The sequence below is a fragment of the Mycena indigotica genome (assembly GCF_014461135.1).
Source record: "Mycena indigotica strain 171206Taipei chromosome Unknown Mind.scaff0010, whole genome shotgun sequence".
Classification (NCBI taxonomy): Eukaryota; Fungi; Basidiomycota; class Agaricomycetes; order Agaricales; family Mycenaceae; genus Mycena; species Mycena indigotica.
In genome coordinates this window covers 368,353-421,938 of record NW_023503009.1, presented here as the reverse complement: position 1 = coordinate 421,938, position 53,586 = coordinate 368,353, and the positions used below count along the sequence as shown (strand labels likewise).

The 53,586-nt window shown below is 51.1% G+C and overlaps 4 protein-coding genes across 4 annotated transcripts; 2 read left to right on the top strand and 2 right to left on the bottom strand.

Annotated features, from left to right (window-relative positions):
• Positions 1–1,504: 1,504 nt before the first annotated feature.
• Positions 1,505–4,625, bottom strand: MIND_01116300 (uncharacterized protein; the record flags this gene model as incomplete). Its single annotated transcript, XM_037367724.1, has 12 exons — positions 1,505–1,977; positions 2,022–2,171; positions 2,212–2,260; positions 2,302–2,552; positions 2,608–2,827; positions 2,878–2,956; positions 3,006–3,274; positions 3,328–3,566; positions 3,613–3,702; positions 3,747–4,269; positions 4,323–4,505; positions 4,557–4,625. The coding sequence occupies 12 exons, from the start codon at positions 4,623–4,625 to the stop codon at positions 1,505–1,507; spliced, it is 2,595 nt and encodes an 864-aa protein (XP_037215556.1).
• Positions 4,626–5,932: 1,307 nt separating this feature from the next.
• Positions 5,933–6,667, top strand: MIND_01116200 (uncharacterized protein; the record flags this gene model as incomplete). The annotated part of the gene is made up of 2 exons (XM_037367723.1): positions 5,933–6,181; positions 6,236–6,667. The coding sequence occupies 2 exons, from the start codon at positions 5,933–5,935 to the stop codon at positions 6,665–6,667; spliced, it is 681 nt and encodes a 226-aa protein (XP_037215555.1).
• Positions 6,668–9,860: 3,193 nt separating this feature from the next.
• On the top strand, positions 9,861–10,535 carry MIND_01116100 (uncharacterized protein; the record flags this gene model as incomplete). The annotated part of the gene is made up of 1 exon (XM_037367722.1): positions 9,861–10,535. The coding sequence occupies one exon, from the start codon at positions 9,861–9,863 to the stop codon at positions 10,533–10,535; it is 675 nt and encodes a 224-aa protein (XP_037215554.1).
• An 889-nt stretch (positions 10,536–11,424) lies between these two features.
• On the bottom strand, positions 11,425–13,728 carry MIND_01116000 (ATP-dependent DNA helicase RecQ; the record flags this gene model as incomplete). The annotated part of the gene is made up of 4 exons (XM_037367721.1): positions 11,425–11,954; positions 12,007–12,535; positions 12,588–13,220; positions 13,270–13,728. 4 exons carry the CDS (start codon positions 13,726–13,728, stop codon positions 11,425–11,427), a joined length of 2,151 nt encoding a protein of 716 aa, XP_037215553.1.
• Between the last annotated feature and the right edge of the window lie 39,858 nt (positions 13,729–53,586).

Genomic DNA, 53,586 nt, shown 5'->3' with positions numbered 1-53,586 from the left:
ACGGTGGATACGCCACGAATGGAGGAACTGGTGCTGGAGGAGAGTGCTGAGCAGGATGGGGACGGCTACGAAGAGGATGGGGACTTGGGTGAGGGAGATGAAGGGGACGATGACGAGGGAGAGCTCGATACTGAACAAGACAATGCTGAAGTCCCTCAACACGAGTCTATAAATGACCAATGGCTTTCTGAAACGCTACAACGAGTGAAAGAAGAGATAGCCCGTCAGGGTCAGCCTAAGGTTTACCGCGACGGCCAGCTATGGATTTATCCCAAGGACCCAATCTTCGCGCTACGAGATGCAGCAATGTCTGCATTCTCACCCGACATTCTCTATCGGCTACCCATCTTCCTCTGGCTTCCCGATTACCTCCCAGTCCATCCAGACCACTTCTACTGTGAATGTGGTCAGCCTTTGAATCGTCATAGTGAGCATTCACACTCAAGGATTTAATTACATGCTGACTTTTTAAGGTTATAATGAACGCCCTATTGCTCGTCGTGTCTGTACAACAGCGGGATCAGACTACTTACTTCCTGTTGACTAAACGGTACTACTGCCCGAATCGTGCAACGAACTCTCGTGGATGTGGGAGGACGTTCCAGGGGACTGATCCGTGGATTCTCTCGCAGCTTCCTCAATTCATCCAGGACCGATTTCCAGGTACATATAATTTTTGATTCGTTGACACAAATTCATTGCTAACGAGCTTCTCAGTATCCATCAGCCACCGTTCAGCGCTTGATAACTCACAGGTTGATATGATGAAAACAATGTTTGCGGCAGGCTCATAAACCACCCGTCGTTGCAGAGCTACGCAAGTGGATTCCTAGTCAGAGTAGACAGTTGATCAATTGATTCCCGACATTTTCCGAAGTTACGTTAGATTATTGGGGTGGTAGCGCTCTGCAAGACGGCTGGCCCAGCTAACCCGGACCGCATCGGTCCGTCAAGTTATCCCCGGTTGGCAGTCTCTATCTGCTTTTGCCGCAAGCTCATTCGTGCCTCCCTCTCCACCTATGGCCCCTGTCACTCTTGGACAATGCATGGATGTGCTCGATGCCATTTCAACAGCTAAGACCACGCTGTCTGATGTGGTCTGCTTCCTCCTCGACAACGCTGTCACTTTTCAGCATGATGCGCGAGCTGCAGCACTCTTCCAACAACCCGAGGTCATCTTGGCCGCATTTTTGAAATCCAATAAGACGTCTATAGCCACCCTCCACTGGGTTGGGCCCACAGCCAACGCTGTCTATGCGGCTGAGCTGGAAACTCTCATCCGACAGCCCAACGCCAAATTCGAGTATATACGCGGATGGTGGGAGTGGGACTCGCGCCAGTCCCACTCTGCTGGCTGAGTGCCACCAATCAACATGTTTTAGTGGGATTCACCCAAATAAGTGGGACCAAGTTCATTTAACGTCACCCCGGCCAAGTGATCATCATCATCACTGCTTGATTAGACTTGTCAAATATGTTTTGAATCATGATATTTATGTACACATCAATCCTCTTCGTAATATGCCAACTGTTTCAATCTCCGACTGTCCTTCCGCTTTCGCTTCTGCCCTTCTGGTAGGATCTCGGACTCACTTGTTGTGGTAGCAGCACGACGACGCTTCCGAGGCTCCTCTGGAGTTGTGTCAGAGGTGGACGGGCCCGCAGGGTGAGCAGCCTCTGTCAGTGATTCTGCTTCAGTCGGTGCAGCCACGATTCTGGTGTCAAGAAGACCAACAGTGTCACCAGACACTTCGGTCCGGCCATCCGGAGACGAAAGTGATTCCAAACCGCTTGCATCCATGCGTGGTATGCCAGTGTAGCCGCCATTAGGCTCAGATGCTGCGGGCGGCATTGCTACCATGCTCGCAGGGGCGGCTAAGGTCGCCAACTCCGACGTGAGCACAGCCCCGTGTTCTCTTTCATACTCGTCCATTGCACGTGCAATCGCCGAGGCCGTTCTTGGACTCATTTGAAAGTCTGCCGAAAATCAGTTCACAGCTCTATTCTGGATTGGAACTTACCAAAATCATCGATTGCGGCCATGTCCAGTGTACCTACTTGGAGCGCCGTGCTGACCTCCAACCCCGAGCCAACCTCTAAGCCGGCGTCCAAGTCCCTTCGGGCCGGAATTCGCGCTCCTCGAAGCTCACCCTTTCGCAAAACATCAAGTGCTTCATCAATTTCTCGGACTAGCCTTCCCGAGACGTTCACCGTTGTATTCAGCAATGGTTAACGGATCTAAAACGGTCAGCGGAGAGTTCTGTGATGCGGTAAGCACAGACGATTTATCAGCCTTTGCACCGTAAGTCCTTCAACGCCAATGGCATTGATCACTGCCTCCAATCGCGCCTCCTCCTCAACACTCGGCTTACTGTGTGGATGCGCTGGGTGGTTGTGGAAATTGCGAAGGTAAACTAAACAGATATTGTCGAGCCATGCGGGTGGCGCAACTCCTTTAAATGGAGCAGGAATGAACATGATAATTTCGGCGAGACATGGCCGCGGAATAATCTTGGGGACTATCGCAAAGCCATTTACCGAGTGTCCCGCAGCTAGAGGCAGGTCATTAGCATAGGCGGAGCATGTATACAGTATGGTGAGACCTACGGCAGACAGACATGTGCACGCGCGGGTGCGCAGTGATATAGCATGTGTCTGAATCGGTGACCGAAAGCCCCGCCGGAAGTTGGCCGTTGTTATCGAACATGAATTTGAACATGGTTTCGTTGATGTTGGCGGGAATGGGAATGTATATATGCTCAAACCGCTGCGATGGATGCCATTCCGAGCAACCAATAAAGTAGATCTTGCCGAGCTGATTGGGGCCCTGTTGCAATGAGTCTTGCGGCAGCTCAAATAGCAGCATCATGCACGTACATGGGAAAGGAGAATCATGATTGCATGCCCCGGACAGTCCTTGCGCTTACACTTGGTGTTCATGACACGGGCATAGAACCTGTTTGAAACTGTCAGTTGAGAGTAAGCAGTAACGAAATCCACCATACCGCAATAATAAACTGCCATATGATGATGCTTCGCGCTCTTTCGAGTCAAGCTCATGCTGCCAGAGCTCTCGCATGGCGTTTACATCAATATCGTACCGCTCGCAATCTGCGAAAATCTCATCGGGTACGAGTTCGCATACATTAACCCCATTGCAATGGTAGCTTGATCGTCGTGCCCACACCTCGACATCCAGGTCATCGGCAAAACCTGTGACCCAGACGTCGCCATCCTTGTGCCCTGCACTACCGCCTCCCCACGAGTCTTGGTCCTGGTGGCAGATATCAGACTTTTGTCGTTCTGAGATGTAGCTTCAATCCTTACCTCGTGTTTGATATACCCATCAATAGTCCATTCCTTGGCCTTTTGGCGTTTCCGGTTTGTTCCCTGCGGCACATTTGGTGGTTCAGCGAGTTTAAGACGATAAACCGCATCGTCCCGCGGAATTGACCATGTGGGGGGTACTGAGTCGATGTCAATGACTCGCTCAACGCTGAGCTCGCGCGTCATCTGGAAGCGCTGGCCAGCGTTGGGCTGAGAAGCTTGCGTGCCCCTTCGTCGGCCTGGGAGATATCAGCCCGGAGCAGTAGAACAAACAAAAAATCTTACCTCTCCCACCTGTGGAAGGTGACTTCTTGCGCCGTACCGGAGAGTCGACCGTTTTTGGCACCTCGGGGAGAAGAACGCGAAGGGGAAAGGCTGCTCCGACATCAGAAAGCGACATCGGAAAGAACACTGCATACCTAGCTCATTTTTGCGGTCGGGTGACCCAGATCGGCTGCGCGACTGTCGCTGCTGGAAGTAACCATCAGCGGATGGTGACCGACGCATGAAGGCAGGGTCAATTGACGAAGAACGAGGAGATTTGGCGGAGTCATTGGAGAGCGATCGACGAGATGACTGGCGAGAGAAGCTGCTAATCGAGGCCGCTCGCGTTGGGGGTAAAGAGCTGCCAGTACCGACCGAAGGAGGAAACCGCGAGTGGTGGCTAGCACGGGAAATTGAGCGTGACGGAAGAGCGAATTCGGAATGACGGGAGAGCACTGAGGCGGCGCGAGACGACGCTGATGAGGTCCGCGTACGAGAGGGAGCTGGAGATGTTGCCTGGCTAGATGCATTCCGGCCGCGCTGTCGAATTAAGGCAGGCCGGCCACGCTGTCGGGAGTTTGAAAACGCGACGTATGCCGCATATGCGGTCGGGAGGACCCAGACTATCGCGTTGTCCAGCGAGAAGAACTCGTGGACTGCATATTCGGGAGGCAAAATCTGAAGACAATATCATCAAAGATTGAAAACAGCGACTCGTCGGTCAGACATACCGTGTCACGGAACGATATAAGATCATCGCCACGGATTGCTTCGGCGTCAAAAGCGGCGACGTCGACCTCGGAGTCATCCCAGAGGAGGAACAGCTCGAGTCCCCACGCTGTAATCCACAACGCGGCGTTCTCCAGCGAGAAGAATGGCTGGTGTGTTGCGTTGCTGATTTCGGGTGGAAACATCTTGTGTCTCTGTCAGTTACCGCACATGAGTGGAGGTAAATAGGGCCGTACGAATTCCCGGTACGCCCGGCGGTCTCGCATTGAAAGTTGAGCAACAGCAGCACTTGTCTGATCGGCCATCGTATTTTGGTAAGTGTGGCGAAAGGCTTGGATGGGAGTATGAGTGACTGGATGCAACGATTTACCACCCAGGTTATATACCTAGAAGACCCTACCATTAGATTAGGATCGATCCCCGTCCTTGGTGTTTTTTCGAGCGAGAACGTCCAGGAAGAAGCGGAATTGAAGAAGAATGGCGAATGGAGATACAGCATGTGTGCGTGCAGAAGTCGATGCGTTGAAGCGCGAGACGACCCTGACTGATGCGGCGTTAGTCCTTGCTTGTCAAGCTTGCTGAGCGGCCATGCACATTGCTAGCCACTGCCACGTGTACTTGCATACGTGGCATGTCGAGAGTCAAATCGAGCGTGTCGGCGAGGCTGAGACTCTAACGTTGTCGAAGAGCCATTAGGCTTGCTTGTCTGTCCGTTCGGACCGTCGCCAAGCGGTGGTGGTAGGTGCATGAGAAGATTGCCGTCGTGGCGGTGCCTGACAGCGGTGTGACAGCTCGCATCATCGCATCATAATTCCTGCCGTCGGTAAAGCATGGCCAACAATCTTCCAATCCCACAAACTTGGGCTAAGCCACACCAATCAGTCATCGGATGGGCGGGAGTGGGACTGGCACGAGTCCCACTCCCACCAAACTCGTGTACCCTCGCCAAATTCAACGCCGCTCATAGAGTTGAGTATATACGAGTTTGGTGGGAGTGGGACTCGCGCCAGTCCCACTCCCAGTGCTGTTTGACAGCGGTTAAGCCGATTTGGTGGGACTTGTCCCATCAGAGTGGGACTTGATGCACATCATCTTTCTGATGTGTCGTGCGTGGATCATTGGGTTGCGGCGCCGGCCGCGACGGCCGGGGTTTTCCACCCCGGACCCCGACCAGGGCGTTGCCCTGGACCCACCCTGCCGGGGGCATCCGCTCGCCGCAGGGCCCGCTGCGCGGAGCATCGTCCGTCTTCCCTTCAATTTTTTCCGCCTTTTTGCATGACTCACTGTCTTTTAACTCTAGGTTGCGGCGCCGGCCGCGGCGGCCGGGGTTTTCCACCCCGGACCCCGACCAGGGCTTCGCCCCGGACCCCACGCTGCCGCGGGCTGCCGCTCGCCGCGGAGGCTCGCTGCGCGACGCCGGCTAAGTCTCTCTCCTGAGCTGGCATCAGCCGGCCTTGGAGACGATCACAGCAACCAGCCATGAATCCCACTTTGATAGCTGGAGTCCCACAGATTGGAAGGGAGTGGGACTGGCACGAGTCCCACTCCCACCATTCTCGTGTACCCTCCTCATGCAAAAATCCGTCAATTGGAGGAGATCGACATTGAAAACATGGCACTGCAGATGGAGAAGCATGCCCCTACATTTTGGATGGCTCTCAGCAAGCTGTTGAGCCCATCCGATGAGCAGCTACACCTGCAGGCCCGGAAACGGACTGAATATCGGAAACGGGAGGGAAAATCAGTAGTGGATACGGCAGCAATGGAGCTTGATGGTATAGCAGAGGGTGAAGACGAAGCAACCGAGGTGGAGACGCGTGAGGATGTTCTGGAACGGCAGAGAGTAGCACGAGTACGGATGGTGCGTGCTAACCCATTCTTCATGCTCGGTGATTTCAGCTAATCCTCGCTACAGAAACAAGTCGTATGTGTGAGCATCATTATGAACAATCGAAATTTACATTGCAATACTCTCCAAACTCTTGTCGGTGTATTTCTCCATGCATGCAATGCACCGGAAAGTGTTCTAAACTTTGCATCGCACATTGGTGTATCCAACTCACCCAGCACAAATGATACCACTATCACTAGTCTCAGCGAAGACTCTACGACTGTTGTCCGTGAATCCACGACTAAGGGAGAGAGTGGATTTTCATATGACAATGTCGATATTAATTTGAAACACTCATTCTCCTCCGTCGAGCATCCAACTGTGTCACTCATCCATATGACATCGCGGATGAGCTTCCCTCTTCAACATCTCAAGCCAGGAGATCTTGACTGCGCGTCAGAACTTTGGCGGCGCTCCGATCTAAATCCTCACCGAAAGCCAGAGGACAAGTACTAGTACCCGGTGTATACGGATATGGACTTCATGCGCATTCATCCCGAAACCCTCGATCAAGACCGTATGTCGCGCCGTGACCGCTTCAATGCCTGGGTTTTTCTTCGGGACCTTATACACCATGGACCCGATTATTTTCATCAATTTGAAAGCCAACTCAAGCCGCCAGATGAGGTGGACTGGGGCCACCATAAATTGGCGATTCACCGCATCTGGCGCTTCTTTTGGCGCTGCATCACCGCATAATTCCCGCACTTGGCGCTGCATTACGGCATATTGGCGCACCCATCAGATTGATGTCAAGTACTTCTTGTTTCCACTCCACCATCACTAGCACGATCCACGCGGTTGAAAGCGAGGCGAAAGCAGGCCCCCTTGCTGTTCACACTTCCGCGCCGCCCCACTTCGCAGATAGAAGCAGTTCTGTCTCAGTTCCCGCCCAGTGCAGGGCACGCAATCGCGCCGCATTGTTTTCGACGTCACTACGCCAACTTGAACATCCAAACTTCGCTCCAACCTGCAGTGCTGTCTGGGCTCCTATCCTCAACAAGAGTCGCAACCACCACCTGATGTCGGTGGCCCGTCGCTCGACCTCGCCGCCGGCCGCCAACGCCGTCAGGAACGCCACGAAGCGACCGTAAGGAATCCGGGCGCCATGCTGGCCCTAGCGGAATCTGCTCTGCAGTTCAATCCACGGATCGCGCAAGCATCCGCTGCATCAATACCTCCACATCTAGCGGCACACAGTCGGACTCCATACCGACATCCCACCTTGTCCGAGTCGTCGTTGGCGAACTCGAAGGGCAGCGGCGTCACTCACATGCACACACCACTGGTAGAGTAACGAGGTGCGTGTGTGCTCCTTGTGGAGGCTATGTGGGCTGAAATTGTAGTGTGCCAATCGTTGCGCGCGCCATTGGTGGTCGGAGGCGGACCGCCGCGCCGCTTGCCGATTAAAATGGCGGCATGTAGTATGTGTGTGTGTTGTGGTTGCTCAGAGCTGACTTGTTAGTCTAGGTTTCCGTTGCCGCCCCAACTTGCAGGCGTATACGGGGTTTTTTTTAAAAACATCTCTTGTAATTAGAATATTAACATTTTTAAAAAACATCAGTGATTTACAAGTCTTCCCCTCATTTTAATAAAATCCACGCTGTCAAACTCTGTATCTTTCTTGGCACCTTGGCATCAACAATTTTTCTCCTCTTTTTTAGCCTTTCCCCTACTCAGTATTTTCCCCATACTTAAGGAATTTTCCACACGTCAGGTCTGGGGCCTTATAGCTACCACACTGCCCACCCTGACAAGGCTTTTCAACCTTTTAAACCTTTTTTTGATCTCTCATTTCCCTATGTAAAACCCGCCTTTTGGCAGGGGCATAAATTAGAGGCATTTTTTAAAAACATTAACACTGGTAATGAGAAGGCTTTTTTAAAAAAAACCCCGTGTACAGGTGCAACTTGAACCCCGCCCGCCATCTGCGCTGCCTTTATGTGTCGTCGAAGGCAGTCCATGCGCGTCGCAGATGATTTCCCAGGCTTTCGGCACCGTTGGACTCGACTTGAAGAGCGACAACGTACTGATGGTGCGTGGCAGTCGTCGTGTATGCTCAGTTGCTCACCGTCCGCCAGTAGGATCACAAGTGGGGGGGCCATTGCTTCGCTGTTTGTGCGATGACGCGATGACTGGCCAAGTGGTCACGGTGGGCCTTTGCCGTTACCCGTTTTTGCCGCATCCCACCCTTGTAGCTCCAGTCGCACATTGACAGTGCGTCTCGGCAATCTGGTGGGTGCGGGAGCTAGCCGGTGAGTCAGCACCTTGCCAATCGCCAACGACGTCGATGGCTGACTGGGTTCCGCAGAGGTTTCTCGAGAAGCCCCTATCGTCTTGCAAGAGGGTGGCCGTCTTATAAGACGGGCTCCAGGTTCGCCCGCCTCCAACATGTGTATGTGCTTGTTGTGGTTGCTCACAGGGGTGTCCGCTGACTCGTTTTTCTAGTCGTTCGTTGCTGTTACGTGCGTACAGTCTAGTATTCAGGTGCTACTGGCAATGGTGAGTCTCGGTTTCTGTTTGTGCTTGGTGCATTCTCACCGTTTAGCCGTATGACGCTGAAAGTGCGAGCATAGCGGCCGCTTTCAACGTCAAGCGCCAGTTACATTCTGCAACGAACTACTGGTACTGGCAGTCTGGGTGGCGCGGCACTGCTCCAGGACGCGTGGAGGTGGGATGGACATTCGGGAGTTTGCAGGGACTGGACCGGCACGCGCCGGGGCATTCCAGTACCCCAGGTCCGAGGATGTGATAGCGTGAGCTGTCGTTGGGCCGCTTTTAGACAAATGACTGTTAATGAGCATGATACTGCTCGTGGGATCTGGATCCGGGCTGCTGCCTCGAAGGCTCCTCGCATGAAGTTAGAAGTCGGGGTATCTACCAAAAAATTTCACAATAGTATCCACTGTCAGTGATCACTTGCAGTATTCACGTTCCAGTAAAGCCAAGTTAGCGCCGCGCACCGCCAGAATGTTGGCGCTGCGCCACGGAATGTTGGCGCAGCAACATTTAATACTGGCGCTGCAGCCACGTTATTTTGGCGCTGCAGTTCCGTCGCACTGGTGCTGCTGTGACGCTACATTGGCGCTGCACGTCACGCACTTGACGCTGCATGTTACACATTTGGCATTGCAGGGTGACATGTAAGTCACACTTTGGCGCTGCAGCGTGACAATGTATGAAGTCCAAAAAAATTAGGGTTGGAATAAATAAGCTCCCAAGATCCCTACTGTACCCATACATATAGCCCATTTGAATTTCCACTTAAATTTTCAGCCCTTTGCACAGAAAATAAAATCTAAGTCAACTCCAAACACCGGGTATTGACTGATTATGAGAAGATTTTCTACCAAATTCTCAATAAAACAGCTTATATCACTAGCACTCATGTATATATTCATCTCCGGCGCTTCCATAAGGCAAAATAACACCAATCTCAAGAGCTGTCCAGTAGTTTCTGTTCTATCATTTAGACTATCAATTCATATTGATGTGTGTGAACACCAATGTGTCACGACTTTGGCGCTTCAGATGTCACAGCATGGCGCTTCCAGCGTGACAAATTGGCGCTTCCAGCGGTGAAGCGCTAATTTCTGGTGGCCCGGTGGACTGCATTCCACTTCAGAAGACTGAGCTTGTTCATTTGCGAATGATGGACTCGGCATGTGCTTCAGCGCAAGAAAATGCAACAATTCTGGAGGACATGCTGGTCAAGCAAGCTGGACTTGGCGACCCTGCGCAACACCCAAACACAACTCCGCTGGGCAACCGCATAGTTCTTGTCTTTGGAGATCTTGGGGTGGGAGATCGCATTCAGAGTGCAAAGGCTTCACGCAGTGAAGAAAGCACAGCATGGCGTCGTTTGGAGAACATTGTCTATGTTATGGGTCTTTTCCATGTCAAGATGGCCTGTGCTGACGCAATTCACCGTGCATTTATTGCTGCCAAACCTGCTCGAAAAGATACCGACAAATACAGTCTCTTTCATCATGCTGAGACAATTCGGCGAAAGGAATCCAGTAAGATCCAGACAAAACCCGGCTTCCGACTGATGCACGAAATCATCCTTCACACGGGAATCGGTTGTCGACTTGATATTTGGCGCACATTTATCAAAAAGATTAATTCTCAGTGGACATCTTTGGAGAAGTACGCCGAGTCAATGCCCTTATTTGACGATATCTGTGCAGTCTCGCGTCGCATTGTGATGGAATATGTTGCCAAACGTGACATCATATCCAAGTTACGCAAAACAGTCTACTGGGGGTCGGGATATGGTTCGGGAAAATATGCTTCTCCGGCAGCAAATCTTTCTTCTATATGAGGAGATCAGCTATGGGATGAACATCGGAGACATTGGGCGTGTTGAGACGTGCTTTCTTCCCTGGTCATATATCTTTACTGCGACCAAAAAACACCGCTACACACTTTATCTCAAGGTGTATTTGCGAGATGTACTGAAACGCTATCCCGAAGGCCTACGTCAGGCAGTGCGGATGAATATTCTTATTAATCCAACTGGCCTACCTGGACGTTTTCGTGGGGTTGACTGGCAAGTTGAGCACAATAATTTGTTCTTACAGCGTATCTATGGTGGTCGCTTTTCAAACCATAACAAGCAGCATATCATCAAAGAGTCAGCACTTCTGGGGGTTTTCAAGAATGCACGTATGCAAGTCGACCGGCAGTTCCGGATATCTGGGCGTGGTACAAAGCATGCTCCTCCAAATCTCAAGACTACACTTCATGTCCTTGGTGAAGAGCGCTAGCTTCATTCCCATCGAACACATGAAACAGATATTCCACGCTACACAGATTATCAGATTGAAGATCTACTCAAGGTTGGACAGCACACGTCTTCTGTGACACAATTGCCAGCTATGCGTGGTGAAAACCGAGCTGCTGTTTTAGCTCATGATAGTGAGGATGAGAGTGGGGATGAAGATCAACAGGAGCAGCTTGGAGATCACGAAGAGGAAGTTGAGGAGGAGGAGGACTTGAATGAGGACGGATTTGAATAAATTTACATGAAAGTAGCATTATTGATAATGAGACTAATCAAGGGGCTTCTACCTATAGCAGGTGAAGCAATAGTAGTATTTGCAGTAATTGGCCCGGGTGTAGCTGGAGGAATATTTTCCTTATTACTTGGAGCCTTGCAGGTAGCACCTAAGTCATTATCATGTCAGCCAAGGTTTAAGAAATCATGTAAATCACATACGGTTATGGCCTGGTTGTCGGCAGTTACCACAGAGTCGGACAGCTTTTGGAGTTGAAATCGTGGACATACGTTCTGGGATGGGCTGTACACTATGAACAATGCTTAGTATGTCATTACCATATTCTTCTACCAGCTGGCTCTGCCATGAGGTCTCGCGTTGAATGGCTGCAGCATCCGGAAGCTTCTTGAGATCTGCGCATATTGCCAGACGCAGCAGGATATTGTCTGACATGAGCGCAGAAACACCATACATATCCAGAACACAGCTGTCGAGAGTGCGTTCAGCTGTACTTTCACGCCAAACCTCCAGGCAACCGAGAATATGTTTACCAGTCGCCGAGAGCTCATATGCCTTTTTTACACTTGTCTTTGCTGGTTTTACAAGACGTGGGAGTGTTATTGGGGCGATATGGTCAAATGCGGTGGGATGGCAAAGAGCGCAACAAATTCTTGGGATAGTCGGCTTACAGCGCTGACAACCGCCAATTATTGTTTCGTCACACTTGATATGTGAAGGTGGTTCTGATATATTTCAGCAAATCGAGACACAGAAAGTTATATATAAGCAACTTACGCATCTGCTTATAAGAGAAGTACAAGTAAAATGGTTCTCGATGACAGAGCAATCCACGCTCTGCAGCATTGACCATGTCATCAAGAGCTGATCCAAGTTGGAGAGTGGACTTGTCGTTCTTCTTTTGAGGATTTGAACTTGTTTCCAAATCTGGCGGTAGCAAGTAGCGTGCCTTACGGGCAGAAGGTGATGGGTCTATACCAAGAAAGGCACCGGACCATGGTACGGTCGACTCGCCACCTGCATATACTAATGCCAGGGGCACAACAGGCAAACCATCAGCGCGTTTGCGGCGTTTGGCTCCAACCACAGCAGAAGGTGTATCGGGGGTCTTACGCTTCTTTTGCGAACGTGCGACAGTTGCAATACGATGATGGTCGTAGGTACTCTCATCAACAAGCACTACAGCAGTACCCTCAATGGCAGGATCACGAGCAGCACGACCAATTCGTTGCCAAAGCGTGCACGCATCTCCACCACGGGTCAAGCGATATTGTACGACAATCTCAACGTCAGGAAGGTCCAATCCCTGTCACAATTCAGTTCATGTAGTTGGTGCGTCAAAGAAAGGAAGAATATACCATTCCAAATGCGTCAGTAACAGCCAAACCCCAAATCTGGCCCGATTTAAAAGCTTCAAAGGTGTCGGCACGGTACTCTGATGTCATCGTGGCATGAAAGTATCGCAGCTTTGCACGTAGTGTTGATGGCAACCGAGAACGCAAGTACTCAATCGCGTCCTCGCATGCGGGAATACTGTCGAAGAAAACAAGAAATTTTGGCGGAGGAGAATCAAGAGACTTGAAGCCAGGTGGGATCAGAAACGCGAGATCCTTGTAGCTTGCGACAGCATATTGCATTGGCCGTACAAGAAGTCGAATGTTGGGACAGTCATTTGAATGAATAAAATATGCGCTGCCATCACCAGAGCGCAAGCGTAATATGCTCTTGATTTCGTGCAGCATCCATTCTGGAATCGTTGCAGAAGTGACGAAGAAGAGAACATGGGGTGGGAGGAGATGACGCAGATTGCCAACGCGAAGATAGTGGGGGCGGAAAGTCTTGCCCCAGGTTGTAATACAGTGTGCCTCGTCGAATACTATATAGAGGAGTCGGTCCTTGACCTTCTGCTGCTTCCACAGGTTGTGAAAGCGATCGCCATCCAGAATTTCCGGACTAGCTGTAACGACTTGGTATTCACCTCGTATGATGGCCTAACACAGTGTTAACACAGAAACTCGAAGAAAGAGTGGGGTAACACACCTGGTATATCTCTGGCTTATTGTTCTCCGCAGTGAGATTCACTGATTTTATCCCCACCTTTGCCAGCTGCACTTCCATTTGCTTCCCAATCATCACCAACGGCGTTATCCCGAAGACCATCTTGTCCTCACCATCTCTGCAAGCCATGAGAAGCCGAAGGAGAAAGGTCATCGTCTTTCCAGATGCTGTGGCGGATAGATGAACGACATCCTTCCCACTCTGCAGCGCCAAAGCTGGCTGCATTTGACGCAAACATAGTCTCTTGCCGAAGACCTCTTGCCCAAGGTCACGAAGTCTCGCAAAAGTCCAGACACGCTGTGGGGCTGGTGGTATGCCGGAAGGTGCAGTGGCAGGCTGGGGTGCAATTGAAAGTGTGTCGTTGGGATGTCGAAAGACTGAGGTCGTGGGGAGAGAAGCCTGTTGAGGGCTGATAGATGTCGCGTCAACAGTGGATGCCATCTCGGAACGGTGAATTGGTGGATTAAAAGATGATATAATAAGAGTGGAAGGAGTGTAGGCGGCTCAAATGAGTGGACGCGGCCAGTCAACGCTGGTGACAAGAGTAACCGGGGATAATTGCCCCGGTCCGATTCGGCGCGGGTCAATTGGTCCAGCCCTCTTGCAGAGCGCACCACCTCCAAAAACCTCACGTAACATCGACATGATCGGAAATCAAAAAAAATTATCGGATTTGGGATCTGAATACACGATTCGTATCTAGCTTGAATAGCTCTGCAACGAGGGTTGGTTCATGAGCCTGCGTTTGCGGGACGATTCGGCGCCGAGCCTTTCTCTAAGATGGTCCACGAGCTCAAGCACCTTCATCACAGTCGACTCGAGGCAATGTATCTACATGCTGCTCTTCACTTTGGCTTCCGTGGCCCTTGCCAAATTCCCGTGTTCTCTAAATTCAACGACAGGACAAAGTTTGCAGGCTATGCACCATCGCGAAAGTATCTTAAGAGCATCTTCATCTCGTGGTTCACTGCCAATCGTTTGTTTATCGACCGCATCATGTCGTCCCTGTCTGGTTCTGTCCTCAAAGCTGACCATACATTCAAAGTACGTTTTCTTACTGTAAAAATGGTCATAGTCTCAAGTATCTTCTAGACCGTAGACCATCAAGGTCGACTTCCTGGTGGCGAGCCCATACATGAGGCACTTTATGAGGCAGTGAATGAGATGGAGGAGGTCCGCTTCTATGGTCTTGCTCTAACGCAGGGGTTTGCACCGCTTACTGGGCTATATCAACAGCTACAAGTAGGACTTGAACGCCATGGGCACCCTCCAACAGAACTCTTGTATACAGATAACCCACGGAGTACGTCTGAGCTTTTGATTCAATACTAGTAATGGCTACTTACAGCTCGCATAGAGGAGCGTAACTGGCATGAAACAAATACCCCATCGCTTGCAAGGAATGTCAAACATACTGTTCTCGACCCCTTCCGTGACCTTCCCGAGTTCAAGCTTACACAACAGCCTTTGTTCGCAAGCTCTGCGGAACGCATAGATACACTTTGTGACGAAATTCTTCAGTCCCTCCCAGCCGACGACTCTATATTTATAGCGTTGATGGTACATTCTCAGCAGGATAATATCAACATTATCCAGATGCGAACAAAGGATAAGATTTTAGTTTTTCATGTTTGTGTCTTCATGCTTATTTGAGAATCTGTTCTGATTGTCTTTAGACCCAAAGCCTAATGCCAGGGCATATTCCGTTCTGCTTGAGATCTGTTCTTACCCATCCACACATTATTAAATTTGGTCACGACATTCACGTCTCAGCAAAACGACTAGAGTCACTCTGGCATTTTTCAGGGCCATCACCCAGTCTCATCCACCTAGGCAAGCTTGCAAAACTGAAAGGTGCTGCTGCCACTCCTAATTGCACATTACCAACACTGGTCGGTGTGATTTTGAAGCACCAGTTACTGCTGCCCGACTTGACGACCAGAGAAATTCCGATCGCTAATCAGGTCGAACACTTTGCTCGTGAAATCGACAGTATCTGGTCCATTCAGCTTGCCTTTATGATGGCCGGCTCTGTTGGTCTCCCACTCCAACCTAATCAAATGTGTCCAGGCGAGCCTGTTGCGTTTGTGATCGGACAGAAAACTCAGGCGTGGGGAGAGCTGGTTTCGCACAATGGATCGATCACCAATTCTGAAGGTGGTACTGTCCAAGTCATACCTGTTACTAAAGCTTATTCGGCCATCAAACTCACAAAACTCTTTATTCCTGGATTCATTGTTGCCAAAAATGGACATACACTTGAATGGCTGTTTGATCATGGCGATCATGCTGTAGTCCAGACACGTACACTGCGCTCTCGTGCTCCCGATCCACCTCATCCGGCCACTGAGTTGACTGACGACACCTCTTTGGGTATACCAGCTACGGTACATATTCCCTCAGTGATGGAGCAACTCGCTCAGGCAACTCCTTCATTCCCAACGTCATTTTCTACCCCAGATGGCCCTACGACTATTGTATCTGAGGATGATAGTGACAGCACAGAGCTAGTGGTCAGTCCTCAATTTCTCTCTCTTGATTTCGAGAGGTGAAGTCTGACCTGTCACAGTCAGATGCACCCGAACCCTCTGCAGATGATCTAGCGGATATTCTTGTTGAATCAATCCAGCATGCCCGGAGTGTTCTTCAACAATCACACACAGCTGATACACTGGCCAGTCGAGTTCTTGACGACGCATATCACTTCATGGACCGACTACTCCGTCTACTTTCCAAAAAACATCCTGCGTTCAGAGAATTTGCCCATCTCTTTAGTGAGATTATTTTCATTCGGGAAGGAGAGGATGAAGCCAAGGTTCGTGAGATTTTGCGGAAAAAGGGCATCAATTGGGACTATGCAATTCGAGCAAAGAAGCGTTCACTCCATCGACGCATCCGGCGCTATATTCCCTGTGCAGAGAAGCTGGTAGCTGACTTACTTGCACTCTTCCGTGCATTCGAAGATCTCCTCGATGCTAACGGTGTCAAATTCTTCTCCAAAGAAGGTCGAAAGCAAGCTTCTTCCCTCATTGAAACTGCAAGACTTGGTTTTCTCTCTGACCCACCTGGTCGGGCCCTATACGAGTACTATTCCGACCCGCCATCACGTCTCTAGCCGGCACCTGTCAGCGACGCAAATGTCAGTGACAGCGCACCGATCACTTCCGCCCGCGTCGCAGGCAAGTCACTCCACACCTAGTGATCGATCGGGAGCCGGGAATTCTCGGTTGACAGCTGATGGCCCCTACCGCAAACGCACCTCCCACTCACGTGCGAGCCGGAAATTCTCGGTTGACAGCTGATGGCCCCTGCGCCCTGCGCGTCCTGCGCCTTCTGCGCACAGCGCCGGCCGCCTCTGGCATAGCCCGCCCTCCCGGCCACTGCGTCGGCCGACGTGTGACGAGGAGTGACACGTTGGGGCCGCGATCGGACCCCAACGATCGGACGTCCTGACGTCATTCGATGACGCAGGCCCCACCCGATCGAGCCAGACCTCGGTCCGCTGCCACCTTCCCCCAGTTTCACCCTCCCCCCCCCCTCCCGGCTCCTCCCGGCTCCAATTCCCACCCGTTTCCCTCCATATTGGGAAGCTGGGCTCGTCCATAGGCCCCCTACACCCCGCCGCTTCACCGCCCCGCCGCGCGCGCCCCTCCCGCCCACCGCCACCCGCCCTCCCGCTCATCGCGTTGGCCGACGCGGGCCGAGTTCTTACTCGTTCGACTTGCGGCCGTGCAGTATGGTTCGCATAGCCCTGGGCTACACCAGCGCGCGTTATCAGCCCGCCGCGCTCGCGCCTCGGCTCCACCCGCGCCCGCCTCCCTTTTGCCCTGCCCCACTCCTCCCGCCCTCTCCCGAGGTCAAACGTGGGCCGTTTCGTGTCAAACGCGGCAGAGGAGCTCGGACAACGTCTATGCACCCCCCGATTCACTTGCGCCGCCGCCGCCGCGTCTCCTTCCTGCCCATCAAGGCCCGCCCTCCCGCCCATCGCGTCGGCCAACGCGTGCCAACGCGTGACTAGGAGTCACACAGCGGGTTCGGGCTCAGAGCCCCGCGATCGGACGACCTGACGTCATTCGATGACGCAGGCATGTCCCGATCACTTGCAGACTCGGTCCTGCGCGCACCGTCCCCGGTTTCCCCCTTCCTCCACCTCCCGGCTTCTCCCGCACCCAATTCGCGCCCGTTTCCCTCCAAATCGGGCAAGTGGGCTCGTGTAATGGGCCCCTACTCCGTGCCACACTCCCGTCCCGCCGCGCGCGCCCCTCCCGCCCGCTGCCACCTGCCCCTCCCGCCAGTCGCGTAGGCCTATGCCGAGCCAGTTGTTACCCCTGCGACTCACAGTCGCACGGGGTGATTTCGGCACTAGCAAACAACCTGACAAAAGTAAGACACCCTGATGAAGATCCCCATCAACCTGACGAAGATGGCAGACCTGACGACCTGACGAACATCCGCGGGACTCGGATGTGGGCAAGAACTAGCGAGACAAGTGACGAGCCTCCGAGGCTCATCAGCCGTGCTTAGTCAGCATTGATCCGCATATGCCGTCTTTCTGGGCTCCTCTTGTAGTTATGTTCCTGGTTCCTGTTCCTCTTATTGAGTTGTCTCCTGTATGCTTTAGTATAAAAGACATGTAGTAGAGTAGTTTTGATTATCATATTCTCTTGCTTCTCATTCTCTTGAGCTGTTAGCTCTAGTTGCTGTTGGAGCCCTTTGAAGGACTCTGGCATTTTCTTGCCTTTTCTCACTGTTGTGAGAAAGTATGTCACAAGTCAGCAGCATCAGCAGATGCGCTATTGTGAGGCCCGCACCTCTCCTTGAGCACTGGGGCGAGCCACGTATGGCGGATGCGATCTTCTTCTTCTTTTCCCTCCACAATGACGACAGCTTTTCCTCTGCTCGGCCACCTTGTCGGCGATCGCGCAAATAATCTTGTGGAGCGAGTACTCTGTCGCGGCCGCTGTTGTGCCCGACTTCAAGTCCCTACCTTGAGCGTGAATAAGCAGGAGCTTGACGAGGCCATAGGCTGGGGAGCAGGAAGGTGTGCTAGCCGGTCTGTAAGCCCATGTTTGCTTACTTTTCTTGTGTAGCTTCCACATTGTAGCTTCCACAACGGGCCAAAGACCACGATTATGGACTCCACATAGCCAGTCGCGCTCGGAAGCTTCTGCAACCACACCTCCCTGTTAGAGGATGGAGACTAGCGCTTCGAGGACAAGTGGTTACAAGTTGTATGTCTCCACGTTTCTTGCCCTTTTGCATTACATCGAATCGCCCGTTGTCTTTTCAGACTGTCTTGCACTCAGAATACTGGTGCAAACGACTACGGGTTAGCGGGCAGCGCATGGATGGGGTGTTGTGCTGGTGCGGGATAAGGAGGGGCTTGCTAAAGGTGTGCAACGAGCATTGAATTTTTGCGGCACATTTACTGACTTCTTCCTCGACCAAGGGTACCGCAGATCATCAGCTGATGACATCAAGTCACACATGTCACATAGGGTAGGGTGGGTTACCAGGGTGAAATTTCACTTTTTGGACTTGTGTCTGGAGAAGGTTCATGGACATTTAGAAGGATTAGAAATGCACAGTTATATGTTTTTAGGACTTGTTTCCAAAGAATCTGGAATGTTTAAGGGCCTATATCCTAATCGGGAGAGTTTAATGATAAGTACAGTGCTAACAATGACATGTAAGCATGACATTTACATCTACTTCTTTCCTTCCCATATGGTATTTCTTGAATGGCCCTGGCATAGAATCCAATGAGCCCAGTGCTGTGTCCTGTACAGACACTGATGACAAACAATTTCCTTTTTGGGAAGTCACATGGCTTAGTCATGCTTACGTCAATAGGGTAGGGAGGGCTGGCTCGTCCTTAATTCACTTTTTTCGACCCGATATCTAGGATTTTTTTTTTGCGAGGTACCCTTGTCCTCAACAGACAACCGACAAACACTCCCTCAAGCCCGAAGATTCGAAGCCAATATGCAACAGGGCGAAAGGGATGTGGGGTTTGTTTCAAGCTGGCGCAAAGGATATGTAGGGCAGCGGGTGCGTGAATGATCATCTTTGCATGAGTCGTATTCCTCATCCTCCCCGCCATCCATCCAGTATTGTCTTCACACTCAATCACGGAGCCCATCGAACTTGTCTCACTGATACTCCTCACTTCTCGATTGACTTGTCGCAGGGTATTATTTTCACGCAGGTCGTTGCTAGTGAGCAGCCTAAAACCAGCGCGGACGAACGACGTAAAGCTCTGCGATTAGATATATCCGGATCACTTGGCCATCGTGGTAGGCGTAAGGGCAGTTCTGTCGACATGCGGGTCAGGAGATACAAAGACGCTGAGAAAGCAGTTTGACGCACCAGAATAGTCCACTCACTATCCAGCCCTATCCTCTTCTTCTATGCGTCGGCGAATGGCGATGGCGGAGATAGCGCCCACCCACATGTGGCAAAAACAAAGATTGCCCTCGTGCTGAGAGAAGACCAATCACAGCTCACCGAGCCGCTCCTTCTTGTGCTGTGGGCAGTAATGCAAGGGAAGGGCGGAGGATGATGGTTTACCGACACCGTTTACGGACTCCGCTTACGGAGGGAGGCAAGCGAGTGGAGGAACAGAAGAAAGGACGACGGGCCGGTCACGCCGCGTCACCCGTCGGATCCTTCTCTCATCTTGACCACTCGCCTCAGCGCCGTGGTCTACGACGCCTCGACCACACGAAGAGGAGGAGATGGACTGCTGGCGTGAGCTATATGGCACTGAGTTCACCGATTTGTAGCTCACAACTTGCAAGGTTCCAAGTTCCTGAGCGCAAATTCGAATTTGGAATGGAAGAACTACGGCGCACACTATACAGGCAACGAATACCTTGGAAACATTTCAATCGTCTCAGTTTTTCCCTCCGCCACCTTCCTCGAAATGTCCGAAAAGCACCCACTGGCAGGTCACCATGTCGAACTGCTCCAGTGCACCTGGTAGTTCCGTGGCGCTCCCCTGCTCCGAGTCCGAGTCGTCCCTGGAGTTCTCTCGCACTGGGTGCTAGTTAGCATGCCAGACTCTATACTGTGCGTTGTGCAACTATGTGCCCACTTGCAGTCTGCCAGTGTGCAGATCCTGACCGTATCTTTTGCCAGTCCGTGACTCCAGGCTGCATTCCTTACTCAAGCATTTATCTGGATGCAATGACCACGAATATGTCTCTTATCTCTGGCGATGAACCCGCCTAAACATTTCCCTCCTTTTTGGCTTGTCTGACTGTGACGACAGCCGTCCTACGAGAGGGTACACGAGAATGGTGGGAGTGGGACTCGCGCCAGTCCCACTCCCATCCAATCTGTGGGACCCGAACATCTCAGTGGGACTTGTGGATGATTGTGGTTGACATCAAATCAGCGATCAGACTTAGCCGGCGTCGCGCAGCGAGCCTCCGCGGCGAGCGGCAGCCCGCGGCAGCGTGGGGTCCGGGGCGAAGCCCTGGTCGGGGTCCGGGGTGCAATCTACTCATCGAAAGCCTCGAACTCCTTCAAAAAAACCCGAGAAATTAAGGAAAAAATTGTTATACCTCCGCGCAACGGTGATAAGCCGCATTTTGGAACACACATGGAAAACCACTATTTTTGTTCGTTTCATGGGTACAGCGCACGTCTAGGAACTGGCATGAGTCCCGAATGGCCAGTTAGGGAGATATCTGCGAAGAGGCGTTTCGGTTCGACCGTTGTTGATAGCAACTGGCCGTTCAGAACGACTCTTACAACAACCAAAAACAACAGCAGAGCCCAACCAACATAGAGGATCTATCCAATCCTTTATATATACCAAAAGGGAGTGTAAACTAAAAGGCATATTCGGTCTGGCACGCGGCTGGAACTCGAACTCAGAACGCTCCGACGACGGTTCAACCAGGCTTCGAACGGATCAGTCCCTGACAGCATTGGAACGCGGTTTCGGAACTTACGCAAGGACAAGGACATGTGGAGGTGCGGTTAAACGGGAAGCATGACTCAGTGGAAACGAGGGCTTGGCTGCAGATCGCGGCGACCTTAACCCGTAACCGTCCAACCAAGCAACTCGACAATAGATTGCGATTATCTCGTTAAGAGATTTGCCTAACGGTGTCTGGCGGCTAACCTTAAGTCATGGGTATCGATGGAAAGCTAGGAGGTGGAGCAACACGACGATAACAACAACGGTTAGCGGACCGTTTACAAAAACGCATAGACGGTCGCAATAAAGGAGGATTTACAAAGGTCATTGACACCAAACACGCGCTACCGGTCATCTAGACCTGGATTTTCGACTCTGGGCCTTATGGCGAAACGATACCTTACAAATTATGCACATGGACCATCATTCTGTTGTGGCGATTTACCTGATCTTATCATTTTCTGTTTTAGTATTTATATCTCTGTCCTGTATTTGAGCGATTCACAGCAGCTCATATGGCTGCATCTATGCAAAAGATGTGGGTAGCATCCTAGGGGGGTAATGCAAAAGATGAGGGCAACTGCTTGGAAATTAAATTAAATAACACTGTTTTCTTGTTTGTGGCTGCTATATCAAGGTATCAGTGATGGGATCAATGACAGCCAGGTATGTTGATCAATGTGGAACGATTTTTGATTGCCATCAGAGCTTTTGATGACTGCATCTTGCTACATCAACCTTACTTAATTGATTATTAATTTTTTGGTCCCTGGGCTTATAGGTCCCAAATATAATATTACGAATATTCGGCCCAAAGAAAAGGTGATTTATCTTCCTATATGTATTTTTATATTAGTCATATCTCTTGATTCCAGTGAGAAATTCATGAAATACATCTGTCATAACATCTTTTGCATTACCCCCTTGGGATGGTACCCACATCTTTTGCATAGATGCAGCTATATGTACTGCAAAGGTATGCTCCTTGTTTTCACCTCTGTTCCCCCCTGTTTCCTAACCGTTTTCTTCCAGGCAAACCTGCCCCCAAGAAGCCCAAGATTAAGGCCGAGGCCAACAACGACGAAGATGACGATGACGGACAATCCGTCCTGACTGTTGCTGCGCTGGGTGGAATGGATCCCGAGCTCGTCCCTGACGCTCGCGGTTTCTTCCATTACCGCGTTCCTAACGACAAACTCCCGTTCAACGCTGGCGTCCCTGCCCACACCCATCGCCTCAACCGCAGCTTACTCAAGTTGATGCAGGGCACGACTGGCAACATGCGCGACGTCGTTACTTTAGCCCCGAACAACCGCGTTCGCATCGTCCTCACTGACGTCTCCAAAACGTTCTCTCCGAACCTTACTGCTCTTGCCGACGAAGTTCCAGCCCAAGCTTCCGAAAACGAAGGTCAAAACTCCCGTTTTCGAGTCTTACTACGAACCCGACGCTCCCATTCCCATCCGCCACGTGAAGCAAGTCATTGCGGAGGAAGCACCGATGCCAGAATGGCCGTGCTTTCTCTGTATGCTTTACCAACGCGAGTGTGTTCCAGCTGGGTACGGAATTCCCTGCAACGGCTGCCACAACGATCCGACCAAGGGTAGCTTGTGCGATCACGAGCGTTCGTCAACGGAGGTGTACAGGGTCATCGACCACCTTCTCCCACTCGTCGAGTCGTCCGCCCGTGACACCCAAACGGCGATCCTTCGCATGAAGCACACGATGGAGCTGGCCAATAGTACCGGCGAAGCTCATCGTCTCGCCATGCGCGGAGCCCGTCGTTCCATGCGTAGTTTCCAGAAACACCTTCAACGCGTTGTTGAAGTCAGCGGAACCGAAGGCCTCGAACGGCGCTTCCGTCTCGACCCTCTCGATGCTTCCGCCACTGAAGTCCTCAACCACATCTTGACTTCGGCTTCTGCTAGGTTCCCTAGCAACAATGGTTCGTTTTCTCTCCTAATAACACTCTCTTCTCATGTTTTCTCCAGATTCCGATTGGGCGTCTGACGACGACGGCGACAAGGACGACAAGAAGAAGAAGGAGGAGGAGGACGAGAAGAAAGCGGTCCCACCCAACGAGCTGGGTTCTGGACACCGTTCTTTCGTCCCTGATGCCGACTCCAACGAAGCTGGTCCCTCCAAATGAGGTTCCGCTCTGGTCTGGAGTTCGCAACACTCTTCAACTCGTTCCGGTGGCTTGCGCGGGGTGTCCACGGTCTACGGACCTTAAAATTTTGTATATCGAACAGTGCGCCGGTCGACGTAGTAGTATTTTGCTTGTACTGCTGCGTCGACAAAAACATATCAATAATAATCGTTTGCCTTCCCTTTCTCGTGCGATTAAGTCCGAAATAACGGATCTAAACAACCAAGAAAGCTCCAGAAAACGCAGTTGTTATCGTTCGCTTGTTCGTTTGTCCGTGCTTTGTTCCGTTAACGCGACATCTCGGCAATCTGTGATGAGGATTCTCTGATCCACCTTACTCCATCAGCCCTTCATTCGACATTCCATCATCTTGACAATATTCGTGATCGGTCGCCCACACACTCGTTCTGATGTTTCCACAACGAATTTGTAACTCCCAAAAACGAATATAAGTCGTTCCATCCTCTGTTATCCAGCGTTCCCTAGTCGTTCGACATGACTGACAACGGCATCCCCAAGTATGTCAACCAGCCTATGGTTCCAATCCTCTACACTGGTCTCTTCTCGAAAGAACCCTATCCTGCTATCTTCAAAATGTGTGCAAGCCTCGATGTACGTCCTGTCGTTCTACTCCGTTTTTCGAGCGTTTCTTCTGATATAGAACACAGATTCTCGATCCTTGCAGTTCCTGCAAAGTTCTCAACCGTGATTGTGTTCACATCATGGCAGGAATTCCATGTCTCCCTTGCGGTCTGTCGCGCAATGACACCTGCGACTACTCCACCCTTGAAGGCTTCTCCGTTCTCTACTCCTTCAACCGTGAATCGCATTTGGCGTTCCTTGGTTCGTTCGAATTCTTGTTTTCTTGTTTCGGTTGACCGTTTTTCAGATCACGACGATACCAAAAACGACGAGGAGAAGATTGCCAAAACCGTCGCTCTACTCCGCAACTGGGATGAGCTTCGTTCCAGTGAGCATCTCGAAACCTTCCTGGACTCTATGCGCGTCAAGGTCCAGAAAACGCTCGAATGCGGCATCCAAAGCATTTTCGGCACTCTCGATAACGATTCTCTCCAAGGACTTAAGTCCTGTCTCGAAGGGAGCCCCAGCACCCAGCGACTCTCCAAACTCGCCCACTATTCTCGCATTCTCCTCGAAGACAAAGCTGAGATCCGTCGTGACCAGATCCGCAAGAAGATCCAATCTCTGAAAACGGAGTATTACGCTGCCTGCGAGTTGCTCGCTCGGCTCGATTCTGCTCATTCTCAGGTTATTCCCCCCCGATGTCTCTGTTTTCTTTCGGTTCTCATCTCGTTTTCCAGGCTTCCCTTCACGGTTTCGTACAAGATAACGACTTCCTCACGGAGTACGGACACACAACGATCATGAACATCGCCGATATCGCGTCTTCCAGCAGTTCGTCGCTCACCAGTCTTCCTGACCTCGAGGCGGTATCCCCTGTCATTCACCAGACCGTTATCCGTAAGATTCCTATGGGTGCCACCGATGCTCCCTGTGTTTCCTGCGCTCCAGGTAGCTCACACTCCTTCGGTTCCTGCCCTACCGAACGTCTCCCTTGATCATCCTCCACGAAGATCTCCCTAGTCCAACTCGTAGTCTGTCGTTACCGTCGAAAACAAGCATTCCTGTCGTTACAGTAGCGTTTTGAAATGCCAAGGACGCGTTGTGCCTTGATTTCCTTTGTTCTGGCCCAACAAAATCTCGTTGATAAGGTACTTTTTGAAGATCTTGGTTTCCAGATATTACGATCGAACTCCTTTCAGCTATAGAGCATACGGTCGAGCTCCGGATATATCGTTCTCCACGTTATTTCACACCATAGTTGGTCCCTTCACTGGTAGTAAGGCGTTTTGAGGGTGGAAACATGATGTTAGTCGTTTTAAGAGCATCGCCGTTGGTGCGATTAATTCAATTGCGACCCACAACCATGCTTTCCTCGTCAAACGGCCACGCTGCGCTCCATCCGGACCACGTTGTGCCCATCTCCCCCATTTTTAACATCTTGCTGTCCCAGCAATGTAGCCCACCTATTTAGGATGCCGTGGTTAGACAACCCATTCCAGTTCCTCTCCGCTCTCTACCCCAGAACATTCGCTCCATATCTTTCCCCAAAAGTACGGTTCATCGATCTAGCAACCCCAATCCTTGCGTTAACGAGCTTCCAGTCATCCTCCAGTGACGAATCCATGGCTGACTCCGAACACGTGCCTCGAGAACCCTCTGAGGGAGTCTCAGAAGAGCTCGAAACCGACGTTCACGAGTTCATTACAACCATCCAGGACCTGCGTATTCGGACCAACGATGAAAACGTTCGCAAGATCCACCAGCTGTACCGTTATCTGGTACGTGCCTGCGGTCATCGCCCGTTTCACAACCGTCTGAGACCGTTTACAGTTGCCCCAACTCAAAGACGAAGCTGTTCGCGAACGCCTCGCGGCCAGCCCGCTCATTTACAAGGACATTCCTCACTGCCTCCAAAAGCTCCATGCTATCCAAAACAACATTCGCAACGAATCAACCTGGGCTGCCAAACAGGACCAGCCACCCTATATAGCAAAGATACAGCTATATGAGCTGCACCCTATATAGCTCATTCTTTGCAAAAGATGTGGGCTGAGCTGCAAGACTCTAATGCAAAAGATGTGAAACAGGGTTTAATTATTGAATTTCTCAATGGAATTGAAAGATATGACTAAGCTAAAAATTGATATAGTCATATAAATCACCTTTTCTTCAGGCCGAATACTCGTAGGGTAATACTTTGGACTTATGTGGCAGAAATAAGAAAATAAATTCAGAGATTAAGTAAGACTGATGTGGCATCACCTGGTCATTAGATCTAGTGATGGCAATCAAAAATCGTTCCACATTAGGTAATATTATCTAAATGCACTGATCCCATCAATCAAAACCCGCCAGAGGGCTTATAAGTAATTATTTTATTGCTTATAAGTTTTTCTTTGGGCACTTGCCCTCATCTTTTGCATTATAGCCTTGCAGCTCAGCCCTCATCTTTTGCAAAGATACAGCTATATGAGCTGGACCAGCATCTTCGCGACACGAACACTTGTATTGCCCACTTCAATCATATCGATGCATCCGCTCGTGCGTACGCAGCACAACGCAAGGCCGCCGAAGAAGCAAAGAAAAAGGCCCCTGAGACCAAAAAGGCAAGAACAATTCCCGTTTCGGAAACGCTTATCTTATCAATGACAGGCCACCTCCTCCAAGTCCACCCCGGTTCCTCTTGTTACTATTGATAGTTTTCTTCGCAACTCAAGCTCGTTTCAGAACACTCGTTCGACAAGCGCAGCGCAATCCAACAAGGTAAGCTCTCGTTCCACACAATCCCCGAGCGTTTATCGACTGCAGCGCCAGCGTTCGACCGATCCAGAAGACGAAGAAGAAGAGGTCCGTCGCTTGTTTTACGATTCCGAGGACCCCGTTCCCATCGTTAATCTTCCTGTCTCGCCTCGTTCACAGGTTACTTCGGGCGACACTGATAAGAGTCCTTCCAAAAAGAAGCGCACTAAAGCGACTTCCCCCGAGTTGATAGATGAAGCTCGTGCCAAATCCGCAGCGTATCCCTCGTTTTCCAAGAAGAAGGATTCCAAAGACGTTCCCGTGGTCAGCGTTCATCATTAGCTGAAAACTCGATCTGATTGTCTCTACTCAAGATTCCCGCATCTGCTGTTGCTGGCATCGTGCGTTCATTTCGAAGACGTCCTCCGCACACTCGTTAACCCGTTTCCAGATTCTGACCAATCCCTACACTGTCGATGATTCCGCACCTGCCGATCTTGAGTTTAAGACCGTTCAAGAACTCCTCGATCAATTCGCACAAGGTGGTGAAGTCCGCGTTACGAACAAGCAAATTTTCGCTTGTCTCGAACTCGCTCAACAACAAGTCCTTCTCGCCGTGCAACGAATGGCTTATTCCCGCGATACCTACGAGGTTGTTGCCCGTCGGTACCAAACACTCTTCGACCTTGCAAAGGACCGCGGAATGAAGGTTGAGAGCAAACTTCCGTCCGTAACCCTTCCGTCTCGTCATCGTGTCTAGTGCTGAAGGCTCCTCAGTGATCCATCGCAGTATTTGGCCGTTATTCGAGGAAATGCTCGACTCGCAACTCCCAATGGTCCATCCCACAACCGCAAGTAAACGCTTCTCTAGCGTTTTTCCCTTCTCTCCCACAATACTGGATACCCCCACACTCGTTTACCAGGCTACTCTCCTCAGCCGTTACTGTCGTTACTCGGACTGTATTGTGTACTCGCGCCTCAAGGCGTTTGTATCTTGATGCCGCGATTCCTCTTTAACTCGGTTCGTTTCATAAGAACTCTTCAGTCCTCGCCGGACGATCCCTCGCTATCGGACGTTTCTTCGTCATCCAGATCCAAATTACCAAACTGCAAGTCTGTCCCTTCATCATCCTCTCGACTCAAGGCCAACGAATCCAGTTCTTCTTTCGACATATCAATGAGTTTCTCAATGTCTTTCAAGAACGAAACGCGTTTCCTTGCTTCATAAGGAATAACTCTGAAAGCGCCAACTTTTCCTGGAACCATTGCTCCGTTCAGCTCGCAAACGAGGTATGATCCGCCAGTCGTTCGTCTAACGACGACCATTGGGCCCAGATACCTCAGTTTCGCTTTCTTATCGAGACTCTTTTCAATCCTTGTGTTCCGAACGAGGACTATATCCCCCGGCTTGAAGTTGTAATCCTTTATCGTCGCCGCGTGTATCCGCTCGTATCTCCTAACAGCTTCCAATTTCTCCTTAGTTACTCGTTCCCGCATCTCCTTTATGTGGTTCCTATGTTTCACCAAGGCGCGTGCTCGATAACCGATCAGTTCCGCGGTACTAATGATCTGCCCCGGGTATTCCACTAGCCAAGTCGCTTCCACGATGTCAAACGGTAATATCGGATGACAGCCTGTCGCCGCATAATACGGAGAACAGCCTAATCCCCGTCGGATCGTTATCCTATCTGACCAAACAACTTGCGGTAAGAAGTAAAACCACTTGTTAGGGTTCCCTGCACAGGCTTTCACTATAGACTGCCTCACATCCCGATGTCCACTCTCTACTGGTCCGTTCGCTTTCGAGTTATAGGGCGATATACGAATGCCTTTGATTCCATACTTGTTTTCCAACCAATCCAACGCTGCGATGAACTGAGGAGCGTTATCTGTAACGATTTCCGCAGGACATCCCCAACGGCAGATTATGTTTTCCAACAGGAACATGCCAATCGCGGCAGCTGTATCCGACCTAAGCCCCTTCGCTTCTAACCATCTGCTCAACGAATCCCTCGCTGCGATAACGAGCTTGTGTCCGTTCGAAACAGCTCCCATCACCATAACGTCCGTGTGGATTTTCTGGAACAAACTTGGTGTTTTCGTCGGAATAGGAGGTATGCGCAACAGTGTACTCTGCCGAACCTGACACATGTGGCACGTTTTAACGTACCACGACACGTCCCGATCCATTTGGGGCCACCACAGCCTGACTTCTATCAAGGATTTCGTAGCATAAGCGCCCCGATGTCCCAGACTGTCATGTGCTGAACGCATTGCATACATCCGATGTTCCTTCTTAACCACTACTTTGTGCATTCCATCGTTATCCCTCCTGAAGAGTCGACCCTTTTCACTAAGAAAGAACTTACGCGCGCGTACTGCATTAACGTGTCGAACGCTCTATCCGTAAAACCACTCGGTCTCTTCTTTGGATTCCTCAACCATTTCTCCACCAACTCCAGTTTTTCATCAGCCCGGATAGCTTCCACGTTTCGATGCTCTTCAGGGTATGGTTCGCGCTTGCGTGCGTCCCATTTGAAAGCCGAATTAGGCAGCAACTTCTCAGGTTCCCGAACAAAACTCGAAATATACTGAGGCAACTCCGTTCCTTCACGTTGATAAGCGTTTCGAATGACTTCCGCTTCGTCGATAGACTCCATGTAAGTGTCGAGACACAGCTGGCCATGTTTTCTCCATGTTTCGCTTTCCATCTCGTCATCATCGTCAAGATCCAGCGCTCCGAAGTAATATCCACCCCGAGTATCGATTTCTGACTTGAAATCATCGAACTCCCTTGGCTGAGGGATCGAATAATCCCAGTCTTCATGAACCCCAGGCTTGTTTATCTCCGGTCCGTCGTTAACATAGTCGTATTCCTCGTCTCCTGGAACCTTGTCTCGTCGAGACAATCCGTCTGGCGTGAAGGTCTTGCCCACAACATGCTTTAATTCGAAATGAAACATCAAGATCTGTTCTATCCAGCGGTTAATCGTAGCATTCGGGCCCATGCCAGGGTTATCTAGCATTCCCTTTATGTACGATGCATCCGTTTCCAGAACTAAATTTCGACATCCCAGTATCCAATATTGCATATGCTCAAGTCCCCTCTTGATTCCAAACAACTCTCTCTTCGCCTGCGAAAACCTTGCCTGTCGCTCATCCAGCGGAATGGACGAAAACCGCGAATAGTATCGTTTCTTCGAGTTCCCTTCTTGATATTGATAGATTACAATGCCGATTCCTTTGTAGGAACTGTCGATCTGAATGACTGTCGTCCAATCCTCTGAATAGTTCAAAGGACGGATCGCAGGACACTCCGCAACAGCCTTCTTTATAATCGCCATGGATGCCTCTTGCAACTCTCCCCATTCGAATTCCACTCCCTTCTTCAGCAGATCCGTGAGCGGTTTGCTCATTATGTGAAAGTCTTGGATGAAATGCTTGATATAGGTGAGGACTCCTAGGAACTGTCGAATCTCCGACACATTCTTGAGAGGAGGCCATCTGGTAATCACCCCTACTCGATCCGTCGATGGCCTTCTGCCTTCATACGAACAGGTATGTCCAACAACTACAAACTCGTCCGCACACAACACCGCTTTCATCCCAGAAACCGTTAAACCAGAGTACTTCAATCGCTGAACGACTCGGTTTACGTTCTGCATGTGTTCCCAGAAGAATCTCCTGATCCCCCTGTTCTCTGGGATCGTTTCCGCCACTCCATTCTCATCTTCATATCGGGTTGCAGGTCCACGAATGGGTACGTCGTCGATGTATGGCATCGAAACGTGCGGTACTTCTTCCCTCAGAACGTAATTCACGTCGTCATGAAAGATCGGAACCGAGTTCGTCCATCCCTGAGGCAGTTTTACCAGTCGCAACGCTCCAAAGGGCGATTGGAACGTAGTATAATCCCTTGAGGTTTCCGCTAAGTCCCTATGATCGTATCCAGAATAGAGATCCAACACTCCCCCACAGGCTCTTCCCGAAAAATGGTCCGCAAGTTCCTCCGTTGCTGGGGGTATACCCGAATGTGCGATCGTTACCGCATTTAACGGTTCCAAAGCGTGCACCAATCGAATACTCTTCCCGTCTTTCTTGAGGACTCCGAAAAACTTGGAGCGATAGGATGCGTTTGATGGTTCGTACACTCCCGCGTCCAATTTCTTCTTGATAACTTTACAGAACTCTTCCAGTTGTCCCCTTGGAATCGGAATGCTCTTCTCAATCCACACCTTATGCTCCACAGTCGGTATCTCGACAGGCGGAAAGAAATCATGTCGCAAGGTCCCCCGTTCTTCATCGTTCCAGGCGAACGCAGGCCATTGAAGCATCATAAAGTTATGAATAACTTTCAACTCCTCGTCCCACAAGAATCCAGTATTATGAACCTTGTCAATGAATTCCATCCTCTCCTGCGTGTATCGTTCTGTTGGAACGAAGTCCACTGGCTTAGCTGATAACGAAGGCAGTTCCGCGAGTGGATCACCGATTATCTCTCGTTTGATACGATAACGCTCTGGCAATTCGCCATAAACCGGTCTCGTTTTTAAGGCTACTGGCTTATACTTCTTGCCTGCAAACGTCTCAAAGATTTCGACTCCTGGTTCCACTGCAGTCCCGTTCTTTTCCTTATCGAAAGCCATATCCGCACATCTAAGACACGGTATCAACGGATCGTGTCTGTGGACATGTCCCAGATAAGATGCTTCTATTTCCGCTCTATGCTCTTCGTCTTGACCTTCGTCTTCCCTATTTTCTTCTTCTACAACTCTGGTTTCCACCACATATTTCTCCGTTTTTGAATCTGAAGATCTTTCCCGAACGAAATCCTGCAACAGCTCCTTTGCTTTCTGGTCCTTCCGCATCGCTTTGGAGTCCATACTTGCTGTTAAGTACGCCATTCGCAATTCATCATCCGAGAAACAACGTCCATCCTCAGGTTCCATATATCCTTCCACTCTCAACTCTCCAGACTCGTCTACTCCTACCCTAATACACAGTTCCTCGCCTCCCCAGTCCTCCACTAGTTCCTGGACGAGCTCTGAAAATCCGACTCCGCTTCGACTTTAACTCGATGGTCTCGGTTTTCTTTTTTGCCCTGGCGATTCTTTCTGTACATTCTCAATCCTCTTCGAATTGGTTGTCGATGAAAACGTTCCCCGTGCTTGGGTCGGAATGACACATCGTCGCTCCTTGTTAGGATCGCGAATGGTGAGCATTTGGTTCCCATTTCCAAAGTTTTCCAATTTTGACTCGGTAACGATGTCGAACGGTCGTCCCAACAACACCTCATATGCTACTTGGTCGATAACGTGGACTTGCAGATACACGGGTATGTCCCCAAACAAGAAACAAACGTTCCGCGCTAACCCAGCCGACTTCTTCAGTTGCCCGTTCGCGCTCTGCATGTAGATTTGCAGGTCTGGATCCCAAGGGATTCCCAACCGCTCAGCTACCGATAACGCCATCGAGACTATCTGAGAGCCACTGTCTATAACGCATTCCACATGTTCCCTTGCTGCGATTAATGGCTATACAACTCGTAACGACGCAGAGTCCTTTCCCGAAAACACTTGTTTAGGCGGTTCTCCTGGGGATAACGAAGCGACATACTGCAGATAAGGGTCGGTGCTAACATAACACCCTTCCTTTATCCCGTATTGACGATCTTCCTCAGTCGAGATATAGAATGAATCAACCATTGGCAGTTCATCTATATCCACAGCATCATTTTGGAGTCGAGCTTCGACACCCTCGTCCTCCATGAATGGATATTCCGATCCTTCGTCGAGTTTTCTGTTAAGTAACACTGGCTTTATCGGTTGCCTTGTTCGATTCGTTGACTTCCTCATAGCTTTGGCATATTCTGGCGAAAGCGAGATCAAATCGCCCACGGTAATATCGTGTACGACTGTACTCTCCGTTTTCTCAACAATACGCTTAATGATATTCGGGTCATCGAACTTGGTGGCCAATTTATACGCCCGTTCCTCGCCGTTCTTGCGTTTCCCCGTTTCTCGTCCTGGAGATTCCGAATGAGGAGCCATCCTCGCTGCGTATTCCAATTTCTCATCTTCCGAGTCTTCTCCTCTGAAACGGGCCTTTCGTTTCTTCTTCGGCACATCCTCCTTTTCCAACACTTCGGGTTCTGTTTCTTCCCCACTATCCGAATTCGACTCCTCCTCCAGTTCTCTTCGGTCCTGCCTCCGTTTTGACGTTTCCTTCGCAACTTTAGACCGGTTCTCAAGAGACTTCGTTGCCTCGGAAGCCTTCTTTCGTTTGCTTCCGGTCTCCATCCTCGAACTATCTAAAAATTTTGGTTTCCGCCAGCCGAGTTGTCTTTCTGTGAACGTGTGTTCGCGTACTGCGACTCCATCGACTGTCCTCCCGATTGCGAACCCGACCCAGGCGAATTCTGCATTGCCTGGACCATGTTATACATCGTCAAGAACTGTTGAAAGTTCGAATCTCCTGCCCGGCAAGCCCGGTTGAACGGGCGCTTGAATGAAGGAAGGATAGGCTTCGTTCCCAACTCCACTCTCCCCCATTCGCTGCTGCATTCTTCCACCACTTCCGTTTTGCACCATGGGTTCCCGTTGAAGGATTTGTGGATAGGTCTGCACTGGTGCTTGAGGACCTGAAAAACGCTGCTGTTGGCTACCAGTCGACATGCTATTGGCTTGCACTTGTTTCGCCATAACCGCCATCTGGGCCCGCAACGAGCGGATTTCGTCTTCGCTTGTGTCATACAAGAGATTGTACTGCTCGTTCGGAGTATACTCGTTGAAAAACGACGATTGATAGTTCGCTTGCGTGTTCCCAGTCGTTCCAGCTCCTCCTCCCTTGCTATACCAATCCAACACTCGCCTTTGCGCGCGACGCAGTCATAGAGATTGCTGGGTAGCTCAGACTCTTTTATTACGCATACTAGTTACGTACATAGTCCCCAATGAAACCCGTACCCCCTTTGGTGCCGTTACGGCCCGTCCCGTTTACCGTCCCGTTTCCGTCAGGCTTCTTGACCTAGCCTTGGACGGCCGTCTTGTCAACGGCCATTGCCGTTGATGAGCCGTCAAATCGACGGCTGTTGAAGGTTTAATAAGCCTAATGTGGTGCAATAATAACAGGCTGTCATATTCTCATCATACTACTGGTGATACATGACCAGTGATTATCACATATATGACCTTATATGGTCCCATATAGGCTGAGAACATCATATAATACCTCTTTAAAATATATATAGTGAAGTTAACACAAAAATATTACCTTTATCGGCGGTTTTGATCCCATCAATTGGTCACATGCCTTGGCAATCTCATCTAATCGTGGGAAATCATTACCCGATATGGTAAGAGGGGGAGGGGGGGTCCCTGGAGGGCCGGAATTTTTTTTTTAAACCCTATATCCATTTTTTGAATCTTGACAGCTTCTTGAATAGCAGCACAATGGCTACAAATTATGTGTTGGGGTCTTCACTACAGTGTACAGAGCACCAAATACTATCTAATACAACAAAAATCCCCAAACCTTAAAATTGAGTACTTCGCTGCCCACCCCTGGGCGGCGCGTTGACATGGCCGCTGTGGAAGAAAAGGCTGGGCTTGAGTTCGACAGAATTTGTGGTCGATTGTCCGGGATTGGGGGTGCACGAAGGGAGAGAATTCGGAGGGAAATGAGGGGAAGAATTCGTGTAGAAGTGGAAAGGAAAATGAATGGAAATTTGCAAACACTCACTCCAGTCGTGTAGCTCGGCTCGGGGGCTTCGGGACTCGACCGGTGCAAGAATCTGCAGCTCGGATACTTGGTGTTCACTAGCAACCTGCTCTCGGTGGAGCTATTTCGACACTGGATGCGAACTTGGTGACAGTTCAGGTCAGGAGAAGTTGTTATTAAAATGATGTAAGCTACAAACAAATAGCCACATCAAATATTGATGATGGCGGCCCAAAGCGGCAACTACCATAAAAGGAAAAGCGACCAGTAGGCCACTCTACACTTCCACACCGCCGCGGCCCTGAAGCCAGCGGAGACAACGCCAGCCGTCAGCGTGAGTGTTTGTCACGCAGATATATCATCGAGCGCCCAACCATGGCACCCACCGCCAACTTTCGGAGTCCTCGTGGACGTTGGTCGACGACGGTGGGCGGCGAAGGGCATGATTACGGGCATGATTACGTCAGATCATGTACTTCGCCGCCCACCCCCGCCGCCCACCCACTAGTGTGACTGCCGCGGCAGCGTGACAGAGGTGGGCGGCGATGGGGCTAGGTGACGCGGTGGTGGGCGGCTGGTGGGCGGCGGAGGGCGGCGGAGGGCGGCGAAATATATCTGCCCTTTTACTGCACTGGCAGTGGCAGTAAATATTGAACTGTTAGGTTTTTGAATTTATCTTCAACTTATCATTGCTTTCCTACAAATCCAGATTGGTAGCCGATTGTTAAGAACAGTATTGAACTTTAGCTGATAGAAACAGTTGTCTGACCAGACTGCTAAGTAGTTCAGCTCAAAACAGATTCTGTGAACATGAACACTAAATTCGAGTTCAAAGTTTACGGCTTGGAAGGGATCTTGGCTGAATACCAAATTGACCGACGAGGCAGACGAGGCCGCGCGGGGACGCCGTCGAGGGTGGCGCAGTGACGCAGGTGAGTATGTCTTATCAGAAAACACATGCGCTGAGCATTTGATTTAAGAAAAACGAATGAAGGATGCCGTTGTCTCGGGCGAGAGTTTCTGGAGTCGAAGCTGCGTATAAAGCCTACTCACATGCGCGCTTTCAAGGAGAACGCGCGGCAGACGGGCCGGAACGCCGCTGGCCGCGAAAGACAGCAATCGGGCCTGACAAAGCCAACCGCTGGACTCGTACTGTTCCGCCTGAGATTTTCAGAATGCGGAGGGAACCATTGTCCCTGCCTGTCCTGAGTACCTCAGGCAGAACGCACAAGATCTGCGCCCAGCGCTCTCAAGCGTCGCAGGCACCTGCAGCCAGAGTCTGCTCCGCGCAGAGCCGGCCGCTCGGCCGCTGGCCTTAAGATCTTGAGGAGGGAGAGCACCACAATAGCGCTGCCTGTGGTCAAGCTTTCAGCCGGAACGAGCGCGAATTGAGCCCAGCGCTCACCGGTCTTGCCCACAGCGACGCCAACAGCGACCGACGGTGGATGCGGCCCGCCGACAAGCGCCGAGACGCGCTGAACGAGTTTAGATACGCTCCTTGAGCCTCCCCGAACATACCCGAGGGACACCGGGGCCATTTCCGCAACGGGAGCCCGGCGCTGGCCCAGACGCGGTCTTGGCCGAGAATAGCGGACGCAGCACGCTACAAACGCCTGCGACGCGTCTGAAGCACCGAGAAGAATCCCCCTCACTTGGCCGGACGTGGCCAAGGGCCTCCGGGGGCCTGTTCGGGGCAAGCGAGATTCGCTAGAGTTAGGGTGCTGTGAGTAATTCAAAAAGAATTACTCACCGCTGTTTCGAAACCGGTTTCGAAACAGGCCCGTTTCGAAACAGTTTCGAAACCGGGCGGCTTGATGAGGTAAGTCACCGCCGGCCGGTGACAGCCTGACGGGGCCGATGACAGAGAGGCCGGCCCAGGGAGCGAGCCGCGCATAAATGCCGTCCCGCATATCAGAACACATGCTCATAGGCCGCACATGTACTGCTGCAGTCCCGGGTGCCCGATTCACGTGCCAGACACGTGTCCGGGCATCCCGGATATGTCACGTGCCTGTTTCGAAACCGCGGTCGGGCCGCGGACATTTCAAAACTCACACCTGTTTCGAAACCGTTTCGAAACGGGTTTCGAAACAGGTTCAACTCACAGCACCCTAGCTAGAGTTGGAGGTGCGTATGGGCCCTACTTAGGCGCGCGCTTTCGCGACGAACGCGCGGCAGACGGGCTGGGACGCCGCAGGTCGCTGAAAACCGAGGTCGGGCCGCGCAGGGCCAACGACTGGCCCTTTCTGCCTGGGAATCTCAGGAAATAGAGAGGTATATTGTCTATCCCTGAAAATCTCAGAGCGGAACGCGCACAGCGCTCGCGAGTCCCGGGGAACACGCGGCCAAGGCCGAGTCTAGCGGATGCAGCCCGTCGCAGCGGCCTGAAACGCGCTAAACATGCGGGGGCAAGTCCCTTGCATCTTCTGAGTCCAGCAGATTGACGGGCATGTCGGCGGCTCTTCACTCGTCCGTTTCCGCGTCGATCTGCGGTCGCGCGCGTGGCGTGTTTTGTGCTGAGTTTGGGCTATTAACAGCTGCAAACGACAGCGCAAAGTGTTTGCGCACGTTGGAGCCTTGTCTCTGGGCTATCTGAGCCTGCGCGGGGGTGGTTTTGCGAGAGAAGTCCCCAGCGGCGAGTAGTTGTTGCCGAGTTTGTCAAATTCCGCCCCAGAAGTCCCAGAAGTCCCCAGGAGTGAGTAAGATGGCGTAGTTTGCCGACCAGTGTGTTGTTCCGGCCTGCTAGAGGGCTGCAAATATGCCTGTGGGCGCGGCGGAGAGGTGCGGAGAGGTGGGTATGGCACCCCAGGGAGCTCCCCACTCCCTTACCGTAAGACCTATTAGGTAGTTTAGTTTGTAAGTAATGAAATCACCTACCAGGCCCGTTCCCACTGGAGTGTGACAAGTCCGTCACCACCGGCGATCCCGGAACGGAACACTGCTAGCTCTTGCTCTCCTCCTCCATGGCGCGGGATGGAGCGCTCCCCAACCCTCGCCCTTCCAATCGACACACACAGCCTCGTACTCGCGGGGCAGGCCAATATCACGTCAGCCCGCTCCGCGCTCGCACAGGGCGCATGAAACAGGTCATTCAGCCCACCATGAATCAAGCGGCGCGTCAAAACGCGCTCCATGAGCAACTCATGGCACTCCTAAATGGCGATGTTCCTGCAAATCTTGAAGATGGTGTGCTCCCAGAGGTCTTGGGCACCGAAGAACGCGTGGATGAAGGAATGGACTGGGAGGATGAGGTCGAAGGAACAGAGGAGCCTCCGATCCCCGCGCCAGCGACGCCGATCCAAATCGCCCTTCCCATTGGCTCAAGGACTTCGCACGCAAGGCAGAGCGCGAACGCGAGCCTCTTGGGCGCCTGGAACGTGCTTCTCGCAGAGCTAGAGGCTCCTTGGGCTAATTTCCATGCCTCGACATATGCATCGCCTCCCTCCCACATCGTCGCCTCTATCCACCACCCTTGCGAACTAGGATGCATCTCATCAACGTGCAGCACTGTTCAGTGCTTGTATCCTACGCGTGCGTCTGTAGTTTGCTGAGCTGCAATATACACTAACACCAAACAGATATGCAGACTGTTTCTATCACGACTTGTGCCTGTAAATCATTGGGTGCCATTCTTGTTGAACATGGTGTTTTCCCAGCATCTCCACGCCGACCTCGCATTGGCGTGTCAATCGACTTGCTTGAGCTCTACCGGGCTGTGTTTGAAAGGTCCTGCGACGCAATCACGGCGCTGGCTCACGCGCTTCGGACCGTGTATCAGCGTCGCGGATATCAGGTCTTATCTAACACAGTAAGGCTTGTTTCTGTTTTCATTGTTGTCTATCTAATACTAGTTTCAGAAACCGGGTGCTCGTTCGACAGATCCTTTCCGACAGAGCCTCACACAGGCTGTGTTATGGTCTAGCAACCTACGAGACCGTTTGAAATTGCGCGTAGATGCACTCTTAGCAGCTGCGGAAGATGGTCTTGCTGCCCTCAACTCAGACGACAATGCATCTCCACCGCTGCCTCCGCCTCCGCCTCTACAGCCGCCTCCGATACCGCCTCCGCCTCCATTGCCACAACCTCTTGCCACCAGAGAGACTACAACAAACAACTCAACGCTTCATTCAGGCCGTGCAGACCGGATACTGCGTGAACGCTGTCCCTTGTGCTTCAGTGCAACGGAATGGGGTCGTCCGTTAAGGAAGTACGTCTGATCATCATTTATGTTGTCTATTGTGCTGAGTCACGAATAGCGGTGGGGATGTTCAGCTGGCAGGTGATGCCTGCTTTAGTTATCGACATCTTCGATCAGCAGGTGATGGTCCAACTGGATATTACCCCCAATTCTTCGTCCCAAAAGAGAAGATTGATGCTGTCAAGGCACGTATGAATGAAGCGAGGAGGCGCCCAATTCAAGTGCCAGATGACGGGTGTTCCGAAAATTGGAGCGCTGCCAACGAAAAGAAAAGGCTGGCGGACCCGAGACGATATGATGCAAGTGGCATCTTCGCCCTTACCTGCCGCCATTCGCAGGTCCTCTTTACGTGCAACATTGATACACCCGGGGAGCAACACCACTATATTGTTGCATTGCTAGAGGAGGTCCTATCGCATCTCCCTCCGGAGGCTACCCTCTGGCAGGCATATGATGTTGGGTGTGTTGTAGATCGGTCGCTTAATTTGGTCAGCACTTATATCTTTATTTGTCTAATTCTTATTGATGATCTCAGTATGATATCCTTCATCCTGGAGTTCGGGAGCGTGTGGCGTTTGTGCTGAATGCCATGCATGCCTATGGCCATGAATGGAGCTGTCAATTGAAGTATAATCCTCGAATGGTTGTTGGAATGGGCTTAACTGACAATGAATGCATTGAGCGCCTCTGGTCACGTATTCGAAAACTGATTCCGATCACCCGTGGGCAATGGGTATGTTCTATATTTATTATCTATTAATTTATTCACTGGAAATAGAACTCAAGAAGGATCTGGACAATAGATCAATATGTTGCCTTTGTCAATGAAGATGGCTTTTACAACCTTGGAAACTGGCTTGTTCGCCAAGACAAGAACTGCATAAGCAAGTATAAAGCTGCCCGGATGACTCTTCTGCGATCTGGAGTTCCGATTTCAGAGCTTCGCACAGAGTGGGAGGCCCAAAGATTGGCACAGAGCGCTATTCGTAGACGTTGGTGGCTCCGTTTTGCTCTGATGATCAGCTTACTAATATTCTTTTATCTAGATGCCCCGAAGCGCTTACAGCGTGAGCTGGACAAAGTGATTGCACTGCAAGCCCAGATTGATCTGGTGGAAAAGTCGATCCTTGAAGTTCGCCAAACGATACCTGGCGACAGATCGGCTAATGACACAAAGCAACTCTTACGCCAGCTTGAGACAACACACTCTGAGCTTTCACAACAAGCAGAGGCTCTTTATGCCTCTCTCAACATCTCCGGAATCTACCCAGCTCTGGAGGGCCTTCCACCAGAGGTTGCCCGTCTTCTTCTGATGATGCGTGACCTCAAGATCAGCATACGGAGGAAGGCTGTTGGGTCTTTTCAAGAGTGGGAGACACTGGACCAAGCAGTTTCAGGCCGACGGGAGCCACTTGGTATCTTTTGATCAATTTTAAGAGCCTCCACTAACCAAAGGTCAGGAACAAAGTTGTATCAAGCAACTCGTTCTACCATCACTAAACGCCAACCAGCTTTGTTGAAGGCTCTTAAGAAATTTAATAACTACTGTGCTGAGTTTGAGCAACTCCGGCCTGTAGACTGTCAGGTTCCGGTTCCACGACCGCTTCCAACTCAACTTAGCGCACTCCGAGAGGATACGTCACTGCATGAGGATGTTTGGATTACACCATCAGAGGGACGGCCACCGCGTTGGCTGGAAGATGAAGATGTTCGACAAGGTATTCGGAGCCTCCATACTCTCGATCGTTGTCAGGAGGAGGTGGTTCACTTAAACTTGGAACGTAACAACATGCGTCAGTGGTTGGACCATGAGGATGCAATTCTAACATATGCTCTGGAACACTTTGAAGGTATGTTGTTCAGGTTTGCCTGTGGCTTAGATTGGATTTGATTGGTGAGTAGAGCCTCTTCTGCAGCTATATCTCCATGAGCGGCAAGAGTATCTATCAATTCTACGAGCATCATGGGCACAAGCATTACGTGGATCCTCTGTCTATCTGGTTCAGCACCCAGAGCCTATACCCTCTCATCCTCACCCTCCTCCTCCTACCCCCCTCTCACCCTCCTCCTCCTCCTACCCCCTCTCATTATACTGCTCCTACCCCCACAAGAATTGACCTCCAAGCATCTGATGAACTAGCTGATGAGGACATTGAAATCTCACCATTTGACTCACTTCCAGAGGAGTTGGAGCCTACTCTGGACATTACTGTGGAGGGCAGCATGGATGCACATGAGGCACTCGTTTTTGATAGTGAGGAGTCAGATGAGCATGATGTGAAATTTACATTTAGGGTTGAGGTCCAGCCAGTAAGCTCTTATTGACTTGTTGGAGTTGGTCTAATTTTTTCTAATTTTTGTAGCCTCCCCGGCAAGTTGATGTGCATCTTTTTGATGACTTCCAGCAATATACAGCATTTTTCCAGGGAGCCACCAGTGTTTCGTCAGGAGCGACAGGAGTCGATATGATATCTTGAAACAATGGTTCTTCTTCGGGGAGTGAACGGCGCGAGAATTCCAGAATGCTGTCGCTGAGAGCTGGCAAACGTGAGATGGAGCGAAGGGCAACTTTGCGCCCGATGTCGCAGCGCATTTTGTTCAGCGCGAACAGTTTTGCCGCTGCCCATCAGTTAGAAGAATAGAATAAATGGCAGTGAAAGAACATACCGTACACTCTGGTTATACCTTTGGTTGTTGTGCCGTCGCGCCTGTGCCTGTTCTTCTCTGGTGTTGTATAGTTTGCGACGACCCATCGTAAGTGGTGACAGTAGAAGACAGATCTGTGTAACGGTGAGTGATCAAAAGTTTCGAAAATACTGCTCGTTCTATTGCCCTTCGCTCGACGGCAGCGTGGCAGACATGAACAGTGACGGACACTCACCCAGATTTCAGTTAAACCTTTCCCGCGTGGTTTGGGGTGATGGTCGGGGAGTTCGATGCGATAGATCAGGATGCGAGTTTTATTTGAGGAGCTCCGAAGAGCTAGAGGGAGGCCCATGAAGAGAGGTGGAGGGAGGCCTGTTGAGGTAGTGTGATGTTGAATACCAAGACGCGTGGCTTTGCATATTCGGGCACGCACCCAAATTTCAGATACAGTTTTTCTTTGTCGTTTGGCGTGATGGTCGGAAGAGTTCGATGCGAGATATGAGGATGCGAGTTTATTTGAGGGAGCTCCAAAAGGCGAGGGAGGCTCGTTGCGAGGGGACTCTTGTTGCGAGGGAGGCTCGTTGCGAGGATGCGAGGAGCTCAAAAGAGCTAGAGGGAGGCTCGTTGAGGTCGGGTGGTGGCGTCAAAAGCTAGTAACTTGAGACAATGAACAATAAAGACATATATGCATACCGTATGTGTCTGAACATTGAAAATGGCGCTGGAATCAGCGCTGGAATGGAGGGCACTTTGCGTGATGTCACTTAGTGACATCACTTCGCTTTGCCTTTCCGCAACGCAATGGGTGGCGGCGGCACCACCGCGGAGGCCACCAACGGCCTCTATGACCTCCTCCCCCCTCTGCTCCCCCCTCTGCTCCTTATAATGGTGGCGCTCGCCACACACGTGCTCTTAAAATTTTCACTCTCGACCTTCACAAACCACTATTTGCCTCCTCAACACGAAGATTCGACTGACCCGTTGTGCCGAGCTTTGAGTACAGGTACTGTCCTCTTGTCTTTCTCCCACTAACTGGCTGCTGACAACTCCTCAGAGTGCCTCCAAAAAGAGCCACATCGCAGCCGCCGCCGCTCTGACTTGTCCTCCTCCTCCCTCAGCATAAGTAAGTCCGATGTATTCTATCGCTCCTCTGTGTGACTGATCAGCTCTAGAAGGACTGGTCATTTTGCAGCTACTTCCGCTGTCAGCTGGCGCTTCTGGCGTCCAACCCATCAAAACGCTCGACATCGGTGAGTAGCTCCAGCAGCCGCTCTTCCGAGTTCTTATGCATTCTTAGAAGAGCAAAACTTCCTCCTCAAGCCTACTTCTCAATCTATTTTCAATCAGACTGAACAGTATGTACTATCTTTGATCCTCCGTTCCTGTCCTCATCGTTGTTGACAGGACAACGATGTCGAATTACAACGGGAACTCACCTCCTCACACACCCAACTCCGATGTCCATGACACTCAACCTCCACCATCCACCTCAAACTCGTACTCTGAGCTGCTGGGCGACGGCGATTATGCGTCGTTGAACTCGCAGGCGTTTTCGGAAATCCCGGCTTTAGGTGGACGAAAATTTATTTCTGGTCTTAACTACTTTGTCCCCACCCTCGACGACACGGGTAACATCAGCCTCCCGACCATCGATACAATCGAGGAAACACGCGCAACAACTCTTGACGACATCTTCACGAAAGAGTTTATATTGGAGCAGCAAGGAGGCGGACACGGAGTCGAGCAAGACCCCTTCCTCGCCGAGAGGACGCTGAACTCTCAGTATGAGAACGACGAGCTTGACATGAGCCTGGACGACCAACACGGCGGTGGACGGGGTGATCCAGCACCCTTGTCACCTGAAGATCAGCGCGCCACTAGACTGCGCTCGACCATCCCGCTGTCTCGACGTGGTGCGGATAACCCGGAATTCATGGCCTTGCAGAAAGCTCGACACGAACTGAAGCAAGACAAGCACAACCCACCCCCTCCTCTTTTCCTAATGACACCTCCCTCCCGCGACATACCATTTCCTCCCTCTCAGGAGCCGCCACTTAAACCCGACTCCGATGAACTATTGCCTCTCTCCCTGATGCCACCACATAACTCGGACAAGAATGTCGACTCCGTTGCTTTGTCTCGCATCCCCGAGGAGGATAGCGACGATGAAGACCGTGAAATCCCAACGAACTTCGAAGCGGTGCCTCCACCACGCTCTCGCTCCGTTAAATGGGCAGATTATGCCGTAGCACGGTCCACCTCGGAACCGCCGACGCCCTCAAAAAGACGTGTTGTCGAGGCAATTATGCTCAAGGTGACTTCAGAGAGGCTTCGTTGCCACCAGCACCCGTTGGATGGGCCGACAAACATTCCATTCCTAAACCGCCTATCCACAAACCCAAAGGCGCGCGCTCCAAAAAGAACAACAGCATCCTCGACTCAGCCTTTGCGGAGCTGACCAGCCTCATTGCCAAAACTTCTGACGCGGCCAGCCTCGACACAGCTCACATTCAAGATATATTCATCAAAATGCTCGAGGGCACCTCTACCCGTTCTACAAACCTGTGGAACGTCTACCAGGCTTTCATCGCCGACCCGAAACACCGTCTGTCTGAAATGCGTCGCATCGACCCAGACTTCACTCCGCCTCAAATCCCAGACCCTAAAGACGCAACCAAAATGGTCGATGCCGGGTTCGACATATCCAATGCCGATATTTCCCGCGCCTACGATGCCTTCTGCCGCGAGAAGGGCGACAGAGCCTCCGATATTCTCCAACTATATTCAGCCTACAACAATGTTAGTCAGCCAACGCAGCAGTCTCGTCGAGCTGCATTCAGGCGTGTCACGAAGGATTGTAAAGCCTCGGTCTGTGTAATTCACTACCTCCGTTGGATGTCCTGACATATCTTGCCTCTAGCTTGATCGTGCTGAGCGTTTCGGATTCCAGGGTATGACTGTCATTGTCGGGCCCATTATCCATCAAGACAAGGACTTGGGATGGATGCATGCGACCAATCAGCTGAACTCCGTAAGTTCCATAACATCTTCATATGTAATTCATTGCCCTAATCCTCTCCAGATTCATGAAGTACTTGAATGTGATACCAACGACATCGTTGCATTGTATCAGTCCATCGCTTTGTAAGTGCTTTCCTGACATGACGCCAAATTTATCTCACATATTCTACAGTGGAAATGAACTCGCTCCCGTTGCAATGGCTTTCAAACAAGCACTAGGCGGCATTCGGACCGGTACTGCAGCAACCGAATCTCGCGTCGCCTCCAGCAAAATCGTTACGACAGCCTCTCGTGCCGCCACCGCCTCCATCAAAGGAAAGGGGAAAGCGGCTCCGACCCTCTCCAGCGAAATCATTACGACAACCTCTCGTGCCGCCACCGCCTCCATCAAAGGAAAGGGGAAAGCGGCTCCTCCCCCCGACAGTGATGATGATGAGGAGGAGGGCAAGGGCAAATCAGGCAAAAGCAGTGCCGCCCACCTAGCAACTGTCCAATTGCGGGAAGATATGGCGAAGGCGAGCTTGGAGGATGTTGGTGTGGATGTATATCGGGACTTCAACCGAGGCCTCTTCGCATGGGCGTTGCTTCACCAAGTCCTCGCGGCACAACACTACCGCATCCTCAATTTCCCCACCGGAGCTCTGCTCCCCACCGAGGTCAAGGCGGGAAAGGGAATCGCTAAAGTTCTGAAAACTTGTCGCGAGGCGCTCATAGTTGCACTGGAAGCGAGGAGCCTCCATCCGTCGGCGGGTCTCCGCATCGAGAAGATTCCATCCACCGTGTTGGATACGTCCAGTGGGTAGTCTCGAGCTTTCTTTATGCAAAACTAATACATTCATCAGATCTACTCGTAATACTTCGACATGACTACTCGCGAACGCCACCAGCAACAAGGGACGCTGATGCCCTCCGTCGCTTTTGGCGTTCGAGCCAAAAGCATGGCCTGAAGCATCTTGATGCGAATGGCATAATGTGGCTGGCGTCGTATAACTTGGAGGAGGACCCAAACCCCACCAATGGACGGCCCCCATCGAAAAGTGTGCCCATGGTGAAATTGAAACGGCAACCAAAGGCCAAGAAAGAGGAAACGGCAAATACAACCCGCCGGGGAAAGAAATCTCGCAAAAACTCGTCGAGCGAGGAAGAGGCACAGGAGACTGAGTCGGAAATGGACGCTGATGTTGGTGTGGATGGAGACATTCGGATGGGAGATGCCAAAAGCGACGGCGACAGCGAAGCGGATCGCGAATTTGTGCCCTAGCCTCAAAAGAGGCACCCGCCAAAATCCTCCACGAGCCGGCACTCGACCCCCTTCTGCGAATCGCAAGGCCACGAAGGCCGTGGAGAAGGGTGCCGCCAAATCCAAAGCGGAGCCTCCGCCAGCACAGATTGGTGGTGGTCGGAAGTTCTTAGCAGCTGTTTCTCCAGTTGAGCAGCAACTGGAACCTGTCCCTCGACCAGTTCCTCGACCTACCTTTCGGTCAGCCCAGGCAGTAAGCAAGATTGCCTCCGAGTCGGAGGACACCGATAATGAGGCGGGTCATTACTCGTCGCCTTCGCCAATGGGTCGCAAGCTCAGCCTCAAAAGACGTACAGCGCCGCCTCAGCGCGCTCCGGCCGATGCAAAGCGCGCACGACAAGTCTTGGACTATGTCGAGATTCCCTCGCCAGCACGTGCAAACAATGTCTCGCGCAACGACCAGCCTCCTGCTCCCAAAGCGTTGAGCAGCCACCCTCCCACCGCCAACCGCTCGCATGTTGACCGCCCTCCTTTTGCCCAAGCCAAAGTGTTGGCAGCAAGTTCACAACGCAGTTCGGCAGCAGCTGGCAAGGCAAGTCGCGAGCATCCTTTGGGAGCTCAGCCGCGAGGCACATTGGGGCAACAAGCTCAAAAGAAGGAGGCTCCCCCGTTCATAAAGCCTGCCAACACCTCGTCGGTGAGCAGCACTGCATCGACTTCTCGCGCCCCAATTGCTGCTGTTCCTTCGACTTCTCGGGCGCCAACTCATGTTCAAGCTGGCCCATCGACCGTGACCGCTCAGACTGGTCCTCCAGCTCCGAATCCCCCACACGCTCCTGTCGCGGGCTCCAGCACGGGAATCACTTCGTCAGTAGCTCTGCTGGAACCTCTCGTCAGAAAGTGGGACACGATGGATGAAGCGCAGAAGAACTATTGGCTTGGGAAGTTGAATGACGAGTTGCGGATGACGTTCTTTGGACTGCTTGTCGAGGCGAACAAAATTTGAAATATCTGTTGCTTTCCATGTGCTGTGCTCTTGTATCTTGACATCTTGCTATCTTGTTGTGTGTCCATAGTCAAATGTAGTATATACAGTGTGTCTAGAATCAATTTTGCGATGTTTTTCTGTCTAATGAAATTCTCTGCGAGTGAAGCAGCTCCCTGTAATTGTGGAGCTCCATTTCAGGGAGGATAGCAGCCTCTATCGACGGCACACACTCCAGCTCCCTAGGCCATTTAGGTCAATTTATTACTTACAAAAAAATACACCTAAGTAGGTACTACGTAAGGAATATCGGAGCTCACTCAGGTGGGGTATGGGTTTGTGTTGCCAGAGATGGTGGTGGTTCGGAAGCAAAAGAGTCACGCGCGTGACTGCAGTCGGGTTCGAATCTCGCATTAAGCAATTTGCATCTGACAGTCATTGACTGCCTCCTTGGATAAGCCACAGTCAACCAGAGTTTCCACCCAAAAATAGGCTCTGAAGTCAGATTTATTTATGATAAATAGTGGACAAAAAAATGTATATTTCCACAACTTGGACCTGATTTGTAAAAAAAATTGGGGCACATATCAAGTCATCAGATTGGACTGAACCCAAAGCCAATATTAGCTGACAATTTTGTGGCAATGATTTGCAACCAATAAATGCACCAAACATGTCACCAGATGGGAGACTCTACATATAAAAAATCTGGGCCAGCACCAAAGTGTACCTAATATATCAGAAATAAGTGACAAGTGACCATTATATATGACAAATCACCCTTATATATGACAAAATAATAATGTGACACTATTTTTTCAACAAATATCTAGGCTTGAATAATGTGTACTTAAACATCGTCAAGAATGGGGTAGTATGCAATATTTGATACCATTATATGGAACTTGATTTCTTGTAGATCGGATACAATTTTTTTTTACTTTTATTGCATATCCATCAAAGCAGCAAAAAAGGCCTTTGTTTTGGATCATTATTTCTTATATATAAGTCCTGCTCAGGGGACCAATTTTGGCTGAAACTCTGGTGTGAGTGTAAACAATCAACTCCTTAGATTATTATAACAAATTAACCCAACAGATCATCTGCGGTTGTCCGCACTGCAGCACTCCGCAGTAAAGTAACCTGGCAGTTAGTGGACATCCGCAGCAAGTCGGCTGGCAGTTAGCAAAGTAATTTTAGTTGTGGGAAATGTGAACAGAAGGATTGATACATATTGACCTGAAGATGCCAAAAAGCTGGAATGAGAAGCAGGAGAATAAGAACTGAGAGTTGTGGAGGGCCAATGATGGAGGGCCAATGAAATCCCCCCCCCCAAAAAAAAGGAATTAATTTCGACCACGAAATTGTGGACAGCTGTTTTCACGTTTTTTTTTTTTGCTGGGGTTGCAGATGGCCAAGGGCATCTCTACCCCCTTGCATTCTACTCCCCCCCTCGTTCTCTATATATATTCCCCCCCGCATAGTCTTCTCCCTTACCCACCTACCCACCAGATCATCCATGATTCATCGATGCTTGGAATAGTGACTCAGAGAGTGGTTGTTTATGTCGTTGAAGCCTGTTACTCATTACTCCCTCCTTCCTACCCCTCAACTATATTATTATACTACTACTCCTCCTCTTCCTATCGGATGCATTCGGAGGGTCCGAAGGGGTTCCCCTGAAAGCAACTTAGCTAGAACTTGAGAGTGAACTTACAGAAGCTTTACTAGCTTTATTACCTTAAAAAACAAAGGAACATAACTTAAAGAGCTTTCGAACTTTGCAGCTCTTTTTGGCTTTTATGACTTTGAAAAGCTCAAAAAGTACAAAAAGCCTGAGTTGCCATTTTCCTGATGACTATTGGCCTTGACCATGTCTTTTGGCAGATGAGGAGGAGCAAAGAGGTGGTTGAGTGAGGGCGATGTTGGTCATGGAGGCGGCAGAAGCTTGTTGACATTGTTAAGTCATGATAAGCAGTCCGGCTAAAGAGAAGTTTTGAGCTCCAAGGACAGACTCTGAAAAACGTCACTTCCAGCTATAAGAGGATAAGAACACGCTTGAAGTCCCAAGCAGAGCAAAGTGTACCGCTTGTTCTGCCGCTGCAAAAAGTGTGTTCTGACGTGTCTGCCAGCTGGGCAGCTCATTCACTCAGGAATACTAATAAACATGTGGCTACTGGTGAAGGGCCTTTCTCATAAAACCTGGGATGTCCCCCATGAGTCAGCGCACTCAGTTGCCAGCCTTTACAGCTGCACCGGGGAATCAGCACATCATCAACTTTGATATCAGAGGATCAAATATGATGATGAACAATCAAATATGATGTATCAAATCAATTTTCATAATAAAAAGGAGCTGCATTATATTCTGGGTTTTAGAAAATAAAATAAAATAATATTTTTTCGAAAAAAGTATCTAATTCACAAAACAGCAATTCAGCAATATTTGACGGCGGCGCGTTCAGGGCAGGGCAGATGCTGGGCACGTGACTTGGCTCTGCCGCCACGTATTTCGCCTCTACCCCTCCAGTGCTGGCTGTATGCTGATGTGTTCTGTCAGTCGATAGGTTTCCTGTGAGGATGGATGCTTGCTTACCTTGGTATGTTATCCAGCACCCAGGTCACATCTTCAACCATTTGAAGCCATTCGTCGCAGGCCACTGGATCCTCCAGCACTTCCCCCTACGATTTCAAGCAGGCTAAAACGGCAAGGAAGCTGTTTGGACCAGGCCATTGTAGCTCTGTCCATGGACCCCCTCCCATTTCAACACCCCCTTGTCCATGTGTCACCACTCGGGGTTTATCGAATACCACCACGCGACTACGCTATTTCCAAATACCATGGGCTCTCCCAGGTCCGGTGGGGTCCCCTTTCTGCCGTGAGCAATCCACCATCCTATCGCGTCGGGCCGCAGCTTTGTTGAGAAGATTTTTGCCTGCAGGATAGCTCAGTATGATCGACAGAGATATACCAAACCCGTGGCTTGCTTACCGGTCGACAAGCTCCAGCATCCGCGAACCCAATATCGCCTTCTTTCGTCCACCATATGTCAACGAGGTTGAGCTGTAAACCCATTACACACTCTTTACCTCTCTACGTCACAGTAGTTACTTCTTCCTCCTGTACCCTCAGCATCTCCAGAATATAGCATAGTCTCATTGACTTGGCTGCTGGTTCCCTCAGTGTTTCCCAATTGGCCATTGGGTTTCCACTTTTTTTTTCAATCACAACTACGCTATCTACTCTACTTCAGCTATATGGCATCAGAACAATGACACTCTCGACCTCGCCCCACGCTCAACAGCTCGGCCCCGCTTCTCCCTCCCTTAGAGTCCTCTCGCCGCCGGCCAAACCGGCGAGCTTTGCGCAGCCCGGGCACATGGACGATGCCATGCTGTCGCCGCTGCGTGCTTCTTTTCGCTCCCACCACCTATCCAACTCTCTTGCTGGTGCTTCAGGCCACCCCGCCATGTCTCGCCACCCAGTCTTGCCATCCAACCCCCTCCGCGCATCACCTACGATACCCAGGTCGCCTCCCTCCCCTTCGCTGCTGCCCTCAGCAACCGCGGACGTGTCAATTGCGTTGTCCAGCCGCCGACCCACCATCTCGCGCGTTCAGCCCGCTCGTGACGGGCCGCCACACTTGGAGGAGCGCTATCTCGCCTCTGCCTGCTCCGTCTAGCTCGCCACTCGACTCCTACTCGCGTCTGCAGCAGGTGTCTCACTCCCCGACACAGCCTCCCCGCCCTTCTCGTTCCCCCTCCCACTGTCAGTCGCTGGCTCATTCCCGCTCCCCTCCACCCCCCCACCTTCGCGCTCACGCCCTGATCGTACTCAGAAACGCCGCACGATGGCGAGACTCGAGTGTCCCAAGCTGGTGGACAAGCCCAATGCCCAGTCTATCGAGCTTTGGCTCGGCGCGTGTGAGGACGTGTTCGAGCATCACGAGGATATGAACAACAGAGACCAGTTACGCGACCACACGAAGGTCCGCATGGCCGGTATGCATATGGAGGAACAGACAGCGAAGGTTTGGTGGGGCAAGAATCGCAAGGCGCTGAAGGCTGCGACTTGGGATGGCTTCAAAACGAAGCTTAAGGACCGCTTCGTCCAAAGCAATTGGCGCATTTTTGCGCTAGGCAACTTCTTCGACATCCACCAAGGCCGCTCCTTGTTTGCCAACTTTGTTGCCCGCCTCGAAACCGCTTCCGACGCACTCACGACCGCCGGACCTGCATACACAGTCGATAGTGGCATGCTGAAGAACCATCTGCTCTTCCACGCTCACCCAACCCTTCGTCTCCGCACATGTGGCTCTCCGAGTTTCCAGTTTGCCTCTATGACGGTCGAGCAGCTGGTGGCGGAAATGACGGTGATCTGGGAAATTATGGTGAAAGAGAATGTTGTCAAGGTGGTTGATTCTTCCGCCGCTTCCTCGCTCCCTGTGCCGGTGACGACGAACACTTCCTCAGTCTCTACCACTGCTCCGCTCGCTTCCTCCACCTCTGTTCCGAATGCTGTCTTGCCAAGATTGACACCAGCAGAGAAAGATGCACTGAAGGCTGCGGGCGGTTGCTACCGTTGTCGTCGCTCGCCTTCCAGTCCAGGCTGGGTCAATCACCAGTCGCATAACTGCCCGGGAGACCCCACCAATGGCATCCCTGCTCGCCACACTGTGTTTGCAGTCCTTCCGCATCTGGAGTCCGATGATGATAATGGGTTGTGGGACGACTACGACAGCCCGAGTGATGTCGGAACGGACGACTCTGATCTGGCTTACCGTTGACCACCCGGCACCCTTCTGCTTTTCCTGCCATCTCTGTCTACTGTCCCTGCCGTCACCTACCATTTGTTTATCTTACGCCAACTTTAATTCCCTTCTTCCTTCGGGCCCCCCGTTCCCTCTCATCCCTGGCGCAATGGCGATCCTGCTTGTCGGCAAGTGTTCGAGGATGCATGTCATCGAGTTTGGACAATGGTGTCGCTGGTGCTGATGGACATTTATTGGTTCTTCATTTTTTCTTTTGGACTTTATGGAATGTTTTAGAGGTGGGGAGGGTGTAAAACCGTTACACACTCTTTACCTCTCTACGTCACAGTAGTTACTTCTTCCTCCTGTACCCTCAGCATCTCCAGAATATAGCATAGTCTCATTGACTTGGCTGCTGGTTCCCTCAGTGTTTCCCAATTGGCCATTGGGTTTCCATGAGCCAAGGCTTCCCCCATTGTTTGAGTTGTAGTCCTTCCTTCTCGTGAAGAGCCCATTTCCCATCCGTCGGAGCTAAGACACTGAGCTGACCTCTTGACGTCTAAATGTGGGTTTGGGTCGGGGGCAAGATCGTGTTTGCATACTTGCACTACCGGAACCATCCGCGGGAGGCTGATCTCTGGCTCCATGGCGCCGTTTACGTCGCGGCGGGCTGTCAGATTCAGACCCACTTTTGTTTTCAGCATCCTCATTGCCACGTCTTTTACGCTTTGCTTTCCCCTTCAACCCCTCTGCTGCTATCATACCACCCCAGGTCGAGGCTGCTTTACGAGGCTTGTTCCTAAACTGGCGCCAGACCTTTGGGTCTTTCAACTCCTCCACGACTTTGGCTAGAATCTTCCACAGCTTGCTGATGATCTTGCAAGACCATCCACTCCTCATCCTATCAAGGCCGGGGTTGCAGATCCACGCTTGACACAATGGGCCAATCTCATTTTCAAAATCAACGATGCATTCAGCAGGTGGGTAGTCTCCTGGCTTGCCATTGTTTTTGAATAGGGGTCTTCGAATGTCGGGCAATATGTCGAGGAGCGCAGGGTCAACGGAGCGCAGGGCATTCTCAACAACCTCCATTTCATTTTCATTGAGAACGACATGATTGACGATTGGCGGCATTTCTGATCCGGGCCCAAGACCAGCTTGCGATTTCTCCCTTCTAGTTCTCATCAGCACGTCGATATCTTCGACCGCCGCGTCTACGTCCATCGACTCGGAATTGGTAGCAGTGTTAGTCGTTGCATTGCTGCTTGTGCTGATTGTGTTGACAGTGCGAGTAGTGTCATCGTGTGGACGGGTACCGCCAGATATACGACTCAGAACCGTTCCAACATTATCAGATATTAGCTATCACATGATCTCAAGTGGTCACAAGCAGTCACTAGTCTTGTAACAGTAAACGTGACCAGTGTCACGCAGCAGCAATCTTAACCAAGTCCTTCTTCCTCTTGTGTCCTGTCTTCCTCTCATCTCTTTCCCTTCTCGCGGCCCCGTCCCGACTGCCTGAGTACGTGTCTCTGCTCCCTCCCGCCGTAGGTTACGGGTCAGCTTGCCGATAGCCATTGGATTCCAATGGCTTCCTGATTTCATATTCTCTTCTGTTCTCTTCCCTTCCGCCCAGCGTAAGCCCCTCGAACCACAGCGTCACAAATGGAGCCCACCGCAAGGGCTTACTGCCTGGGCTGGGGGGCGAAGAGTGTCTATTCGAAAAAACGAGGAAGATTTGACGCTGCTACGTGGCACTTCTCACGGCCGGAATCCTGCCGTGAAAAGTAAGCCCTTTTTACTTATTTCAACCTGACAGGGCTGACTACCCGACTGATTACACCCCTGAACTCCCTTGCCGACGTCACTTAAATTCTGGCCGTAACTCTGTGACGACTGTGAAAGAAAACTTCACTTTCTACCTCCACGAAGTCTGCGACCCGAATTCTCGCTAACCCTTCCATGTCGTCATCTGGGCCGCAGAAGATCTCCCTCCGCAAGGTCTCGAGTTCTACGTCAGCCCCGAAGCCTCCTCCTAAAATTGTTCGCTCCGCTACTGCCCAGGGTTTGTCAGAGGCGGCTGGATACCAGCCGCCGGTCCTGGACATGGATGAAGAAGTGGGACCCAGAGGCTCGGTGACTAGCGCGTTCGACTCGTCTTCACCTTGGACGCCACTGCAAACACCCGCTGGGCCAGGTTCCAAAGCTACAGTGCAACACGCTCCTCCTTTGTCACTGTCTCCCTCACTGAGTGCGAAAGCACCAGTCTTCTGCCCTTCAACCAACATCCCTTCTAGAACGGAAGAAGGAAGAGGTAGAGCGGCGAGCGGAGCGTC